Below are 72,089 nucleotides of genomic sequence, written 5' to 3' on the forward strand. Positions count from 1 at the left end.
TGCATTAATAAACAAAGTAACTATTGTCTAGTACTGAACAGATTGACTGGTGACATTTTGAAAGCAAAGGCGCAGGGAGATCAGAAGCCTGCAACACCAACACCATCACACTGAGCACGGGGCCCCCCCCTCACCCCCCAGGGCTGTGTGCTCAGTCCACTGCTGTTCACTCTGCTGACCCACGACTGTGCTGCAACACACAGTTCGAACCACATCATCAAGTTCACCGATGACACGACCATGGTGGGTCTCATCAGCAAGAATGATGAGTCAGCATACAGAGAGGAGGTGCAGCGGCTAATGGACTGGTGCAGAGCAAACAAGCTGTCTCTGAACGTGAACAAAACAAAAGAGACGGTTGTTGACTTCAGGAGGACACGGAGCAACTACTCTCTGCTGAACATCGACGACTCCTCCGTAGAGATCGTTAAGAGCACCAAATTTCTTGGTGTTTACCCGTGGAGAATCTCACCTGGTCCCTCAACACCAGCTCCATAGCCAAGAAAGCACAGCAGCGTCTCTACTTTCTGCGAAGGCTAAGAAAAGTCCATCTCCCACCCCCCATCCTCACCACATTCTACAGAGGTTGTATTGAGAGCATCCTGAGCAGCTGCATCACTGCCTGGTTTGAAAATTGCACCATCTCGGATCGCAAGACCCTGCAGCGGATAGTGAGGCCAGCTGAGATCATCATCAGGGTCTCTCTTCCCGCCATTACAGATATTTACACCACACGCTGCATCTGCAAAGCGAACAGCATTATGAAGGACCCCATGCACCCCTCATATGAACTCTTCCTCCTGCCATCTGGCAAAAGGCACCGAAGCATTCGGGCTCTCACAACCAGACTATGTAACAGTTTCTTCCTCCCAAGCCGTCAGACTCCTCAATACCCAGAGCCTGGACTGATACCCACCTACTGCCCTCTACTGTGCCTATTGTCTTGTTTATTATTTATTGTAACGCCTGCACTGTTTTGTGCACTTTATGCAGTCCTGGATAGGTCTGTAGTCTAGTGTAGTTTTTGTGCTTTTTCTTACGTAGTTCAGTGTAGTTTTTGTATTGTTTCATGTAGCACCATGGTCCTGGAAAACATTGTCTCATTTTTACTATGTTCTGTATCAGCAGCTATGGTTGAAACGACAATAAAAAGTGACTTGACTTGACTTGACTAACGTGCTCAAGGAAAAAACGGTTTCCGATCCTGACTATTCTTGTTTAATAGTGCAATCGTTGTGCATAATCATGAGAGACAGAATCAAACATGATGGGCTGAATAGCCAACTTCTATCATTCTTGCATCTGCTGGGCTCATTGTCAATTGGGCCAATGGAATCACCTGGGACCAGCTGAAAATTAACCCCGAAGGATCAGCTAGGCATAGAATCAGAAATCAGGATCTGAATCATTTTACCTCGTGGGAGCAATGCAGCACAAGACATAAAAATTATTATAATTTACAATAAAAAATATACTGCATAAAAAAGTAGTGCAAAAAGAGAGCGAGATAGTGAGGCAGTGTCCATGGGTTCATGTACCATTCAGAATTTGATGGGGGAAGGGAAGAAGCTTTTCCTAAAACAATGACTGTGTATCTTCAGGCTCCTATACCCCCACTTTGATGTAGCAATGAGAAGAGGGCACGTCCTGGGTGGTGCAGGACATGCTGTTCATGGGTTCATTGTCCATTCAGAAAACTGAAGGTGGAGGGGAAGAAGCTGTTCCTAAAATGTTCAGTGTATGTCTTCAGGCTCCTGACCATCTCCCCTCACCTCCATCCAGGGACCTGAGAAGAGGGCATGTCCTGGGTGATGGTGGTCCTTAATGATGGGTGCTGCCTTGTTGATGCACTACCTTTTTAATATAGACACTAGAATGACCTGATGGGCTAAATGGCCTTTTTTGCCTTAAATCCCTTTGTAACTATTTGGAAGAACAGGCAGGCCCTCCCCTGGACTCCTGCTTTCTTTTTCCACATTGTATTGGACAGAATATAAAACTGTATTTTGACTGCAATTGAAGTTTGAATAAGTACATGGATGAGAGGGGTATGGGGGGGGGGCTGCTATGGTCCATGTGTGGGTCAATGAGACAGACAGTTCAGCATGGACTAGCAAATCATAAACACAAGAGATTCAGCAGAGGCTGGAAATCCAGAGCATCACACATAACATGCTGGAGGAACTCAGAAGACCAGGCAGCATCTGTGGAAATTAATGAACAGTTGAGATTTCAGGCAGAGACCCTTCATCGATGCTGCCCTCTGGTGTTTGTTCCGTGATGAGGACCGAAAAGGGAAAGGAAAGACTGTGTGCAGCTCTGGTCCAGGAAGGGTATGGAGGCTTTGGAGAGGATACAGCAGAGGTTTCCTCCAAAAGGACTACAACCTTGTTGTTTGGAGGCTTGAGTGCCTCAACGATCCGGAGAATATGTTGGCTGGAGTCAGGGCTTTATGCTTTGGATCTTGGTAGGGTCACCCATGCCAAACAGGTCTAAGTGTAGAGACCAGTCTAAGAGTGGTCCAGTGGTCCCCCAGGTTCGGGAGTTCAGCTCAGGGTAAAAGAAACAGCAATGAAGAATCCTTCTACATCTGAGTGGCCAAGGACAGAGAGAGATGGAGGACCTTCATTGCTGCCCTAAATGCCAGTGGCAAGTATCTAACATAGAGCGTGGGAGCCTGGAGCAGACTGCCCGGGGTGGTTGTGGAGGCAAATACAATAGAAACATTTAACAAGGTTTTTAGATAAGACACATGACGGGCAGGGAACGTACAGACATGGTTCATGTACAGACAGAAAGGATTTAGTTTAAGCTGGCATTGTGTTCAGCGCAGACAATGTGGGTCGAAGGGATTCTTCCCATTTGTTGTTCTATCTCCTGTATTCTATGTTCTGTGTTCTTGTCTATGTTTTATATTATATGTCTATGTTGTACATCTTGTGGTCTATATTCTATGCTCTACCCTGTGTTTAAAAGAAGGCAAAGAAATATAACTTTCTCTTCTTTTGTAACATTATCAGAAGGAAGAGATTTGTTTTCAGAAAAGCCACCAGAACCACTATTTTAGGAAATTCTATTATGTCACCCCACCCTCACAGTTCCTCGCCTAATACAAACAGAACCTTTAAACATTTGCAGAAACTTCTTTGCATCCGTCAAAAAATATTTTTCAAGCAATTTCTTCTCCCTTCGAACACATTGGAAAAATGTTTTTGTAGAGCTTTAAATAACTGACTGTTGGCTTTCAAATCCACCAGGGATCACAGAGAGCCATTAGTATGGGCATGTCACACAGGGAGGCCATTCATCCTGTCAGTGCCCTACTAGCTCCATGGTGACGCAATCCAATTAGCCCCACTCCTCCACCTTCCCCCAGAGCCCCGATTTTTTTTCTTTTAAATACTAACAAAACTCCTTTTGAACCCCATTAAACTTCACTATCCCCACCAACAGTGTCCTTGAAATTACTCACTGTGGGAAAGACAATCACTCACATCCCTTTAAGTTATACTTCCTCTGTCCCAGCAGGTCCTTAGGAAACATGCGGATGCTTTGGAGAGGGTACAGAAGAGGCTCAACAAGATGGTTTGTTGGCCTTCATTACTCAAGAGATTTAAGTTCAAGAACCGAGAGATAATGTTGCAGCTCTACAAACTCTAGCTAGACCACACTTGGAGCATTGTAACGAGACAGCTATGGATAGTGGTGAACCTAAGGTCTAGAATTAACTCAGACTGAGACGCAAAATAAACAAGATGACACAAACAAAATCCAAAGGCAAAATCACAAGAAATGGAACTCTTATGATTGAGAAGTGAGTGTTCAGCATGAGGCCGATAATTACAGACTTTCCATGAAAGAATGTAGAAGACAATAATTGGCAGTCTGAGCCTTAAAGAGAGAGCAGCAGCTAACCTTACTCTGAGGAATTAGGGTGCTGAAACTTGGATGCCACTCTTTAGTTGGAATCATGAGAGCTAGTGTTCACTAACTCACTATAGGAAGGATGTGGAAACTTTAGAGGGAAGCAGGGGAGATTTACCAGGAGGCCGCCTGGATTTGAGAACATGTCTTATGAGGATAGGTTGAGCAAGCTAGGCCTTTTCTTTTTGGAGTAAAGGAGGTGACTTGATAGAGATGTACAAAATGTTAAGAGGCAAAGACTGAATGGATAGTCAGAGACATTTTTGCCGGGAAGACATGGCTAATATTTGAGGGCATACTTTTAAGGTGATTGGAAGAAAGTATAGGAGGGATGTCAAAGGGAAGTTTCTAGCATGGAGAGTGGTGTATGCATGGAACATGCTGCCAGGGTTGGTGGTAGAGGCAGATATATTAGGGGCATTTAAGGAACTCCTAGATAGCCACATGAATGATAGAAAAATGGAGGGTTAAGTGGTGGGAAGAGGTAGATTGTCATAAAGTATGATAAAAGGTTGGCACGACATTGTAAGCCAAAGGGCCTGAACTATGCTGTAATGTTTTAGGCTTTGTATTCTATGTTCTATGCGGCTTTGATTAGAGGGCGTGTGCAATAAGATCATTTGGAAGTTTGGACATCGAGGCCCAATAACTGGAGCCCTTGGAATTTGTGCGAGTCTGTGAGTGCACTGGGAAAGTTGAAGGTCCAATGTGTATGAATCTGTGAGCCTACTGGAGGCTGGAGACCAGGAGGCGGCCTGGGGTTGGAGGCGTGTGTGTGTGTGTGTGTGTGTGTGTGTGTGTGTGTGTGTAAGGGAGGAATGTGACTTCTTTTGTTGTTGCTCGTTGCATTCTGTGTTGTTCTGCTGAACAGTGTGGTCATGGTATGTTGGTGTTGGAATGTGTGGCGACACTTGTGGGCTGCCCTCAGCACATCCATAGGTTAGAAACCATAGAAATCATAGAAAAACTACAGCACAGAAACAGGCCTTTTTTTGCTCTCTGTTTCCTATACATGTCATACATCTCTCTCTTCTTCTTTATCAGAGTTTCAATATCCCTTGAGAACCAAGGTTCCTTATTCTTATTCATTTTGCCTTTAATCCTGACAGGAACATACAAACTCTGCACTCTCAAAATTTCTCCTTTGAAGGCCTCCCACTTACCAATCACATCCTTGCCAGAGAACAACTATCCCAATCCACGCTTTTTAGATCCTTTCTCATTTCTTCAAATTTGGCCTTTTTCCAGTTTAGAACCTCAACCTGAGGACCAGATCTATCTTTATCCATGATCAAGTTGAAACTAATGGTGTTATGATCACTGGAACCAAAGTGTTCCCCTGCACACACTTCCGTCACCCTTCCTAACTCTTTTCCTAATAGGAGATCTAATATTGCATCCTCTCTAGTTGGTACCTCTATATATTGATTTAGAAAACTTTCCTGAACACATTTTACAAACTCTAACTCGTCTAGACCTTTAACAGTATGGGAATCCCAATCAATATGTGGAAAATGAAAATCCCCCACTATCACAACTTTATGTTTCCTGCAATTGTCTGCTATCTCTCTGCAGATTTGCTCCTCCAATTCTCGCTGACTATTGGGTGGTCTAGAATACAACCCCACTAATATGGCCATACCTTTCCTGTTTCTCAGCTCCACCCATAAGGACTCAGTAGACAAGCCCTCTAATCTGTCCTGCCTGAGCACTGCTGTAACATTTTCCCTGACGAGCAATGCTAACCCCCCCACCTTTCATTCCTCTGTGCTGGTTGTTAATGCAAACAAAGCATTTCACTGTACGTTTCAATGTACATGTGATAAATAAATCTGAATCTAGAATCTGTTTCTTTCCCCAATCGCTGACATTCCCCTATCTCACTTCTGTTGTAGGAGTTGTGTGAAGCTACGGTTACTACAGAGAAGATTCTTGAGAAACTGAAAAGTCTGAAGGTAAATAAGTCAACTGGACCAGATGGTGTACACCCCAGAGTTCTGAAAGAGGTGGCTGAAGATATAATGGAGGCATGAGTAATGATCTTTCAAGAATCACTAGATTCTGGAATGGTTCCGGAGGGCTGGAAACTTGCAAATGTCACTCCACTCTTCAAGAAGGGAGAGAGGCAGAAGAAAGGAAATTATACACCAGTTAGTCTGACCTCAGTGGTTGGGAAGATGTTGGAGTTGATTATTAAGGGTGTGGTTTCAGGGTATTTGGAGGCACTTGCCAAAATATGCTGTAGTCAGCATGGTTTCCTTAAGGGGTAATCTTGCCTGGCAAATTAATTGCAATTCTTTGAAGAAATAACAAGCAGGATAGACAAAGGAGAATCAGTTGATGTATACTTAGATTTTCAGAAGGCCTTTGTCAAGGTGTCAGACATGAGGCTGCTTAGCAAGTTAAGAGCCCATGATATTACAGGAAAGATACTAACATGGATAAAGCAGTGGCTGATTGGTAGGAGGCAAAGAGTGGGAATAAAGGGCTGCCGGTGACTAGAATATTCTGTGCTTCTTTTTACAATATATGTCAATGATTTGGATGACTGAATTATAAGACCATAAGACAAATGAAGATGACAGATTTAGGCCTTTCTGGCTCATTGAGTCTTCTCCACCATATAGTTATGGATGATCCTTTTTTCTCCTCCTCAACCCCATTCCCTGGTCTTCTCCCCATATTCTTTGATGCCATGTCCAATCAAGAACCTATCAAGCTCTGCCTTAAATACACCAAATGACCTGGCGTCCACAGCTGCCTGTGGTAACAAATTCCACAAATTCACCACACTTTGGCTAAAGAAATTTCTCTGCATCTCTGTTTTAAATATCCTGAGGTTGTGCCCTCTTGTCCTAGACTCCCCCTCTATGGGAAACATTCTTTCCTCATCTACTCTGTCAAGCCTTTCAACATTCAAAAGGTTTCAATGAGATCCCCCTCATCCTTCTAAATTCCAGTGAGTACAGACCCAGAGCCATCAAACTTTCTTCGTATGATAACCCTTCCCTTCTCGGAATCATCCTTGTGAACCTCCTCTGAACCCTCTCCAATGCCAGCACATCTTTTCTTAGATGAGGAGCCCAAAACTGTTCACAATACTCAAGGTGAGGCCTCACCAGTGCCTTATAAAGCCTCAGTATCACATCCCTGCTCTTATATTCTAGATCTCTTGAAATAAATGCTAATATGGCATTTGCCTTCCTCACTACCGACTCAACCTGCAAGTTAACCTTTAGGGCGTTCTGCACAAGGACTCCCAAGTCATCTTGCTTCTCAGATTTTTGGATTTTCTCTCTGTTTAGAAAATAGTCCAAATATTTATTTTTACTAGCAAAGTGCAGGATCCTGCATTTTCCAAAATTGTGTTTCATTTGCCACTTTTTTGCCCATTCTCCTTGTCTGGCTAAGTCCTTCTGCAGTCTACCTGTTTCCACAACACTACCTGCCCTTCCACCAATCTTCTTATCATCTTTAAACTTGGCAACCAAGCCATCTATTCCATCATCTAAATCACTGATATACAGCACTGAAGGAAGCAGTCCCATCACTGACCCCTGCGGAACACCACTGGCAGGCAACCAGACAAGGATCCTTTTATTTCCACTTGCTGCCTCCTACTAATCAGCCAATTCTCTAACCATGTTAGTAACTTTCCTGTAATACCATGGGCTTTTAATTTGGTAAGCAGCCACATGTGTGGCACCTTGTCAAAGGCCTTCTGAAAGTCCAAATATACAACATCCACTGCATTCCATTCATCTATCCTACTTGTAATCTCCTCAAAGAATTCCAATAGGTTTGCCGGGCAAGATCTTTTGTCCTATCTTGTCCTGTTTCACCAAGTACTCCATCACCTCATCCTTAACAATTGACTCCAACATCTTCCCAACCACTGAGGTCAGACTAACTGGTCAATAATTCTTAAAGAATGGAGTGACATTTGCAATTTTCCAGTCCTCTGGCACCATGCCAGAGTCCAATGGTTTTTGAAAGATCATTACGAATGCCTCCACAATATCTAACGCTACTTTTTTCAGAACCCTAGCGTAAAGTTCATCTGGACTGGGTGAATATGTACCCTTAGGTCTTGCAGATTTTCGAGCACCTTCTCCCTTGCAATAGTAACTGCATTCGCTTCTCTTCCTTCACACAGTACAACATCTGGCACACTGCTAGTGTCTTCTACAGTGATCAAAATACATATTTTGTTCATCTGCCATCTCTTTGGCCCTTGTTATTATATCTGTGGCCTCATTTTCTAGCTGTTCTATATCCACTCTCATCTCTCTTTTAGTTTTTACATACTTGAAAAAGCTTTTACTATCCGCATTGATGTTGGTTGCTAGCTTGCTTTCATATTTCAATTTTTCCCTTCTAATGATTCTTTTAGTTGCTCGCTCTAGGTTTTTAAAAGTCCTCCAATCTTCTATCTTCCCATTAATTTTTGCTTTGTTGTATGCCCTCTTTTGTTTTTATATTAGTGTTGACTTCCCTTGTCAGCCTTGTCAGAATTGATGGCTTTGTGCCAAGTGCATATTGTTCATAGAGATCAAACCATTACACAGTGTATTGAGCTAGTATAAGGCAAACAATAGCAGAATGCAGAATAAAGTGTAACAGAGAAAGCATGATGCATATAAAGAATTAGGTGCCCTTGGCTCAGCACACAAGGGCAATTATGAAGAAAGCATAGCAGTGTGTACTTCCTTAGGAGTTTGCGAAGACATGCATGACATCTAAATCTTTGACAAACTTCTGTAGATGTGCAGTGGTGAGTACATTGAGTGACTGCACCACAGCCTGGTATGGAAACACCGATGCCTTTGAATGTAAAATTGTACAAAAGGTAGTGGATATGGCCCAGTCCATCACGGGTGAAGCCCTCCCCACCATTGAGCACATCTGTACTGAGCTTTGTTGTAGGAAAGCAGCATCTCAGGTCATGCTCTTCTCACTGCTGCCATCAGGAAGAAGGCATAGGAGCCTCAGGACCCACATCACCAGGTTCAGGAACAGTTATTATCCCTCAGCTGTCAGGTTCTGGAATCAAAGCGAATAACTTCACTCAGTTACACTCACCCCATCACTGAAGTGTTCCCACACCCTATGAACTCACTTTCAGGGCCTCTTCATTTCAGGTTCTTGAAATTTATTGGCTTATTTATTATAATTATTTATTTTTGTATTTGCATATTTTGCTGTCTTTAGTACACTGGTTGAACACCCAAGTTGATGTGGTCTTTCACTGATTTTATTAAGGTTATTATTCTATTATGTATTTATTGAATAAGCCTCCAAGAAAATGAATCTTAGGATTGTATATGGTGTCATGTATGTACTTTGATAATAAATTTTGAACTTTGAGGTGTGAGATCTTAATAAAGTAGATTGTGAGGTCAAGAGTCCATCTTATTGTACAAGATCTTCATTTAGGAGTCTGATAACAGTGGGATAAAAGCTGTCCTTGAGCCTGGTGGTACCTGCTTTCAGGCTTTCGTATCTTCTGCTCAATGGGGAGGGGGAGAAGATAGGATTCCTGGGGTGGATGGTGTCTTTGATATTGCTGGCTGCTTTACTGAGGCAGCGAGAAGTTTAGACAGAATCCATGGTTTCCACGATGAGCTGGGCTGTGTCCACAGCCTCTGGAGGAATAGGCAAGACGAATGAATGTCCAGGGTGGGCGGTGACAAGGATAGAGTGCTAAGGCTTTATAAGGCACTGCTCAGATCACATTTGGAGTATTGTTGGCAGTTTTGCAGCCCTAAGAAAGGATATGATGACATTTGAGAGGGTATGGGGGGGGGGAGTTATGAGAATGATCCTGAAAATGAAAGGGTTAATGTATGCAAAGCATTTGATGGGCCTGTACACATGGGAGATCAGAAGAATGAGGAGGGATTTCACTGAAAACTACCAAATATTGAAAGGCCTAGATAGAGTGGATGAGGATGTTTTCAATAGTGGAAGAGTCTTGGACCAGATAACACAGCCTCAGAATAGAAGGACTTCTCTTTAGAACAGAGATTAGGAGGAATTTCTTTCGGCAGAGGGCGGTGAATCTGTGGAATTCATCATCACAGGTGGCTGTGGAGGTCAAGTCATTGGGTACATTTAAATCGGGGGTTGATAAGTTCTTGATTAGTCAGGACATCAAAGGTTACAGGGTGAAGGCAGGAGAATGGGGTTGAGAAGGATAATAAATCAGCCATGATGGACTGGATGAGCAGACTCAATGGGCTGAATGGCTTAATTCTGCTGCTATATTTTATGGAGGAGGAGTGGATGGGAGGAGGAATCCTTCAGCTCACCCCCCGCCCCCATTTCTGGAGCACTAACAGAGACAAGTTCACAGAGAGAGTGAAACTCAAGCATTGAACTGTAAAATAATCCTGCAGCCAATATAGGTCAAATTCCCCTGAACTGAATTATCTTCTGAAATATTTCAACATTCCGATGACTTGGATCAAGTGATTCTTGGATGGATGAACCCTTGACAATTACACTGCATGTGAAATATGGTTAACATGAAAGCTAACTCCTCTCAACCACAGAATTAATTCAAACTGATCCTTCAAATCCCAACCGCAGTAATAACATTCGCTTAGTTTTCAAAGTTTCCACTGCTGGCAAATTTGGTCCCAGCATCTCCTTCAATGATGCCGCTGTAAAGATTCTATTGTCTTGTCTTTCTGTTATCTGATTCTTCCAATCCCACTGAGATCTCAGAGGTCCTTCATCAACAGAGGAGAGAAGCAGGCTGATTACAAAAAAGTGCAGCAGGAGACTAAGAAAGTAGATAAGATAGATTCTGAATTCCTCCAGCATTTTCTATGTGTTACTTAAGATTTTAAAATCTAAGATTGTAAAGAATATCGAAATATTCCTTATATAAGAATGTTTGTGGGTGGTGGGGTGGAGATATGCACTTAGCCAGGCCATGGGGATTTATCCACCTTAATAGGCTGTAAATATCTCCTCTGTAGTAATATGCCAGGTGGCGGGGTGGAGATACGTCTCTACCAAAGGAGATGTAAGGGACACCTTCCCTCTGCTAGTCTGCAGGTCACTTGGGCAAAGGGTCGCACCTGCATAGTCCCCACTATCTGGGTCACATGAAGCCACGGGAGCAGGTGGTGGATGGTCGTATGAGCAGCTGGTGCATTATCACAAGTCTTGGTTATGCGACCACTGACACCAGGCAGACAATCTGTAATGGCTGGGGTTACCAGTCTTGTAATGAGTGTCAAGAAGAAGGCAATGGCAAACCACTTTTGGAGAAAAATTTGCCGAGAACAATCATGGTCAGGGAAAGACCATGATTACCCACGTGATACAACACGGCACATAGTAAAAGTATCTTATTTCTACCTGATTGCTGTAAATGTTACACTTTATCCTGCTTTCTCCCTTGTTCTACTGCAATGCACTGTGTAATGATTTGATCTGTACAATCAGTATGGAAGACAGGCATCTCACTGTATCTCAGTACATGTGACCATAATACAACAATAAACTTATTTATTTAATCTCTTTCGCCACCAGCTTCCACCCTACCCCTCAAATTCACCATTTCTGACACTTCTCAATGATATCCTTTGAACCATGTTTTGGTAAATTAGTAAATAGTTTATTATTGTCTCATGTACAGAGGTTCAGTGAAAAACCTTGTTTTGCATGCCATCCATGCAGATCAGTTCATTACAATGGTGCATTGAATATAATGAGGGAAAGCTATAACAGAGGAGAGAATAAAGTTTTACAGTCATGGAAACGCTTCAATGAAAACATCAAAATCAGCATGAAGAAATTCAACATGACGTCTAAAAACTGGGAAGACTTTGCATGCAATAGATGCACGTGGAGAAAATGTGTTCAAGAGGGAGGCTACACAAGGAGAACAAACCTCCATCGTTCCACAGAGAACAAGTGGCAGATGTGAAAGGAGTGACTGAACAACCAAAAGATCCACCCACTAACCACAGCCATCACTTACTCGTGTCCACGCTGCACCAGACTACGTGGATCCCAGATTAGCCTCTACAGCCACCTGAGGACCGACCAGTAGATAACCCCTTTGCAGAACATCATAGTCTACTTGAGTGATCACATTACTATCACAGTTACAGACAATAAAGTGCAAGGTCATAATGAAGTAGACTGTGAGATCAAGAATCTATCTCATCGTCCTAGGGGACCATTCAGTGGGGTGGAAGCTGTTCTTGAGCCTGGTGGTACATGTTTCAAGCTCTTATATCTTCTACCCGAAGGGAGAAGAAAGAATGTCCAGGGTGGGTGAGGTCTTTGAATATGCGGGCAGCTTTACCAAGGTAGTGTGAAGTGTAGACAGAGTCTGTGGAGGGGAGAATGGTTTTCAAGATGTGCTGAGCTGTGTCCACAACTCTCTGCAGTTTCTTGTACTCACTGTATCAAGCTGTAATGCATCCAGGTAGGATAATGTCTATGGTGCTTTCTTGGCAGTGCCTTTTGACTTCTCCATGTGAAGTGAGCACTCTATCCACCCCACTTACTGAGTAATCCCCTACTTTTTTCTATTAGTTACCCATCTGACTTGGCCAGCCCCTAGTTTTGTGAATTGTCATCAGACTTTGGACCCTCCTCCCACCTCACTGTGAGAGGAACTTGTTTGTGACAATGTGGGGAGGGGAAAGGAGTTCAGCGACTCTTTTGCTGAATCCTCAAAGCTGGTAAGATTTGATAAAGTAAAGATTAATATCTGAGATAAATACCCACCCACCTACCTTCCTACTATCACCTTCTAGTGTGTACTCCTTCCCCTCCCTCGCCTTTTTTTGGCTTCTTCCCCCTTCCTTTCCAGTCCTGATGAAGGGCCTTGGTCTGAAATGTCAACTGTTTATTCCCCTCCATAGATGCTGCCCGACCTGCTGAGTTCCTCCAGCATTGTGTGTGTGTGTGTGTGTGTGTGTGTGTGTGTGTGTGTGTGTAACTCTGGATTTCCAGCGTCTGCAGAATCTCTAGAGTTCATATCTCAGGTTAGATTTTCTTTTCAAATCTTTTTATTATTTTTTTCCAAAATAAACATGAGTACATCGAAGTAAACAACACTTACAATGTCTCAAGGAAAAAGAACATTATATAAAGATTGAAAAAAAAATTGTGATGAAAAAAAACCCCTGCTAAGCAAGAAAAGTGGGAAAAAAGAAAAATCCCATTAGGTGTTCAACCCCAGAGCCATGCGTCATACATAAAGCTTCTAAAGATAAACATCAAACTGCCAGCAAAAAAAAAGTACCAAAACATTTACAATTAGATCGTGGAAAATCCATCAATTAACCCAAATGATAATAACAAGCAAATGAACCCCATCTTTTCTCAAAATCAAACATAGGTTCAAAGGTTCGACTTCGAATTTTCTCCAAACTAAGACATAGCATCACTTAAGAGATTCATTGTGAGAAAGTGGGAGCCGTTGTATCCTTCCACTTCAACAAAATGGCCCTCCTAGCTATCAATGTAACAAATGCAATAACATGTTGGTCAGACACGGGGATACCAGGGATATTTCGATATTAGGTTAGCTTTTATTTGTCACCCATACATTGAAACATATAGTGAATTGCGTCGTGACCAACATGGACTGAAATTTTGCTGGGGGAGCCCGCAAATGTCGCCATCTCTCTGGTGCCAACGTAGTATGCCCACAACTTACTAACCTTAACTCATACGTCTTTGGAATGTGGGAGAAGAGCAGAGCACCTGGAGAAAAATGAACACATGTACAAACTTCTTCCAGACTGTGGTGGGAATTGAACCCAGTCGTTGGTGCTGGAAACTGACGCACTAACCTCTGCACTACCATACCACCCTCAGACTAAGCACACATGGATGGTCGAGGTGATGAAGAGAGATCTCTACCACAGATACTTCTTCCATAGTTATTGCGAAAGTTGAGCCACTGTTGAGAGATTAATTAAAGGGAATGCCAGATGTTATTTCTGTCTGTTAAGCCTCATTAGAAGCAAAAGGAGAAACAAGGAACAAGGAGAGATCCAAAGATAGCATTCCCAGGGTCCGAAACTTTCCCCAGTTGTGTGATGTGGCTGTTACTGCCGAGAAAAGCCAGCCAAGCACGCACTCAGCATTATTTTTTAAAGGTTATTAAGCAATTTTAACAAAAATATTCTGCTTGGCCATTTCACCTTGCCTCCCTCACCATTTGACCCACGGCTTTTCCTGAAAAAGGAATGTGTGTCAGTGATCACCAAAGGGATTGGCAGTGCATTAACGCTGAGACTACAAGGCCTTGCTCAGGCTGCATTGTGAGCAGTTTTGGGCCCTTTATCTAGGAAGGGATGTGCTGGCTTTGGAGAGGGTCCAAAGGAGGTTCACGAGAATGACGCTGGAATGAAGGGGTTAACATATGAGGAGTGTTTGATAGTTTTGGGTCTGTACTAGCTGGAGTTTAGAAGAATGGAGGGGATGGGATCTCATTCAAACCTATTGAATATTAAAAGACCTAGATTTATTGGACGGGGGGGAAAGTTTTTTTTAGAGTAGTGGGAGAGTCTAGGACCAGAGGGCACAGCCTCAGAATAAAGGGACATTAGCTTCGAACAGAGATAATGAGGAATTTTCTTTAACCAGAGGGTGGTGAATCTGTCTCACAACATGAAAGAAGAATCTGCAGGACTTGAATACTTCCAACCAAATGGGATTAGTACAGATGGGTATCTGGTCAACACAGATACAAAAGGCTGAAGGGCCAGTTTTGTACTATTTGACAATAGACAATGGACAATAGGTGCAGTGGTAGGCCATTCGGCCCTTCGAATCAGCACTGCCATTCACTGTGATCATGGCTGATCATCCACAATCAGTACCCTGTTCCTGCCTTCTCCCCATATCCCTTGACTCTGCTATCATTAAGAGCTTTATCTAACTCTTTCTTGAAAGCATCCAGAGAATTGGCCTCCACTGCCTTCTGAGGCAGAGCATTCCACAGATCCACAACTCTCTGGGTGAAAAAGTTTTTCCTCAACTCTGTTCTAAATGGCCTACCCCTTATTCTCAAATTGTGGCCTCTGGTTCTGGACTCCCCCAACATTGGGAACATGTTTCCTGCCTCTAGCATGTCCATTCCTTTAATAATCTTATGTGTTTCAATCAGATCCCCTCTCATCCTTCTAAATTCCAGTGTGTACAAGCCCGGTCGCTCCAATCTTTCAACATATGACAGTTCCGCTGTCCCTGGAATTAACCTCATGAACCTCCGCTGCACTCCCTCAATAGCAAGATTGTCCTTCCTCAAATTTGGAGACCAAAACTGTACACAATACTCCAGGTGTGGTCTCACCAGGGCCCTGTACAGCTGCAGAAGGACCTCTTTGCTCCTATTCTCAACTCCCCTTGTTATGAAATCCAACTTGCCATTAAGTTTCTTCACTGCCTGCTGTACCTGCATACTTACTTTCAGTGACTGATGAACAAGGACACCAAGATCTCGTTGTACTTCCCCTTTTCCTAACTTGACACCATTCAAGTCGTAATCTGCCTTCCTGTTCTTGCCACCAAAGTAGATAACCTCACATTTATCCACATTAAACTGCATCTGCCATACATCTGCCAACTCACCCAACCTGTCTAAGTCATCCTGCATTATCTCAACATCCTCCACACATTTCACACTGCCACCCAGCTTTCTGTCATCTGCAAATTTGCTAATGTTACTTTTAATCCCTTCATCGAAATCATTAATGTATATTGTAAATAGCTGCAGTCCTAGCACCGAGCTTTGCGGTACCCCACTAGTCACTGCCTACCATTCTGAAAGGGACCCATTAATCCCTACTCTTTGTTTCCTGTCTGCCAACCAATTTACGATCCATATCAGTACCCTACCCCCAATACCATGTGCTCTAATTTTGTCCACTAACCTCCTATGTGGGATCTTATCAAAGGCTTTCTGAAAGTCTTTGACCTTAGGATACTTTAGCAACTGTTTGAATTTGTATAGTTTTTTTCTGATATGCTTTTACTTGCAAACAAATTCAGGTAGAAGATTAAAAGAAGATCAAAGGTTAGCTTTATTATCTTTATTTGTCACATAAATATCGAAATATCCAGTGAAATCCGTCGTTTATGTCAACTTCCAACACTGTGGATGTGCCGGGGGCAGCCCGCAAGTGCCCCTAGGCTTCCGGTACCAATACAGCATTCCCACAACTCACTAACCCTAACCAGTTTGTCTTTGGAATGTGGGAGGTAACAAGAGCACCTGGAAGAATCCCCAATGGTCACAGGAAGTACGTACAACTTCCTTACAGACAGCGGCACGAATTAAACCACGATTGGTAATTGCTGGCGCTGTAAAGAGTTACATTAGCCACTACACTAATGTGCCACATGGTATCCATGGAGACTTAACTTTGTATTCAAAACTGGCATTCCCATAGAAGACAGAAGGTAGTGGTCATTGGGACTTAATCTGGCTGGAGGTCCGTGACGAGTGGTGTTCTGCGGAGTTCTGTGCTGTGACCTCCTCTGTTTTCGATTGACCTGGATGAACTCATAAGCTTAAGGTCATAATCTCACCATCACCAACACCAGGGACCTCCACCATCCAGTCTGTGCCCTCTTCTCCCTGCTGCCATCAGGAAGAAGGTACAGGAGCCTCAGGACCCACAATACCAGGTTCAGAAACAGCTACTACCACTCAATCGTCAGGCTCTTGAACCAGAAGGGATAACTTCAGTCAACTTCACTTATCCCGTCTCTGAACTGTTCCCACAACCTATGGACTCATTTTCAAGGAGTCCATCTCATGTTCTGGATATTTATTGCTATGTATTTACTATTTTTTTTCTTTTTGTACTGTATTTGCACAGTTTGTTGTCTCTTGCACATTGATTGTTTGTCCGTGCTGTTGGGTGCGGTCTTTCACTGATTCTATTGTGTTTCTTTTAGTTACTGTGAAAGCCTGCAAGAAAATGAATCTCAGTGTTGTATGACATGTACTCACTTTGGTAATTAATTTACTTTGAACTTAGAAGTGTGAGTATTGATGTACAGAAGGATCATGAGGAACTAAGCTCCCTGAAAGTAGTTACACCAGATTGGTAGGGTGATGAAGAAATCATGTACCATGCTTAACTCTGTTAGTTGAGACAGTGTCCAAGAGCCAGGAAATTGTGTTGCCATTTTGTAAAACTGGCCAGGTTCTACCTGGAGCATTGCATTCATTTCCGTCCACCTCATTATAGGAAGGATATGGAGGCTTTAGAGAAAGTCCAGAAGAGGTTCACCATGATGCTGTCTGGATTAGAGGGTTTGACTTATAAGGAGAGGCTGGTTAAACTTAACTTGTTTACTCTGGAGCGGCAGAGACTGAGGACAAACATGATGATAGAAGTCCATTGGATTATGAGAGGGATAGGAAATCTGGCTGAGTGGTGCCTAAATAACAACTTCTCACTCAATGTCAGCAAGACCAATGAGCTGATTATTGACTTCAGGAGGAGAAAACCAGAGGTCCATGAGCCAGTACTCATCAGAGGACCAGAGCTGGAGAAGGTCAGCAAATTTAAATTCCTCGATGTTATCATTTCCCAGGACCTGCCCTGGCCCTAGTACTTAAGTATAATTACGAAGAATGCACAGAAGCGCCTCTACTTCCAGAGTAATTTGCAAAGATTCATCGTGGCATCTAAAACTTTGACAAACTTCTATAGATGTGTGGTGGAGAGTGTGCTGACTGGTTGTATCACAGCCTGGTATGGAAACACAAATGCCTTTGAATGGAACCCATGGACTCACTTTCAAGGACTCTTCATCTCACATTCTTGATATTTATTGCTTATTTATTTATCATGATTATTTCTTTATTTTTGTATTTGTACAGCTTCTTGTCTTTTGCGCACTGGTTGAATGCCCAGGTTGGCGAGGTTTTTTTATTGATTCTATTATGGTTATTATTCTATTAGGGATTTATTGAGTATGTCCGTAAGAAAATGAACCTCAGGGTTGAATATGATGATGTATATATACTTTGATAATAAAGTTACTTCGGTCTTTGAGATAGAGTAGATGGACAGTATCTTTTCTTGCACACTCTCAGCTCTCCACACAGCTGATGAATTGAAAGGAGCAGCAGCGACCAATACAGCTTGGCACCACAATGGCATCGCAGGAGTTGCCAGTCAGCATTGAACCAACGTAGGACTGCCTTAGGGACTCCAGCTCTGGATTTACCTTTGGGGTTTACTCCTGAAGCCTTCCCCATCAGAGGGTATAGCCACAAGGCAACAGAAGTTAGAGATCAGCGTTCTACCAACCACACTCTCACCAGCCTCTGAAAAGAGGTAAAGCTGGATCTGATTGTCTACCAACCATGACTAATGATCCCCATCTTCCTGAGGAGACTGGTTTTAAGGCACCAGTAACTGGCCTTTACCCCTTCTCCTGTCAGTGTAAATGGTTCTGCTGGGCTTAATAGCTAAGCAACACATGAAGGTCAGAAGCTGGACTTGGTAGTCATAGACTATTTGAGGTGCACGCCATTGAGAACTTTTAATAGATAGTGGGAGCTTGCCCCCATTACCACACCCAGCTATAACAGCCTTAATGAATCAATTGCAATTACTATTACAATTATGTGCAGAAAATGGAGAACATGGATCATGTGCAGGCAGAAAACGTTCGGTGTTACAGAGATCTGGGAATACACATAAATAATTGGAGTCACAGGTAGGGTCGTAAAAGGAGCTTTTGGTACATTGGCTTCATAAAGCAAAGTATTGAGTTCAGGAGGTGGGGTGTTATGTTGAATTATAAAAGAAGTTGGTGAGTATTGTGCTCAGTTCTGGTCGCCTACCTACAGGAAAGATATGAATAGATTTGACAGAGATATGCAAAAATATGATGGGTATAGATAGGGTAAATGCAAAAAGTCTTTTTCCAATGAGGTTGAGTGAGACTAGAATGGGGGGCCATGGGTGAAGGGTGAAAGATGAAATGTTTAAGGGGAACCTGAGGGAGAACTTTTTCATTCAGAGGGCGGTGAGAGTGTCAAATGAGCTGCCAGTGTAAGTTGTGGATGCGGGTTCGATTCTAGGAGTTAAGAGAAGTTTCAGTAAATACATGGATGGGGGGCATGGAGGGCTATGGTCTAGGTAGAATAACAGTTTGGCACAGACAAGATTGGCTAAAGGGCCTGTCTCTGTGCTTTACTGTTCCATGTTCCAAAACAACAGCAGACTTGGTAATGCTGTTCCATCACAATTCCAGTGACCCTTTCCCCAAAAAATCAATGCAAACCTTTTAAAGTGGTTTTACACACTTTGCCAAGGCAGCCATGTTGAGAGCCCAGTAAGATTTGATATATGCGGTGGATAGACATCAGCTGAAGAATTTGTTATACACCAGGCTCTGGGCACGGGATAGCTAATACTGTGATATATAGCCTCTGGATCCAACTCAGTGGATCTGTCATGTTCCTAGTTCCTCTGATGTGGACTGAAAAGGAATTGAACGATTGCACTTGGAACCAGAATCCCTCCCCTTCTCCGTACATCAAATGTGAGGAAAAAAAATCTTGGTTTGGGAATAATCTGGGATTTATCATCTTCCCATTACCTTGGGAAAATTAAAGTTGAATTAATGTGTTCATTGATGTCAACCTGAGGCCTTGACGTACGTTATTAATGTTTATAAATTGAGCGCTTTGTGCATTGGCTTCACACATTCAATTAGACGGTCTCAGTGGATTACAGGCTCCTGGCTAGACAATGCAATATGATGCTGATATATCTTCGGCATTTCCCAGAGAATTACTTCATAGAGATTTCCTCTTGATAAAAGGGCTCCGAACCAGAGTCCGAAGCATGCGCGGGAATCTCTTGAGTCATGTGATTGAGGTTTTGACAAACCAGTCTTAAAAGAAAAAACAACGCTACCTTCAGATTCAGATTCAGCTTTACCTCTTCTCAGAGGCTGGTGAGAGTGTGGAAGGAATTACCAGCACGTGGCGCATTGGAGCTCAATTTCAATGTTTAAGAGAAGTTTGGATAGGTGCAGGAATGGTCGGGGTATGGAGGGCTATGGTGCAGGTGCAGGTCGATGGGAATAAGCAGCTTAAATAGTTTGGCACAGACTAGATGGGCCAAATAACCTGATTCCGTGCTGTATTTTCCTATGACTCTATGACTCTGTGTGCATCAAATCTTACAGTGCAATGCGTCCTTTGCGTTAACAACCGAACACTATCTAAGGACGTGCTGGGGGGAGCCAACAAGTGTGGCCACACATTCTGTGGCTAACATACTTTGCCCACAATGTTCATCAGAACAACACAAGATGTCCCTATTAGGACACTACCTGGATGACAGGGCATGTGCTGTAAGGAGAATTTGGACAAACTTGGACTATTTTCTCTGGAGCAGTGGAGGCTGAGAGAAGACCTGATACAGCAGGGGTTCCTAACCTGGGGTCTCCCGACCACTCAGTTAATGGCATAAAAAAGGTTGGAACCCCCTGTGACAGAGGTTTATAAAATTATTTTAGTTCTGGTAGAGAGAATTTTCTTCCCACGTGTGTTTGTCCATCGTCAACGTCAATGAGGACTTTGACACCATTATGATAGTGTCGAGACTAGCGCGTGATTTGGATTTAAGTGAGGGAGAGTTGTACAGCGTCAGCCTCACTCTCTCTTCCCAATTCCCATCTGGATCCAGTGGCAAGACAGAGTCGAGACGGCTGGAGATGGGACTAGGCGCAATGGATGACCAGGATGTCTTCTGTCTCTTGTCCTGCTCTACACGTTCCACGACGCTTGCAGAGACCGCCTTCTTGACCGTTGGACCTTCCATTGGTCTCGTCCACTCAATCCGCCAGAGTCTGTCTTCACATGCTGGAATAGACAACTCCCTATCTCACAGAGGGTTTGAGACCCGTCGGCTACCCTCACCTGGTTTAGCCGGCTTGTCGAAGCCGTTGCCCGGGGTGTGGCCGCTGTCACATGCGAACAGCTACGGGGAGCCTCAGCTGAGAGCTGAGTGCCAGGTGGGGACCAAAGGTGGACTAACTACTTTGAAAAGAACACAACATGTTCCCCCACCAGACGTGCTACCCCTCCCTGACACCCCATACACCCCATAGTAAAAATGTCAAGCACTAGAGGACATACATTTAAGGTGAGAAGAAGAAAGTTCAAAGGAGATGTGAGGGGCAAGTTTTTTTTTCTCAGAGAGTGGTGGGTGCCTGGAGTGGGCTGCCAGGTGTAGTGGTAAAAGCAGATTGATGGAGATGTTTAAGAAGCCTTTAAAGAGAGACACAGAAATGCAAAGAATGGAGGGATATGGGTCATGTTAGTTTAATTTGGCGTTGTGTTCAGCACAGTAATTGCGGGCTGAGTGGCCTGTTCCCATTCTATTTGATGTTCTACAATCAGTGGCTACTTTATTAAATACACCTGCACACCGGCTCATTAATGCAAATATCTAATCAGCCAATCATGTGGCAGTAACTTAATGCATAAAAGCATACAGACGTGGCTAAGAGGTTCTGCTTTTGTTCAGACTAAACATCAGAATAGGGCAGAAATGTGATCTAAGTGACTGTGACTGTGGAATGATTGTTGGTGCCAGATGGGGTGGTTTGAGTATCTCAGAAACTGCTGATCCCTTGGGATTTTCTTGCACAACAGTCTCTGGAGTTTACAAAGAATGGTGCGAAACACCAAATAAAAATCATCCAGTGAGCTGCAGTGCTGTGTGTGAGAATGCCTTGTTAATGAGAGGGGTCAGGGGAGAATGGCCAGACTGGTTCAAGCTGACAGTAACTCAGATAACCACGTCTTGTAACGGTGGTGTGCAGAAGAGCATCTCTGAATGTATTCACATCAGATCTTGAAATTGGTGGACTGCAAAAGCAGAAGACCATGAACATACACTCATTCGGCAATTTTTTAAGTACGGGAGGTACCTAGTTAAGTGGTCATTAGAACCAGCATTTGAATCTGATGTTTGGTTCTGTTTTTAGTTCTAGGGAATTGTCGTTGAAAATATTAAATCTGTTTCTATCTCCACAACCCAAGGAACAAGTGAGGTACTTGAGGAGTACCAGAAATGCAAGAAAACACTCAAGAAGGAAATCAAGAGGGCTAAAAGAAAGCATGAGGCAGCTCTAGCAGACAAAGTGAAAGAGAATCTCAAGGGCTTCTACAGAAATGTTAAGAGCAAAAGGGACTATTAAGGGACAAAATTAGCCCTCTGGAAGATCAGAGTGGTAATCTATGCATTGAGCCAGATGAGATGGAGGAGAAATTATATGATTTTTTTTGCATCTGTATTTCTGTATTTACTCTGGAGATGGACACAGAATCTGTAGAAGTGAGGCAAAGCTGCAGTGAAGTCATGGACCCTGTACAGATTACAAAGGAGGAGATGTTTGCTGTTCTGAGGCAAATTAGCTGAATAAATGCCTAGGGCCTGACAAGGTGTTCCCTTGTCTAGTGCAGTAATTGCCGGGGCCCTAGCAAAGAGATTTAAATCATCCTTATGACAGGTGAGGTACTGGAAGATTGGAGGATAGCTGATGTTGTTCCACTGTTTAAGAAAGGCTCTAAAAGTAAACCAAGAAATTATGGGCTGGTGAACCTAACATCAATAGCGGGAAAGTTATTGGAAGGTATTCTAAGGGACCAGATATATGAGTATTTGGACAGATTTGGACTGATTAGGGATAGTCAGCATGGGTTTGTGTGTGGTAAAAAGTGTCTAACCAAAATTATAGAGTTTTTCAAGGAAGTTACCAAGAAAATCGATGAAGGTAAGGTAGCGGATGTTGTCTACATGAACTTAGTAAGGCATTTGACAAGGTCCTGTATGGGAAGTTGGTCAAGAAGGTTCAGTCGCTCAGCTTGTAAGAGAAACCAGGAAGTGGTAGTAGCTGGTTGCCTCTCTGAATGGAGGCCTGTGACTAATGGAGATCTGCAGGGATCGGTGCTGGGTCCGTTGTTTGTCTGAATGGGAAGGATGGGGTAGAGTTGAATTGAATTGAATTGACTTTATTACTTATATCCTTCATATACATGAGGAGTAAAAATCTTTAAGTTACGTCTCCTTCTAAATGTGCAATGTGCAATTTATAGTAATTTATAATAAATAGTATGTACAACAGGATAGTCAATATAACGTAGAAATACAATTGTGTCAGCATGAGTTAAGCAGTCTGACGGCCTGGTGGAAGAAGCTGTCCCGAAGCCTGTTGGTCCTGGCTTTTATGCTGCGGTACCGTTTTCCAGATGGTAGCAGCTGGAACAGTTTGTGGTTGGGGTGACTCGGGTCTCCAATGATCCTTTGGGCCATTTTTACACACCTGTCTTTGTAAATGTCCTGAATAGTGGGAAGTTCACATCTACAGATGTGCTGGGCTGTCTGCACCACTCTCAGCAGAGTCCTATGATTGAGGGAAGTACAGTTCCCATACCAGGCAGTGATGCAGCCAGTTAGGATGCTCTCAATTAGAAACACAGAAAACCTACAGCACAATATAGGCTCTTCGGCCCACTTACTTTAGAAATTACCTGGGGTTACCCATAGCCCTCTATTTTTCTAAGCTCCATATACGTATCCCGGAGCCTCTTAAAAGACCCTGTAGTATCTGCCTCCACCACTATTGCCGGCAGCCCATTCCACGCACTCACCACTCTCTACATAAATAACTTACCCCTGACATCTTCTCTGTACCTACTTCCAAGCACCTTAAAACTGTGCCCTCTTGTGTTAGCCATTTCAGCCCTGGGAAGAAACCTCTGACTATCCACACATGCCCCAATTGTGCCCCTGTAAGTTCATAAGATTTGACAGCCGATACCAAACTTCTTCAACTGACTGAGGTGAAAGTGGCACTGTTGTGCCTTTTTCACCACACAGCTGGTATGTACAGACCATGTGAGATCCTTGGTGATGATTATGCCAAGGAAATTAAAGCTGTTCACTCTCTCACCCCAGATCCAATGAGTCAATATGGGCTAGGCTGTCTCCATTCTTCCTGTAGTCCACAACCAGCTCCTTTTCTGGTTGGCCTAGACAGAGTAGATGTGGAAGAGATGTTTCCCATGGTGGGAGAGTCTAGGACAAGAGGGCACAGCCTCAGGATAGAGGGGCTCCCTTTCAAAACAGAGATGCAGAGATATTTCTTTAGTCAAAGGGTGGTGAATTTGTGGAATTTATTACCACTTGCAGCTCTGGAGGCCAGGTCATTGGGTGTATTTAAGGCAGAGATTGATAGGTTCTTGATTGGACATGGCATCAAAGGTTACAGGGAGAAGGCCGGGAACAGCATAATGGGCCAGATGGCCTAATTCTGCCCCTGTGTCTTATGGTGTTTATTTTTGCGATATTGAGTTTGTTTTCTTGACACCACTGTGTCAGAGTGATGACTTCTTCTTTGTAGGCTGTCTCATTATTATTTGAGATTAGCATCGTCAGCAAATTTAATTAGCGTATTAGAGCTTGGGTGACAACACAGTCATGGGTATACACAGAGTAAAGGAGAGGGCTTAGTACACTGTCTGGAGGGGCACCTGTGTTGAGGGTCAGAGGGGCAGAGGTGAGGGAGCCCACTCTTGCCACCTGCTGGCGCTTTGAAAAGAAGTCCAGGATCCAGCTACACAAGGCAGGGCGAAGGCCAAAGTCTCTGAGCTTCTTGTCGAGCCTGGAGGGAATTATGGTATTGAATACTGAACTGTAGTCCAAGAACAGCATTCTCACATAAGTATCCTTCTTCTCCAGATGTGTAAGGATGGTGTGTAGAGCTGTGGCTATTGTGTCATCTGTCAATCAGTTGTGTTGGTAGGTGAATTGTAAGGGGTCCAGTGTGGGTGGTAGCAAGCTGCAGATGTAATCCTTGACCAGCCTCTCAAAGCATTTGCTTATTATTGAGATGAGTGCGACAGAACGCCAGTTGCTCAGGCATATTACCTTGGTCTTTTTCGGAACAATGGTGGATGTTTTGAAGCAGGAGGGCACCCTACACTGGGAGAGGGAGAGATTAAAAATGTCTGTAAACACACCTGCCAGCTGTGCCACACACATCCTGTGTACCCGCCCTGGGATGCCGGCTGGTCCCATAGTCTTGCAACTATCCACTTGTTGGAAATACCTGTGTACTTTGGCCTCAGAGAATGACCAAGCTGCAGGTCGTATCATCTGTAGGTCTCCTCAGGGGCTCAGAATTGGCGACATCGAATCGAGCGTAAAAAAGATTTAGCTCGTCTGGGAGCGATGTTGGAAACTCCGCTGCATTTAGTTTTGAAGTCTGCGATGGTGTGCAGACCTTACCATAAGTTCCGTGTGTGGCTGGTGGAGAGTTGAGTCTGAATCTTGTCTCTGTATTGTGGTTTCACTGCCTTGATGGCTTTGCCCAGATCGTAGCTTCATTTCTTGAGCTCCCGCTGATTACCGGCAACGTAAGCATAGAAGGAGAGGTCATGGAGGGAGACACCAATCCCTTGGTGTCCACATTTCCGAGGATCTCACCTGGTCCCTGAACTCCTCCATCCTGATCAAAAAGGTGCAACAGCACCTTTATTTCCTGTGGAGCATGAAGAAAGCTCACCTCTGTCCCAGGATACTGACGGACTTTTACCGCTGTACCATTGAGAGCATACTCACCAACTGCATCTCAGTGTGGTATGGCAATTGTCCCATATCGGACTGCAAAGCACTCCAGCGTGTGGTGAAAACTGCCCAGCGGGTTATCAGCACCCAACTGTCCACCATTGAGAACATCTACCATAAATGCTGCCTGGGCAGGGTGAAAAGCATTATCAAGGACGCATCTTTCCCTAACCATGGACTTTTTACTCTCCTCCCATCCGGTAGGCACTACAGGAGCCTCCGCTCCCACACCAGCAGGCACAGGAAGAGCTTCTTCCCTGAGGCTGTGACCCTGCTGAACCTCACATCACAGCGCTAAGCAGTATTACACCCATATTGTACTGTCTCAGTACTTTTATATTTGTGTGCTGTAGCACTTACATTTTATTCGCAGTTATTTTGTAAATAACACTATTCTTTGCATCTCTGGTTAGATGCTAACTGCATTTCATTGGCTTTGTATCTGTACTGGGCACAATGACAATAAAGTCGAATCGAATCTAATCTAATATGAGGGAAATGGTGGGTTGGTATGAGAAGGTGTGATGTAAGAAAGTGAGAATATTGGACAGCATGATTCAATGGTACAATTTTTCCAATTGGAAATAATTGGAAACAGTTTCTTCCCCTCTGCCATCAGATTTCTGAATGGTCCATGAACACCACACTCCTTTGTTTGCTTTTATTTTTATAATTTATTAATTTTCATGTCTTTGTACTGAAGAAAGCTATACAAAAAGCACAGTGTTCATGTGCTATGTCATGATCTGTACTCTAATTCTAATATTTATGGATCTGTGAATACAGATCTATAATTCCTCAAAATTAGTGTCACAGGAAGAGAGGATTATAAAGAGAGCTTCCGGCACATTGGCTTTCACTTCAGTGCATTGAGTACAGAAGATGGGATGGTATGTTGAGGTTGTATGAAATGTTGGTGAGGTCAAATTTGGAGTATTTTGTTCAACTCTGGTCGCCTAACTGCAGGAAAGATGAAAATAGGATTGAAAGAGTGCTGAGAAAATTTACAACAATGTGACTGGAGATTGAGAACCTGAGTTACAGGAAAAAGTTGAATAGGTTCGGGCTTTATTCCACACAAAATACTGGAAGAACTCAGCAGCTCAGGCAGCATCCATGGAAACAGCTGTTGTTTCAGGCCGAGACCCTTCATCAGGACATGAAAAAAAGGGTAAGGAGTCAGAGCAAGAAGGTGGGAAGAGGCACAAGGTGGCAGATTTTCTCCTGCTTGTAGAGCTTTATTCAGGATGTCCAGGATGGATTCCTGTCACAGTATGTGGACAGGCCGACCAGGGGGAATGCCATACTAGATCTAGTACTAGGTAATGAACCGGGTCAGGTCACAGATCTCTCAGTGGGTGAGCATCTGGGGGACAGTGACCACCACTCCCTGGCCTTTATAATTATCATGGAAAAGGATAGAATCAAAGAGGACAGGAAAAGTTTTAATTGGGGAAAGGCAAATTATGAGGCTATAAGGCTAGAACTTGCGGGTGTGAATTGGGATGATGTTTTTGCAGGGAAATGTACTATGGACATGTGGTCGATGTTTAGAGATCTCTTGCAGGATGTAAGGGATAAATTTGTCCCGGTGAGGAAGATAAAGAATGGTAGGGTGAAGGAACCATGGGTGACAAGTGAGGTGGAAAATCTAGTCAGGAGGAAGAAGGCAGCATACATGAGGTTTAGGAAGCAAGGATCAGATAGGTCTATTGAGGAATATAGGGAAGCAAGAAAGGAGCTTAAGAGGGGGCTGAGAAAAGCAAGAAGGGAGCATGAGAAGGCCTTGGCGAGTAGGGTAAAGGAAAACCCCAAGGCATTCTTCAATTATGTGAAGAAAAAAAGGATGACAGGAGTGAAGGTAGGACCGATTAGAGATAAAGGTGGGAAGATGTGCCTGGAGGCTGTGGAAGTGAGCGAGGTCCTCAATGAATACTTCTCTTCGGTATTCACCAATGAGAGGGAACTTGATGATGGTGAAGACAATATGAGTGAGGTTGATGTTCTGGAGCATGCTGATATTAAGGGAGAGGAGGTGTTGGAGTTGTTAAAATACATTAGGACAGATAAGTCCCCAGGGCCTGACGGAATATTCCCCAGGCTGCTCCACGAGGCAAGAGAAGAGATTGCTGAGCCTCTGGCTAGGATCTTTATGTCCTCGTTGTCCACGGGAATGGTACCGGAAGATTGGAGGGAGGCGAATGTTGTTCCCTTGTTCAAAAAAAGGTAGTAGGGATAGTCCGGGTAATTATAGACCACTGAGCCTTATGTCTGTGGTGGGAAAGCTGTTGGAAAAGATTCTTAGAGATAGGATCTATAGGCATTTAGAGAATCATGGTCGAATCAGGGACAGTCAGCATGGCTTTGTGAAGGGCAGATCGTGTCTAACAAGCCTGATAGAGTTCTTTGAGGAGGTCACCAGGCATATCGATGAGGGTAGTGCAGTGGATGTGATCTATATGGATTTTAGTAAGGCATTTGACAAGGATCCACATGGTAGGCTTATTCAGAAAGTTAGAAGGCATGGGATCCAGGGAAGTTTGGCCAGGTGGATTCAGAATTGGCTTGCCTGCAGAAGGCAGAGGGTGGTGGTGGAGGGAGTACATTCAGATTGGAGGGTTGTGACTAGTGGTGCCCCACAAGGATCTGTTCTGGGACCTCTACTTTTCGTGATTTTTATTAACGACCTGGATGTGGGGGTAGAAGGGTGGGTTGGCAAGTTTGCAGACGACACAAAGGTTGGTTGTGTTGTAGATAGTGTAGAGGATTGTCAAAGATTGCAGAGAGACATTGATAGGATGCAGAAGTGGGCTGAGAAGTGGCAGATGGAATTCAACCCGGAGAAGTGTTAGGTGGTACACTTTGGAAGGACAAACTCCAAGGCAGAGTACAAAGTAAATGGCAGGATACTTGGTAGTGTGGAGGAGCAGAGAGATCTCGGGTTACATGTCCACAGATCCCTGAAAGTTGCCTCACAGGTGGATAGGGTAGTTAAGAAAGCTTATGGGGTGTTAGCTTTCATAAGTCGAGGGATAGAGTTTAAGAGTCGCGATGTAATGATGCAGCTCTATAAAACTCTGGTCAGACCACACTTGGAGTATTGTGTCCAGTTCTGGTCACCTCACTATAGGAAGGATGTGGAAGCATTGGAAAGGGTACAGAGGAGATTTACCAGGATGCTGCCTGGTTTAAAAAGTATGCATTATGATCAGAGATTAAGGGAGCTAGGGCTTTACTCTTTGGAGAGAAGGAGGATAAGAGGAGACATGATAGAGGTGTACAAGATAATAAGAGGAATAGATAGAGGGGATACCCAGCGCCTCTTCCCCAGGGCACCACTTCTCAATACAAGAGGACATGGCTTTAAGGTAAGGGGTGGGAAGTTCAAGGGGGATATTAGAGGAAGGTTTTTTACTCAGGGAGTTGTTGGTGCGTGGAATGCACTGCCTGAGTCAGTGGTGGAGGCAGATACACTAGTGAAGTTTAAGAGACTACTAGACAGGTATATGGAGGAATCTAAGGTGGGGGCTTATATGGGAGGCAGGGTTTGAGGGTCGGCACAACATTGTGGGCCGAAGGACCTGTACTGTGCTGTACTATTCTATGTTCTATGTTCTATGTTTATTCTCTTGATCATAGGAGAACGAAGGGAGATTTGATAGAGGTATACAAAATTATGAGGGGTATTCATTCATTCCTTATGTGCCACGTGGTATGACACAGGTGATCACAGTCTTCAGCATGATTTTTTTGGCAATATTTTCATCAGAAGTGGTTTCATTGCCTTCTTCTGGGCAGTGTCTTTACAAGATAGGAGACTCCAGCCATTATCAATACTCTTCAGAGATTGTCCACCTGGCCTCAGTGGTTGCTCATATTGGGGGGTTAAGCAGGTGCTACGCCTTGCCCAAGGGAGACCTGCAGGTTAGCGGAGGGGAGGAGCACCTTACACCTCCTTTGGTAGAGATGTAGCTCCATACTGGCTCCCGAGGGTATTGATAAGGTAAATGCAAGCAGGATTTTCCACTGAGGTTGTGTGAGACTGTCACATATCACCATGTCACCATCTACAGCCCTGAGATTCATTCTTTTACAATCACAGGAAATACAAGAAACAATAGAATCAATGAAAGACGACACCCAACAGACAACAAACAACCAATGTGCAAAAAAAAACAACGAACTGTGCAAATACAAAAAGAAAGAGAAAAAAAGGAATAATACTGATAATAAAAATAATGGGAGAGCATGACCCTCCATGGAAGACATCCCCACAATCTGAGCAGACTAGATCTCAACAAGGAAGCATCAAATGCCTGTCTTAGAGTTGGAGATCTCTTCCCAGAAATAAAAGGGTTCCTTGTGGCAATATAGGACCAGGTGGTTAACACAAAAAAAAGATCAAAAATATATGATAAAAGACCAATAAATTCAAGGCAAATTTATTCTCCTTCTCAATCCCATTCTCCTGCCTTCTCCCCATAACCTTTGATTCCCTGACTAATCAAGAACCTATCAACCTTTGCTTTAAACATACTCAATGACTTAGCCTCCACCATCACCTGTAGCAATGAATTCCACAGATTCACCACCCTCTGGCTAAAGGAACTCCTCCTCACCTGTGTTCTCGATGGACATCCTTCTATTCTAAGGTTAAGTCCTTTGGACCTAGACTCTCCCACTATAGGAAACATCCTCTCCACATCCACTCTATCTAGGCCTTTCAATAATCGGTATGTTTCAATGAAATCTCCTCTCTTTCTTCTAAACTCCAAGCAAGTAAAGGCTTGAGCCATCAAATGCTCCCTATATGTTAACCCTTTCATTCCCAGAACTATTCTCGTGAACCTCCTCTGGACCCTCTCCAATCCCAGCATATCACTTCTTAGACATGGGTCCCAAAAGTGCTCACAATACTGCAAAAATATATGTCTTCACACTGTATTACTGTTGCAAAACAACAAATTGCAGGACAGATGTCAAGTGATAGATCTGATTTTGATTTTTCAGTTGAAGATTCCTATCAGAACTACTCCCGCCAGCTTTGCATATAATTTCCTTCTGCAGGCCTGCGTCCTCTAGTCACCCACAGCTGTTGGGTACTAGGTGATGAAAAGAGGGTGCTTGTCACCTGGGAACAAGCCTTCTCCTTTAGAAGCCAGTGCAGAGCGGGCTCAGGAAGGTTTCAAGGACCCTGGAGCACCCAGGTGGAGAGACAGAGCTACGGAAGCCCTCTGGAATGGACCAGCAGCACCCTCTGGTGTTCGTGCCCAGCACTGTGGGTGACAAGTAAACTTGAGAACGAAGGGAGATTCGATAGAGGTACACACAATTATGAGCAGTATAGATAGGGTTAACACAAGCAGGCTTCTTTTCTTCGAGGTTGGGTGGGACTACAACTAGAGATCATAGGTTAAGTGTGAAAGGTAAAATGCTTAAGGGGGTGGTGAGAGTGTGGGATGAGCTGCCAGCAGAAGTGGTACATGTTGGTTCGATTTCAAGATTTAAGGGAAATTTGGATAGATACAAAGAATGGGAGGGGTATGGAGGGCTGTGGCCCAGGTGCAGGTCAATGGGACTAGGCAGATGAATAGTTCAGCATAGACTAGATGGGCTGAAGGACCAGCCCATGGTAGAATGGTGCGAGCACAACAACTTGAGTCTCACCATGGACAAGACCAAAGGGATGATTGTGGACTTTAGGAAGGTGGAAGATGACCATTCCTCACTGAACACACACAGTTCCTCTGTGGAGAGAGCTAGGAGCACCAAGTTTCTGGGAATGCACATAATGGACGATTTCACCTGGTCACTCAACATCTAAGTTGAGAAGCACATCAGCACCTCCAGTTCTTCACTTTCTGAGGAGACTGAATCGAGCAAGTCTTCCCTACACCCTCCTCCCAATTCCAACCAGTTTTACAGGAGCACCTTTGAGAGCGTGCTGACCAGCTCATCACCATCTGGTACTGGAATTGCAAGGCATCTGACTGCAAGTTCCCACAAAGAATTGTGTGAACTGCTGCGAGGATCATGGGGTGCCTCTCCCTTCGTCTAACAACCTCACTGACTTTCTACCATAAGGCAGGAGATACAGTGGCATTAGGACAAGAACTGCTAGAATGAGAATCAGCTTCTTCTCCCAGGCCGTGAGACTACTGACCTCCCTACCACCACCCAGGTCTCACCAGAGTTTGAAGTGCCAGTAGCATTATACTGTTTACCTTTTAACTTGTGTTGTAAATGCACTTTATTATTTATTAGTTTATTTGGGGTATATTACTTTGTGTGCTGTGTGTATGAGTTATATTTACTGTGTTGTGCACCTTGGTTCATAGAAACAGTCTTTCACTTTGTGGTATACATGCATATGGTTGAATGACAATAAACTTGAAGTTGAATTTCAAATGTCTCTCTGCTCTTGTGCTTGATTGCTCGATGACTCCAGAAACATTGACTGGAACTTAGAGTTACTGACCCTCTGAGGACTGGCTCTTGGTTTCCTCCTCCTGTAGCCAATAATTAGCTCCTTGGTTTTGCTGACATTGAGAGAGAGGCTGATGTAGTGACACCACGCAGCCAGATTTTCAATCTCCCTTTTTTATGTTGATTCATCACCAACAACAGTGATTCGGCCAATGTCAGTGGTGTCATTGGCATACTTAAATATGGTATTGGAGCTGTGCTGAGCCTCACAGTCATAAGTATAAAAGGAGTAGAGCAGGGGGCTAAGCACACAACCTTGTGGTGCACCTGTGCTGATGGACGTTGTGGATGGGATGTTTTCCCCAATCCAAACTCTCTGGGGTCTGCAAGTGAGGAAACTGAGGATCCAATTGCACACGGAGGTATTGAGGCCTAGGACTTGAAGCTTATTGATTAGTTTTGAGGGGATGATAGTGTTGAATGCCGAGCTGTGGATATATGCATCCTCACTGTCCAGATGTGTCAGGTTTGAGTGAAGAGCCAACGACATGGCATCTGCTGTTGCCATGTTGCTCCGGTGGGTAAACTGGAGTGAATCCAATTCGCTTTTCAGGCAGGGGTTGATGTGTTTCATCAGCAACCTCTCAAAGTACTTCATCACAATGGATGTAAGTGCTACTGGACAATAGTCATTGTGGCAGGTTACCACGTTCCTCCTGGGCACCAGTATAATTGAAGCCTGCTTGAAGCAGGTGGGTAACTCAGACTGCCCAAGCGAGAGGTTAAAGATATTGGTGAACACTCCAGTCAGTTGATCAGTTACAGGTCTTCAGTATTTGGCCAGGTGCCCCATCTGGGCTTGATGCTTTCTGTGGGTTCACCTTCCTGAAGGATGCTCTCAGAGAATGAAATCACAGGGTTGCTGGGGGCTGTGGGAGTGTGTGTGAAGTATCTCTATGTTTTGCTGGTCACAGTCCAGTGAAGTTGTTGAGTTTATCGTGTGTACTTCTGAAGTGGAGCAACAAGACACTCCTACACCCACCAGATTCAGATTCATTTATTTGTTACAAGTCCATCAAACATACAGTGAAATGTGTTCTGATGAAGGGTCTCGGCCCAAAACATTGAATGTTTATTCCTCTCCATGGGTACCACCTGACCTGCTGAGTTCCTCCAGCATTTTGTGTGTGTTATTTCCAGCATCTGCAGAATCTCTCGTGTTTGTAAAATGTGTCGTTTATGTTAACCAACATAACCGACGGCTGTGCTGAGGGCAGCCTGCAAGTGTCCTCACATATTCATTCCCAGATGAGAGGGGTTTTGAAGGATATGGTCCAGCTGCAGGTAGATGGAAAACAGGCTGGCATGGGCTAGATAGGCCAAAGGGCCTGTTTCTGTGCAGTACTGTCCTATGACTCTATGACATCACTGTTACAGGGAGAACGTGCAAACTCCACACCAACAGTGCTGGAGTTTGAGAATGAACACAGATCTCTGGAGACGAGACGCATCGACTCCAATCTATACCTTTCTGTGTCAACCTGGTAGTGAACTACAATCAGTTGAACCTGAATAATGGCTCAGAATTAATTGTTTTTTTTATGTTCGGAGAGATGGTTCTGAGGACAGAGACGGGAGTTAAGGATCAGTTTAGAGTCCAGGGTTGGGATATAAGGTGTTAGGGATCAGGTTAGGGTTTAGGCACAGGGATGTGGAGGAGTTAGAAGTCAGGCCATAGTCTAGGCCTCCAGTCAGTGCTCTGTGCTTGCTGTGGGACAAAAGTCCACAGAGTCTCGGCCTCTGCTCCGTGCTCGAAGGCCAGTGACATGAACATGTGACAAAGGATATCAGTCATTATGCCTGGGGCCCTGAGGACAGGTGGAAGAGGAGGTGTAAGGGCAGGTGTAGCAGTTTGGCCACTAAGTGCCAAGTGGGACATTAGTGGGGAGGGATGAATGGACAAGGGAATTTCAGAGGGGGCAGTCACTGTGGAGAACAGAAGACGTGAGTTAAAGTTATGTTTAGTGGTAGGATCCCTTTGGAGGTGACAGAACTTGCAGAGGATAAGGTGGTGGATGTGGAGAGAATGGGGTGGTAGGTAAGGACAAAAGGAACTTATCACTATTAACATGGCAGGAAGATGGGGTGAGTGGAGATGTACAGGAAATGGAGGAGGTGCGGGTGAGGGCAGCATCAATAGTTGAGGGGGGGAAACACCATCCTTTAAAGAAGGAGGACATCTTTGATCTCCTGAAATGGAAAGCCACATCCTGGGAACAGATGCAGTGGAGGCCAAGAAACTGAGAAAAAGGGAATCGCATTTTACAAGAGATAGGGTGAGGAGAGGGATAGTTGAGATAATCCTGGGAATCAGTTGATTTGTAAAAGATGTTGGTTGACAGTTTATCTCCAAAGATGGAGACAGAGAAATTGAGAAAGGGGATGGATGTCTCAGAGATGAAAAAAGTGAATTGAAAGGCAAGATGGAAGTTAGAAGCAAAGTTGATAAACTTGATGAAGTCAGCATACATATTCTGTCTAGGTAGCCTCCAACCTGATAACACAAACATCGATTTCTCCTTCCAATAATTGTTCCCCTCCCTCTTCCCCCTTCTTCTATTTCTCACTCCATACTCTTACCTCTTCTCCTCTCCTGCCTATCACCTGCCCCTGGTGCCCATCCTCCTTCTCTTTCTCCCATGGTCCACCCTCCTCCCCTATCAGATTCCTTCTTCTCCGGCCCTTTCCCTTTCCCACCCACCTGGCTTCACCAATCACCTTCTAGTTTGTTCAAGACAAGTTGCTTTTTATTGTCATTTCGACCGTAACTGCTGGTACAGTATACGGTAAAAACGAGATGACGTTTTTCAGGATTATGGTGCTACATGAAACGATACAAAAACTACACTGAACAACATAAAACAACACAAAAGCTACACTAGACTACAGACCTACCCAGGACTGCATAAAGTACACAGAACAGTGCAGGCATTACAATAAATGATAAACAAGAAAATAGGCACAGGGGAGGGCAGTAGGTTGGTAGTCCGACGGCTTGAGGGAAAAACTGTTACATAAATAAACAGCTGTACTCCTGCCGAGTATTTCATTGGAGTCAGATGTAGTTCAATTTAATGTCCATTGGAGAGCAGAATGGACAGGAGAGCTGGCTGGCTAGGGCTTACTTTTTTCCTGGCACGGACTCCTGTCCACTCGCCTCGTTTCCTCTTCCTCGCACACTGCTTACGACCTCCCCACCTCCGGCCACCGGCATCAGGCGACTCTGAGGACTGCGGGCCTGATTCTCTCAGCAAGCCGAGGTCACGCAATTTAACCATCAGATCTTCATGAACATTTGTTTTTGGGCGATCTCTGTACTGCAGCAGTATCTGGTGATGGTAGATAGTCGCTCTGTTATCCATTGCCCTAAACCCTAATTGTGCCTTAAAATTAAATTAAAAAACTAAATTAAAGTAGCACCAGATCTGAAAGGCCGCTGCTGCCGTACCGCGCTGCCTACTGGATCCTTCCCCTCCCCCCATTTTTATTCTGGGGTCCTCCCTCTTCCTTTCCAGTCCTGATAAAGGATCTCGGCCTGAAATTTCAACTGGTTCTTCATTTCTGAAGATGCTGCCTGACCTGCTGAGTTCCTCCAGCATTTTGTGTGTGTTTCCTAAGGAGGCTGTGAGTCTGGAGGAGGTTACATGCAGAGCAACAACTGGGTATTGTAGTAACCCAGGGTTGGTCACTGGGAGCCAGTGTAGGCCACGTCACAGTGGAATTAATCACAGGGGAAGGGTCACCGGTGATGGATTTCATGGTCACAAGGTCACAGGGGATGGGTCGAAGGGCCCTGGGTCATGGGGCCAAAAGTCACAATGCTTGGAGTTATCCCACCACAACAATGGTGTCACTGCCAGCTGGGACAGATGCTGAGGAAATAAAACTTCTCTCAGAGACTTCCAGCACTCAAACCCGCAACCATGTGTACTGTTCCACTAGCCGTCAAGGCAACAGTTGTTTCGTAAAACCCAAACCTTCCTCACTCTTCGAACTCACCCCATCTCTGTGAACCTTCTGAGGGTCTGGTCCATACACAGGGTCCTTTCTACCTCTGCTGGGAACAGCTCAGACATGGTTCTCCAGTCCACTTGTGTTCTGCCCCTGCTCTCTTCTTGCCTCCAAGCCCAATGCCCCAGTCCCTGCCCAGAACCTGGTGATAATTGGACTGACCTGGCCTTTCGATGAACTCTGTCCGGGTAACCTTTCCGAAAGTCAGCACTGGCTGCGGGCAGATATTTCTATCATAATGAGTGGGATTAGCCAGGTTTAAGGGTTTATTTCGTTAAGAACACAATGTTTTGCAAACGTCTTTCATTCAGAATATTCAAAGAAAACAAAAGACGGAGATTTTTTTAAGCAGGGAAGAAAGAATGTGAGAGAGAGGAAATATTCTGTGGAACTGGGCCAAGGCAGGGAGCGAGGAGCTACTGAGAGGACAGCATCGGCCTCTCCAGCTCAAGGGGATCCATTCCATCCAACTCGGCTGGAGGGGGGCTGGCTTAGATCAAGGGTTGAAATCTGGGCCAGTGGCAGAGAGAGAGAGAGAGAGAGAGAGAGAGAGAGAGAGAGAGAGAGAGAGAGAGAGAGAGAGGGAGAGAGAGAGAGGGAGGGAGAAAGGGAGAAAAGGTGGGGGGAAGGAGAGTGAGAAAGAAGGGGAGAGAGAGAGGGAGACAAAAAGAGAGAGAGAGTGAGGAAAGAAGGGAGAGTGAGAAAGAGGGAGAGAGAGGGAGAAAGGGAGAGAGAAGGGGAAGAAGGGAGAGTGAGAAAGGGGGGAGAGAGACAGAAAGAGAGAGAGAGGGAGAGAGAGAAAGTAAGAGAGAAAGAAGGAGAGAGACAGGGAGATGGAGGCTGAATGAGAGAGAGAGAGGGAGAGAGAGGGTGGAGAGAGAGAGAGAAAAAGAGAACGAGGGGGAAAGAGAGAGCGAGCCAGAGAGAAAAGGGTAGTGGGGGGAAAGAGGGTGGGGGAAGAGAGAGAGAGAGAGAGGGAGAGGGAGAGCAAGACAGAGTGAATGAAAAATAGGGAGAGAGAGGGGGAGAGTGGGAAAGGGAGAGGAGAGAGAAAAAGAGAGAAGGAGAGGTATATAGTACAAGAATGTGAGAGGGACACACAGACAGAAAGAGACTATAGGATAGACTGAGTGTGACAGAGAGAGACTGAGATGGTGATCTAGATGATAATGTAGTAAATTGGATCAGCAAGTTTGCTGATGACACTAAGATTGGAGGCGTTGTGGATGGTGAGGAAGGCTTTCAAAGCTTGCAGAGGGATCTGGACCAACTGGAAAAATGGGCCAAAAAATGGCAGATGGAATTTAATGCAGACAAGTGTGTGGTGTTGCATTTTGGAAGGACAAATCAAAGTAGGACATACACAGTACATGGTAGGTTACTGAGGAGTGCAGAGGAACAAAGGGATCTGGGAGTCAAGATACATAATTCCCCGAAAGTGACGTCACAGGTAGACAGGGTTGTAAAGAAGGCTTTTGGCATCCTGATATTCATAAATCAAAGTATTGAGTATAGGAGTTGGGATGTTATGGAGAGGTTACATTGGTGAGGCCAAATTTGGAGTATTGTGTACAGTTCTGGTCACCTAATTATAGGAAGGATATCAGTAAGATTGAAAGAGTGCAGAGAAGATTTGCTAGGATGTTGCCGGGTCTTCAGGAGTGGAGTTACAGGGAAAGGTTGAACAGGTTTGGACTTTATTCCTTGGAGCGTAGAAGAATGAGAGGAGATTTGATAGAGGTTTACAAAATTATGAGGGGTATAGACAGAGTAAATGTGAATAGGCTCTTTCCACTTAGATTAGGAGAGATAAATATGAGAGGACATGGCTTTAGGGTGAAAGGGGAAAGGTTTAGGGGGAACTTCTTCACTCAGAGAGTGGTGGGATTGTGGAACGGGCTGCCATCTGACGTGGTAAATGTAGGCTTACACTTAAGTTTTAAGGGATGCATGTCCACAGATCCCTGAAAGTTGCCTCACAGGTAGATAGGGCAGTTAAGAAAGGTTGTGGGGTGTTAGCTTTCATAAGTCGAGGGATAGAGTACAAGAGTCGCGATGTAATGATGCAGCTCTATAAAACTCTGGTTAGGCCACACTTGGAGTACTGTGTCCAGTTCTGGTTGCCTCACCTTGGATGTGGATGTGGAAGCATTGGAAAGGGTACAGAGGAGATTTAAAAAGATGCTGCCTGGTTTAGAGAGTATGCATTATGATCAGAGATTAAGGGAGCTAAGGCTTTACTCTTTAGAGAGAAGGAGAATGAGAGGAGACATGATAGAGGTATACAAGATATTAAGAGAAATAGATAGAGTGGACAGCCAGCGTGTCTTCCCCAGGGCACCACTGCTCAATACAAGAGGACATGGCTTTAAGGTAAGGGGTGAGAAGTTCAAGGGGGATATTAGAGGAAGGTTTTTTACTCAGAGAGTGGTTGGTGCGTGGAATGCACTGCCTGAGTCAGCGGTGGAGGCAGATACACTAGAGAAGTTTAAGAGACTACTAGACAGGTATATGGAGGAATTTAAGGTGGGGGGTTATATGGGAGGCAGGGTTTGAGGGTTGGCACAACATTGTGGGCTGAAGGGCCTGTACTGTGCTGTACTATTCTATGTTCTATGTTCTATGTTAATAAATTGGATAGATACATGGATGGGAGAGGTCTGGAGGGTTATGGACTGGGTGCAGGTCAATGGGACTAGCGGAATAAAGTTTCGGCACAGACTAGAAGGGCTGAATGGTCTGTTTTCTATGATGTAGTGTTCTATAGTTCTATGATGGAGAGAGGAAGGCTTAATACAGAGAGAGGAGATAAAGGAGTGTGCGAGGGTAGAGAGAGTGAAAGCGAGGGTGGGGTAGAGAGAGTGCGAGAGAGAAAGATAAAAAAGGAGTCAAAGGGGGAATGAAATAGAAATGTGAGAGAGAGTGTTATAGATCGATTGAGATAGACAGAAATAGGGAAAGAGAGTGAGATAGTTGGAGAGAAAAGGGAGAGTGGGGAAGGGGGAGAAAGAGAGAGAGACAGTGTCATAGAGCTAGAGGGAGAACTAGAGAAAACAACAGCACCAGTGAAGAGAGCGTGCAGTACAAGGTTGGGATACAGAAGAGATAGAGAGAGTGAGACAGAGAGAGAAGATGTAGAGGGCTGGATAATCAGTGCAGGAAAGTGTGAAAGGGTGAAAAATAATCACCTTTGAGACTCAGATAGAGACTGTGAGACAGAGAGAAGGAGGTAGAGAGACAGAGAGTGAGGGCAAGGACTCAGATTGCTTGGGGGGAGAGAGAGTGAGAGAGAGGGAGAGAAAGGGAGAGTTTGTGTGAGAGAGAGACAGAGAGAGTGTGTAAGAGAGAGACAGATAGACAGAGAATCTGAGAGAGTATGAGAGAGAGAGAGAACAAGAGGATGAGAAAGAGAGAAACAGAGAAAGGAAAAAGAGGGTCAGAGGGATAAAGAGAGCAAGAGAAAGGCAGAAAGTTTCTGAAGATCATTATAGGAGTGGAGGAGAGGAACGGGAGACAAGACCACGCGAGATATAGTCTTTTATAAATGACTTGGATGAGGAAGTGGAAGGGTGGTTTACTAACTGAGCAGATTACACAAAGGTAGTTATGATGAAAACACACCAGCTACATTAGGAGTTTGGTGAGATTTGGTACATCACCAAAGTCTGGCAAATTTCTGTGGATATGCAGTATAGAGCATTCTGACTGGTTGCACCACAGTCTGGTGTGGAGGCTTGGATGCAGAGAATCAAAGGAGGCTGCAGAGGACTGTAATCTCAGCCGGCTCCATCATAGGCACAAGCCTCCCTCATCAAGGACACCTTCAAAGGGTAATGCCTCAAGAAGGCAACATCCATCACAAACGACCCTCATCACATCTTTATCACTACCATCAGAGAGGAGGTACAGGAGCCTGAGGACCCACACTCAATATTTCAGGAACAGCTCTTTCCAATCCACCAGCAGATTTCTGAATAGCCACTGAACCCATGAACACTATTCATCTTTTCTACTATTTAGTTTTTCATTGTAATTTATCGTACATTTTTATGTATTGCACTGAAATGTTGCCAAAAAACAACAAATTTCACAACATATGTCAGTGATAATAAACCTGATTCTGACTGGTGTGTTGTGGATATTGTAGACAGTCATTGTACGCTGGTTCCTTAAGATTGCTGTAGCCAGGGGTGGTGATGGGGTCAAGCTCCCACTACCCATTAAATGCTCCCAATGGCATGCACTTCAGATAACCTCTGACAACAAGTCCAGCTCCTGGCCTTCACACATGGCTTAGCTACTAAGCACAATGGAATCGATTTTACTGACAGAAGGGACAAAGGTAGGTTACTGGTGCCTTAAAACCAGTCACTTTGTGCAGATGGGGCTTGTCAGCTGTGGTTGACAGCTCAGCTAGGAGAAGGAAAACTCTGATCTCAAGTCTCCACTACCTTGCAGCTGTACCCACTCATGGGGAAGACTTTGGGAGTAAACCCCATGGGTAAACTCTGGAGCTGGAGTCCCTAAAGCAGTTCTACATTGAGTTCAATGTTGACTGGCAACTCTTGCGATGCTGCTGGTACCAAACTGTGTCGGTCTATGATGTTCCTATAGGTTCATCAGATGCGTGGAGAGGGGGTGCTTGCTGCATGGGCAACATATCATACTGCCCAGGCTTGTGTATCTAGATAGCTAGGACACAATATCCATGGTGAAGTGATTCGCTTTGGAAGGTCAACTTTGAAGATGGAGCACAGGGTTAACGACAGGATTCTTTGCAGTGTGAAGAAACAGAGGGAACTTAGGATCCATGTCGATAGATTCCTCAAAGTTGCCATGCAAGTTGATAGGGTGGTTAAAAAGGCATATGGTGTGTTGGCTTTCATTGGTCAGGGGATTGAGTTCTATAAAATTGTGGTTAGATCTCATTTGGAATATTGTGTTCAGTTCTGGTTGCCCGATTATACGAAGGATGTGGAAGCTTTAGAAAGAGTGCAGAGGAGATTTATCAGGATGCTGTCTGGTTTGGAGAGCATATCTTCTGAGAAAAGAGAGAAAGAGAGAGAGAGGGGGAGAGGGAAAAGAAAGAAAGAGAGAAGGGGCAGAGGGAGAGGGAGAAGAGAGAGTAGAGAGAGAAAGACAGAAAGAGAGAGAGTGGGGAAACAGAGGGGCACAGAGAGAGAGTGAGAGTGGGAGAGAGAGAGAGAGGAGAGAGAGAGAGGGAGAGTGAGGGTTGGGGTGGGAACTATAGAGATGAGCTGACATTAGAGCATGGGTTTTTGGGTTTTTACTGGAGCAAGTTATTTGAAAACATTTAAGAGAAGCTTAATTTGCTGTTTTAGGATCTGTGAATAGCCAGCCAAAAAGACACACAGGCAGCACACAGCACTTTGGTTTGCTTAGGAATTACGAGAGCCGATCTCACAGGTCACCAAGAGCCGTTTTGTATTACTTGAGAAAACAAGCCGATTGTGGTGGGGAAAGGTTATTTTTACATTATGACTCTTTATGTAGTTTAAACTCTGACAATCTGAAGCTCAGGGAGAAGGTTTATTTTCAGAAGTTTCTGACACACGTAGTAGTTTTCTTTCCAGAATAGCTCAATATAAACAGCTTTCTGTGAAGACTAGACTTGCTGCCTGCCACAGTATATACATTCTGTGTGTATGATTCTTTGCCCTGTATATATAGAGGCAACTCACTGAACCATCCCGCGCTACTGCGTACTCATAAACTTAAGGTCACCAACATCAAGGACCCCCACCACCCAGTCAGTGCTCTCTTCTCACTGCTGCCATCTGGAAGTAGATATAGGAGCCTCATGACCCACACCACAATCTTCAGGAACAGTTACTACCCCTCAACCATCAGGCTCTTGAACCAGAGGGGATAAATTCACTCAGCTTCACTTGCCCCATCACTGAACTGTTCCCACAACCTATGGACTCAGTTTCAAGGACTCTTCATCTCATGTTCTCAATATTTATTGCTTATTTATTTATTATTATCCTTTCTTTATTTCCTTTGTACTTACACAGTTTGTTGGTTTCTTTTTGCACATTGGCCGCTGGATGCGGTCTTTCATTCACATTGAATTTCTTGTATTTACTGTGAATGCCCACAAGAAAATTAATCTCAGGGTCGTATAAGGTGACAACATTGATTTCTCACTCATCCCTACTTGTCCTTGAGAGTGGTGGGGATGTGCTTCAAACACCACTGCAGTCTTTAGAAAATAAACATGCAAAAGTACAGCACCGTACAGACCCTTCAGCCCAGGATGTTGTCACCAATTTTTAACCTACTCCCTCCCCTCCCACATACCCCTCCATTTTTATATCTTCCATGTGCCTGTCTAAGAGACTCTTAAATTCCGTGGTGTATCTGCCTCTACCACCACCCCTGGCAATATGTTCCACACAGCCACCACTCTCTGTGTAAAAAATCTACCTCTGACATCCCCCCCATACTTTCCTCCAATCACCTTAAAGTTATGCCCCATTATATTAGCCATTTCCGCCCTAGGAAAAAGGTCTCCGGCTGACCATTCTATCTATGACTTTTATCATCTTTTACACCTCTATTAAGTCACCACTCATCCTCCTCTGCTCCAATGAGAAAAGTCCTAGCTTGCTCAATCTAACTTCATATGAAATTCTCACTAGTCCTGGTAGCATTCTGGCAATTCCCATCTGCACCCTCTTTAAAGCTTCCACATACTTCCTATAATGAAGGTTCTCTCCTGATGGGATTGAGGAGGGTCTTCCAGGAATTAGACCTAGTCATGATGAAGGACTGGTGATGGGAGGCAGACGTACAGCTGGTGGCACGCCAGCTACCCTGACCCATCTTGGTGACAGAGGTGGCATGTTTGCAAGATACTGGGCTGGTAAATACAGTGTGTGTTGTGGATAGTGCATATTGCAACTTCACCTGCGGTGAAGGGAGTGAACTTTTTTCATTGTGGATGGAAATTGGTAATTGGTCTATTATACTGGACTGCAAAGATTTAGTTTCCTGAATACTCTTGGGTCTATCTTATGAATTTTGGGCTGCTGATCATGAAAATCATCATGAAATTTCCCTATCATGCAACATTTTTTGAAATAGTCTGTATAGAAACATAGAAACATAGAAAATAGGTGCAGGAGTAGGCCATTTGGCCCTTCGAGCCTGCACCGCCATTTATTATGATCATGGCTGATCATCCAACTCAGAACCCCACCCCAGCCTTCCCTCCATACCCCCTGACCCCCATAGCCACAAGGGCCATATCTAACTCCCTCTTAAATATAGCCAATGAACTGGCCTCAACTGTTTCCTGTGGCAGAGAATTCCACAGATTCACCACTCTCTGTGTGAAGAAGTTTTTCCTAATTTCGGTCCTAAAAGGCTTCCCCTTTATCCTCAAACTGTGACCCCTTGTTCTGGACTTCCCCAACATCGGAAACAATCTTCCTGCATCTAGCCTGTCCAATCCCTTTAGGATTTTATACGTTTCAATCAGATACCCCCTCAATCTTCTAAATTCCAACAGGTACAAGCCCAGTTCATCCAGTCTTTCTTCATATGAAAGTCCTGCCATCCCAGGAATCAATCTGGTGAACCTTCTTTGTACTCCCTCTATGGCAAGGATGTCTTTCCTCAGATTAGGGGACCAAAACTGCACACAATACTCCAGGTGTGGTCTCACCAAGGCCTTGTACAACTGCAGTAGTACCTCCCTGCTCCTGTACTCGAATCCTCTCGCTATAAATGCCAGCATACCATTCGCCTTTTTCACCGCCTACTGTACCTGCATGCCCACTTTCAATGACTGGTGTATAATGACACCCAGGTCTCGTTGCACCTCCCCTTTTCCTAATTGGCCACCATTCAGATAATAATCTGTTTTCCTATTTTTGCCACCAAAGTGGAAACTTCACATTTATCCACATTAAATTGCATCTGTCATGAATTTGCCCACTCACCCAACCTATCCAAGTCACTCTGCATCCTCTTAGCATCCTCCTCACAGCTAACACTGCCACCCAGCTTGGTGTCATCCGCAAACTTGGAGATGCTGCATTTAATTCCCTCATCCAAGTCATTAATATATATTGTAAACAACTGGGGTCCCAGCACTGAGCCTTGCGGTACCCCACTAGTCACCGCCTGCCATTCTGAAAAGGTCCCGTTTATTCCCAATCTTTGCTTCCTGTCTGCTAACCAATTCTCCATCCACATCAATACCTTACCCCCAATACCGTGTGCTTTAAGTTTGCACACTAATCTCCTGTGTGGGACCTTGTCAAAAGCCTTTTGAAAATCCAAATATACAACATCCACTGGTTCTCCCCTATCCACTCTACTAGTTACATCCTCAAAAAATTCTATGAGATTCATCAGACACGATTTTCCTTTCACAAATCCATGCTGACTTTGTCCGATGATTTCACCGCTTTCCAAATGTGCTGTTATCACATCTTTGATATCTGACTCCAGCAGTTTCCCCACCACCGATGTTAGGCTAACCGGTCTATAATTCCCCGGTTTCTCTCTCCCTCCTTTTTTAAAAAGTGGGGTTACATTAGCCACCCTCCAATCCTCAGGAACTAGTCCAGAATCTAACGAGTTTTGAAAAATTATCACTAATGCATCCACTATTTCTTGGGCTACTTCCTTAAGCACTCTAGGATGCAGACCATCTGGCCCTGGGGATTTATCTGCCTTCAATCCCTTCAATTTACCTAACACCACTTCCCTGCTAACATGTATTTCACTCAGTTCCTCCATCTCACTGGACCCTCTGTCCCCTACTATTTCTGGAAGATTATTTATGTCCTCCTTAGTGAAGACAGAACCAAAGTAATTATTCAATTGGTCTGCCATGTCCTTGCTCCCCATAATCAATTCACCTGTTTCTGTCTGTAGGGGACCTACATTTGTCTTTACCAGTCTTTTCCTTTTTACATATCTATAAAAGCTTTTACAGTCAGTTTTTATGTTCCCTGCCAGTTTTCTCTCATAATCTTTTTTCCCCTTCCTAATTAAGCCCTTTGTCCTCCTCTGCTGAACTCTGAATTTCTCCCAGTCCTCAGGTGAGCCACTTTCTCTGGCTAATTTGTATGCTTCTTCTTTGGAATTGATACTATCCCTAATTTCCCTTGTCAGCCACGGCTGCACTACCTTCCTTGATTTATTCTTTTGCCAAACTGGGATGAACAATTGTTGTAGTTCATCCATGCAACCTTTAAATGCTTGCCATTGCATATCCACCGTCAATCCTTTAAGTGTCATTTGCCAGTCTATCTTAGCTAATTCACGTCTCATACCTTCAAAGTTACCCCTCTTTAAGTTCAGAACCTTTGTTTCTGAATTAACTATATCACTCTCCATCTTAATGAAGAATTCCACCATATTATGGTCACTCTTACCCAAGGGGCCTCTCACGACAAGATTGCTAATTAACCCTTCCTCATTGCTCAAAACCCAGTCCAGAATAGCCTGCTCTCTAGTTGGTTCCTCGACATGTTGGTTCAAAAAACCATCCCTCATACATTCCAAGAAATCCTCTTCCTCAGCACCTTTACCAATTTGGTTCACCCAATCTACATGTAGATTGAAGACACCTATTACAACTGCTGTTCCTTTATTGCACACATTTCTAATTTCCTATTTAATACCATCTCCGACCTCACTACTACAGTTAGGTGGCCTGTACACAACTCCCACCAGCATCTTCTGCCCCTTAGTGTTACGCAGCTCTACCCATATCGATTCCACATCTTCCCAGCTTATGTCCTTCCTTTCTATTGCGTTAATCTCTTCTTTAACCAGCAACGCCACCCCACCTCCTTTTCTTTCATGTCTATCCCTCCTGATCAATTTATATTTGTTATTTCAATTTATATTTCAAGTCAGAATAACTGATGCCAAAATTAAGTAAGGCATTTGTTGGTCCACAAACCAAACAAGTCATCAATGATAGGCAATTCAAAGAACTTCAAGTGGGACTAGAGAAAATCACATGGAAGTCAGTCAAAGATATTGTTGAAAATGGTGGGGGAGTCTAGGACAAAAGGGCACTGCCTCAAGATATCGGGATGTCCATTTAAAACAGAGATTGGAGGCAACATCGGTTGCACGACAACTCTGGCAGGGCTTGCAAGATATTAGCAACAAAGAAACATAGAAAACCTACAGCACAATACAGGCCCTTCGGCCCACAAAGTTGTGCTGAATATGTCCCTACCTTAAAAATTACTATGCTTATCTATAGCCCTCTATTTTTCTAAGCTCCATGTACCTATCCAGAAGTTCCTTAAAAGACCCTATCATATCCGCCTCCACCACTGTTGCTGGCAGCCCATTCCACGCATTCACCAATCTCTAAGTAAAAAACTTACCCCTGACATCTCCTCTGTACCTGCTCCCCAGCACCTTAAACCTGTGTCCTCTTGTGGCAACCATTTCAGCTCTGGGAAAAAGCCTCTGACTCTCCACATGATCAATGCCTCTCATCATCTTATACATCTCTATCAGGTCACCTCTCATCCTTTGTCTCTCCAAGGAGAAAAGGCTGAGTTCACTCAACCTATTCTCATAAGGCATGCTCCCCAATCCAGGCAACATCCTTGTAAATCTCCTCTGTACCCTTTCTATGGCTTCCACATCCTTCCTGTAGTGAGGCGACCAGAACTGAGCACAGTACTCCAAGTGGGGTCTGACCAGGGTCCTATATAGCTGCATTAATTCCTACAAAACAAAACCCAATAGCATGAATGGCAGTGATGCTTCACTACTAGATGAACTCAATGCCTTCTATGCCCGCTTTGAAAGGGAGAACACAACTACAGCTGTGAAGATCCCTGCTGCACCTGATAACCCTGTGATCTCTGTCTCAGAGGCTGACGTTAGGCTGTCTTTAAAGAGAGTGAACCCTCGCAAGGCAGAAGATCCAGATGGCGTACCTGGTAAGGCTCTGAAAACTTGTGCCAACCAACTAGCAGGGTATTCAAGGACATTTTCAACCTCTCACTGCTGGGGGTGTAAGTTCCCACTTGCTTCAAAACGGCAACAATTATACCAGTGCCCAAGAAGAATAATGTGAGCTGCCTTAATGTCTATCGCCCGGTAGCACTCACATCTACAGTGAAGAAATGCTTTGAGAGGTTGGTCATGACTAGACTGAACTCCTGCCTCAGCAAGGACCTGGACCCATTGCAATTTGCCTATCGCCACAATAGGTCAACGGTAGATTCAATCTCAATGGCTCTCCACATGGCTTTAGACCACCTGGACTACACAGACACCTACGTCAGGATGTTGTTCATCGACTATAGCTCAGCATTTAATACCATCATTCCCACAATCCTGATTGAGAAGTTACAGAACCTGGGCCTCTGTATCTCCCTCTGCAATTGGATTCTCAACTTCCTAACCAGACAACCAAAATCTGTGTGGATTGGTGATAATATCTCCCTCTCGCTGACGATTAACTCTGGTGCACCTCAGGGGTGTGTGCTTAGCCCACTGCTCTACTCTCTATATACCCATGACTGTGTGCTAGGCATAGCTCAAATATCATCTGTATATTTGCTGACGATACAACCATTGTTGGTAGAATCTCAGGTGGTGATGAGAGAGCACACAGAGTGCCAACTGGTGGAGTGGTACCACAGCAACAACCTGGCTCTCAACGTCAGTAAGACAAAAGAGCTGATTGTGGACTTCCGGAAGGGTAAGATGAAGGAGCACATACCAATCCTCATAGAGGGATTAGAAGTGGAGAGAGTGAGCAGTTTCAAGTTCCTGAGTGTCAGGATATCTGAGGATCTAACTGGTCCCAACATTTCGATGCAGTTATAAAGGAGGCAAGACAGCGGCTATACTTTATTAGGAGTCTGAAGAGATCTGGTATGTCAACAAATACACTCAAAAACTTCTATAGATGTACCATGGAGAGCATTCTGACAGGCTGCATCACTGTCTGGTATGGTGGAAGTGGCGGGGGGTGGGGGGGGCGGTTTCTACTGCACAGGACCGAAAGAAGCTGCAGAGGGTTGTAAATTTAGCCGGTTCTATCTATCTTGGGTACTAGCCTACAAAGTACCCAGGACATCTTCAGGGAGCAGTGTCTCAGAAAGGCAGCATCCATTATTAAAGACCTCCAGCACCCAGGGCATGCCCTTTTCTCACTGTTACCATCAGGTAGGAGGTACAGAAGCCTGAAGGCACTCACTCAGCGATTCAGGAACAGCTTCTTCCCCTCTGCCATCCAATTCTTAAATGGACATTGAACCCCCGGACAGCACCTCACTTTTAAAAATGTATAGTATTTATGTTTCTTGCACAATTTTTAATCTATTCAATATATGTATACTGTATAAAGTATACTGATTAAGATTTACTTATTTATTATTATTATTATTTTCTTTTATACTATGTATTGCATTGAACTGCTGTTGCTAAGTTAACAAATTTCACGTTATATGCCGGTGATAATAAACCTGATTCTGATTCTGAGATGTGGATAAATTTCTTTAGCCAGAGGGTGGTGAATTTGTGGAATTTGTTACCACAGGTAGCTGTGGAGACCTGGTCGTTGGGTGTATTTAAGGCAGTGCTGATCGATTCTTGATTGGACCCAACATCAAAGGTTACAGAGAGAAGGCCGGGGAGTGGGGCTGAGGAGGGAATAAAGGAATCATCTATGATTGAATGGTAGTTTAGTCTCAATGGGCCAAATGGCCTAATTCTGCTCCCAATGCTTATGGTCTTAAACAAAAAAATCCATAAAGTTCAACATATCTCTAAAGATTCATCTTCTGCTTTCCCATTTAAACTTCCTCCCTGCAAATTTTGGCGATGTCAGTGATGAGCATGGTGAAAGGTTTCACCAGGACATTGCACTCACGGAGAAACAGGGCAACTGGAATCCATCATTGCTGGCTGATTATTGTTGGACACTTAAACGAGAAGCCTCAGACACTGAGTACAAATGAAAATAATCAACAAAACATTTTTAGCTTAGTTGAACTATTGCAAAGCATCAAACATATTATATTCAATAAAACAAACATATTATATTCAATAAAAGTTAATTTCCTGTTTCTTAGAATTCCTACCTGATACAAATACTCTGAAATTATATTAGTGTTCAGCTTCAAGTGGTCTATCATTAACAAAAAAAAAAATTCTGAAGAATCAACACATTGGAAAAAATTTGTTGTCGTGTTATTGTCACATGTAGCAAGATACAGTGAAACTTGCTGCACACCAACCTTATAAATCAGTTCACATGGATTCATAGAATCTTAGAACACGACAGCACAGAATCTGGCCCTTCAGTCATTCTGGTCCATGCCAAACTATTAATCTGCCTAGTCCACATGTTTCCAAACTGGTGTCCATGGATTCCTTGCTTAATGATATTGGTCCATGGCATAAAAAGAGATTGGGAACTCCTGGCCCAGCCCCATTGACCTACACCTGGACCACAGCCCTCCAAACACGTCCCATCCATGTACCTATCCAAACTCCTCTTAAACGTTGAAATCGACCCCGTATCCACTACCTGTGCTGGCAGCTCGTTCTGCACACTCATCACCCTCTGAGTGAAGGAGTTTCCCCTCAAGTTCCCCTTAAATGTTTCACCTTTCACCTTTAACCCATGACCTTTAGTTCTAGCTCACTCAACCTGAGTGGAAAAAACTTGTTTGCATTTATCCCATCAATACCCCTCTTAATTTTGTAAACCTCCTTGTAAGTTTTGTAAATTTTCTCTACACTCTTTCAATCTTATTGACATCTTTCTTGTATAACATCAGAACAGCATGTTTTGCTGCTATAGGACGATTGAATCTAATACAATAAAATGGTCACTTGATCTCTACCTTGTTATGGCTTTGCACCTTAACGTCTGACTTGTCTGCACTTTCTCTGTAACTGTAACAGTTTAATCAACATTCTGTTATTGTGTTCCCTTGCACTACCTTGATGCACCGTTGCAATGAAATGATCTGTATGAAGACAAATTTTTCACTGTACCTTGCTATATGTGATAATAATGAACCGATTTACCAATTGAATTAGTTTTTTAAACAGATCAGGTTTGTCGATACTACTTTTTCTAAGACTGTGAGAATTTTTGCCCTTACTCGTTGCTCTGAGATAGTCCATTATGACCACAGCTCTCCCCACCATTGACAAAATCTACAGGGAGCCCTGCCCCAAGCAGGTGGCATGTACTTTCAAGGATCGCCCCACCGAGGTCATGTCCTCTTTTTGTAGCTACTGTCGCAATAGGTACAGATACCTGAGGTCCCACACCACCGGTTCAGGAACAGCTATTTTCAGCTTACCATTAGTTCAAAAGTTCAAAGTTCAGAGTTCAAAGTAAATTTATAATCAAAGTACATATATATCACCATACACAACCCTGAGATTCGTTTTCTTGCAGGCATTCATGATAAGTACAAAGAAACGCCATAGAATCAATGAAAAACTGCACACAAGACGGACAAACAACAGTGTGCGAATGACAACAAACTGTACAAAGGACAAAAATGAAAATAATAATAAATAATCTATAAATATCAACAACATGAGATGAAGAGTCATTGAAAGTGGGTCTATAGTTTGTGGGAACGGTTCAGTGACGGAGCTTCAGTAAAGTTATTCCCTTCTATTCCAAGAGCCTGATGATTGAGGTGTAGTAACTGTTCCTGAACCTGGTGGTGTGAGTCATGGGGCTCCTGTACCTTCTTCCTGATGATTGAGGAGTGGTAACTGTTCCTGAACCTGGTGGTGTGAGTCATGGGGCTCCTGTACCTTCTTCCTGATGATTGAGGAGTAGTAACTGTTCCTGAACCTGGTGGTGTGAGTCATGGGGCTCCTGTACCTTCTTCCTGATGGTTGAGGAGTGGTAACTGTTCCTGAACCTGGTGGTGTGAGTCATGGGGCTCCTGTACCTTCTTCCTGATGGCAGCAGTGAGAAGAGAGCATGTCCTTGATGACAGATACTGCTTTCCTGCAACACCCCCTAGGTTCTTGAACCAACTTGCCCAACTCTAATCACCTCCTCAGCAAAGGAACTCAACAGACCGTCTTTGACATGACCATATTTATTTAGCGATACAGTGCAGAACAGGCCCTTCTGGCCTAACAAGTTCTGCTGCCCAGCAACCCATCAATCTAGCCTAATCACAGGACAATTGACAGTGACCAATTTACCTGCCAACCGATACATCTTTAGACTGTGGGAGGAAACCGGAGTACCCGGAGGAAACACACTCACTCACAGGGAGAATGTAGAAACTCTTTAGAGACGGCATTGGAATTGAAGTTCGATCTCCGAAATCTGTAATAGTGTCACACTACTGTAGCGGTCTGGAGTTCCCATTGTGTCCTGATGGCAGTGGCGAGGAGAGAGCATGGCCTGGACGCTGCTTTCCTGCGATAGCGTTCAGGCTCTTAAACCAACATGCAAAACCTTAGTCAGTGCCTGAGCAACAGACCACCTCCATAGTCTACGATTGTGCTTTTCTGCATTAATATCTTTCTATTTCTTCACTTGTATATTTATTTATCATTCATGTTCGTTTTGTGGTTTGTACTTACGTGTGTGTGTGATGCTGTTGCATGCTTCTCATCGCTCCAGTCCCTCACAATAAACTCAGCTCAACTGACTTGATACGTCACTCTGGGCATGGCCATTGTCAGTTCTTCATTACCCAGTGAGATGTCCCAGCAAATCATAAATACAAGAGACTCAGCAGATGAACTTCAGTAAGGCCGTTGACAAGGTTCCACACAGAAGGTTAGTTAGGAAGGTTCAATCATTAGGTATTAATATTGAAGTAGTAAAATGGATTCAGCAGTGGCTGGAGGGGAGACGCCAGAGAGTGGTGGTGGATAACTGTTCATCAGATTGGAGGTCGGTGACTAGTGGCGTGCCTCAGGGATCTGTACTGGGTCCAATGTTATTTGTCATATACATTAATGATCTGGATGATGGGGTGGTAAATTGGATTAGTAAGTGTGCAGATGATACTAAGATAGGTAGTGTTGTGGATAATGAAGTAGGTTTTCAAAGCTTGCAGAGAGATTTAGGCCAGTTAGAAGAGTGGGCTGAAAGATGGCAGATGGAGTTTAATGCTGATAAATGTGAGGTGCTACATTTTGGTAGGACTAATCAAAATAGGACATACATGGTAAATGGTAGGGCACTGAAGAATGCAGTAGAACAGAGGGATCTAGGAATAATGGTACATAGTTCCCTGAAGGTGGAATCTCATGTGGATAGGGTGGTGAAGAAAGCTTTTGGTATGCTGGCCTTTATAAATCAGAGCATTGAGTATAGGAGTTGGGATGTCATGTTAAAATTGTACAAGGAATCTGTAAGGCTAAAATTGGAGTATTGTGTACAGTTCTGGTCACCAAATTATAGGAAAGATGTCAACAAAATAGAGAAAGTACAGAGAAGATTTACAAGAATGTTACCTGGGCTTCAGCACCTAAGTTACAGAGAAAGGTTGAACATGTTGGGTCTTTATTCTTTGGAGCGTAGAAGGTTGAGGGGGGACTTGATAGAGGTATTTAAAATTATGAAGGGGATAGATAGAGTTGACGTGGATAGGCTTTTTCCATTGAGAGTAGGGGAGATTCAAACAAGAGGACATGAGTTGAGCGTTAGGGAGCAAAAGTTTAGGGGTAACATGAGGGGGAACTTCTTTACTCAGAGAGTGGTAGCTGTGTGGAACGAGCTTCCAGCAGAAGTGGTAGAGGCAGGTTCAATATTGTCATTTAAAGTTAAATTGGATAGCTATATGGACCGGAAAGCAATGGACAGTTATGGGCTGAGTGCAGGTCGGTGGGACTAGGTGAGAATAAGCGTTCATCACGGACTAGAAGGGCCGAGATGGCCTTTTTCCGTGCTGTAGTTGTTATATGGTTATATATGGTTATATGGTTAGATGCTGGAAATCCAGGGCAGCACACACAAAATGCTGGAAGAACTCAGTAGGCCAGTCAGCATCCGTGGAAATGAATAAACAGTCAATGTTACGGGCCAATAACCTTCATCAGGTCTGGAAAGGAAGGGGGAAAGATGCCAGAATAAGGAGGCGGGGTGGAGGGGAACTCCACTAGATGATGATAGGTGAAGGCAGGTGGGTGGGGGAGGGGGGATGGAGTGAGAAGCTGGGAGGTGATAGGTGGAAGAGATCAAGAGATGGAGAGGAAGGAATCTGACAGGAGAGGATGAGGACCATGGGAAAAAGGCGAGTAGGAAGGGCACCAGGGGAGATGATAGGCAGGTGAGGAGAAGAGGTAAGAGGTCAGAGTGGGGAACTAAAGAAGAGGGAAAAGGGGAGGGGAAAACAATCACCAGAATTTGAAGAAATCGATGTTTGTATCATTAGGTTGGAGGCTACCCGGACAGGGTACGAGGTGTTGCTGACGGTGACATCTTTGTGGCAGAAGGGGAGGCCATGAATCAACATGTAATGGGAATGGGGATAGGAATTAAAAATTGTGAAATTTTGCTTTTTGTGGACGGAACAGAGGTGCTGATTCATTCAGTACAGGGGTCAATAAGGTCAGATAAGGTGCCATCCTGTGACTGGAGTTACAGTGGGAAACTAAACTGGCATTTGAATAGTATCCAAGAATTCCTCACAGTCAATAAAATGCGCTTAGAAAAATAAATGTAGGTAACGTTGCCTCACAGATCCAGTGGCCCGTGTTTGATCCTGACCTCAGGCACTGTTTCGGTGGAGTTTGCAGGTTCTCGCTGTGAATGTTTCCCCTGGGTGCTCCCACATCCCAAAGGCATGAGGATCGGTAATGGTAGATTGGGTGAGGGGGTTGAACCTATGGAGCATTGAAGGGAATAGGGTCATAAAGTTATACAGCACGGAAACAGGCTATTCAGCCCACTTTGTCTGTACTAACCAAATTGCCTAACTGAACCTGTCCCATTTGCCTGCCTTTGGCCCAGTATAGCAGCCAACATAATCAGATACCCCTCCCACCCTGAACAATCTCTCTTCTCCCTCTCTTACTGGGCAGAAGATACAAGGGCCTGAAAGCACGCACCATCAATCTCAAGGACAGGTTATATCTGGTGATCATACAGGAGTGTATAAAATCCTGAGGGGCATAGAAAAGGTGAATACATACAGTGTTTTCCCAGGGTTGGGGAACATAAAACTAGCTTGCATCGGTTTAGGTGAGAGAGGGAAGATCTGATAGGAACTCGATGGGCATCTTTAATGCACATAGGTGGTATAAACTTCTATAGATGTGTAGTGGAGACGGTATTGACTAGCTGCATCACGGCCTGGTATGGGACCACCAATGCCTTTGAATGGAAATTCCTACAAATGGTAGCTGATTCAACCCAGTACATCGTGAGTAAAACCCTTCCAACCGTAGCGCACACTTGCATGAAACATTGACGCAGGAAAGCAGCATCCATTATCAGAGATCCTCACCACCCAGGCCATGACTCTTTTCTCACTGCTGCCATCAGGTAGAAAGTACAAGTACCCAGGGCTCACACCACCAGATTTAGGAACAGTTAATACCCCTCAATCATCAGGCTCTTGAACAAAAGGGGATAACTACACTTATTCGCCATCCATTGAGAAGTTCCCACAACCAGAGGTCTCACTTTAAGGACTCTTTATCTTATTATCTCATGCTCTCATTATTTCTATCTGCAGTTGCACAGTTGGTTGTCTTCTGCACTCTGGTTGATCTTTCATTCATCCTGTTATGGTCACTATTGTATAGATTTGCTGAGTATATCCACAGGAAAATGAATCTTAGGATAAAAAGTGGTGAATATATGTATTTAGATAATAAAATTTACATTGAACTTTGACTTTGATCTTCATAAATATGTGAAACAAACTGCCAGAGGAAATGATTGAGGCAGGTCCAACACAAAGTTTAAATGACAGCTGGGCAGATACATGGATCAAAAAGAATTAGAGAATAATGGACCACTCACCTTTGCACTGAACTGGATTCCACAGCTCATGTTCTGTGTAATATTTGTGTACTTTTTTTATTGTTTACACAATTTGTTCTGTTTTTACACATTGGATGTTTGAGTCTTTTTTTTCATAAATTCTATTGTGTTTCTTGTTTTGTGGTTGTCTGCAAGAAGATGAATCTCAAGGTTGTATAGGGTATACTTACTTGGATAATGAATGTACTTTGTACTTTGAACTTTGAAACCCTAGCTCAGATGGATCACGTTGGCTGGCATGGACCAGTTGAGCTGAAGGGCGTCTTGCTGTGCTCTCTGACTCCGTGACACTGCTGCTCACATCTCACTCTTCTCACCAGCTCTTACCTCCATCAATTTGAGCTCAAAGAGTAATGTGATACTGTGGGCAATGTTTGCTGGCTTCCCACTGACTGCTGAATGGATCTCTTAATCGTCGTTAATCATGTTCAGAATCAGAATCCAGCGTAATATCACCAGCGTATGTCATGAAATTTGCTGTGATAACAATATATTGCAATGATAACAATAACTGGAAATCACAGTAAAAAGTATTTAAAAAGTTAAATTCAAAAAGAGAGAGAAATAAAAGTCGTAAGGTAGCATTCATGGGTTCAATGTTCATTCAGAAATTGGATGGCAGAGGGGAAGAAGTGAACAGCTTCATTTCATTTGTTGAGTGTGTGCCTTAAGGCTCCTGTAGCTCCTCCCTGGTGGTAGCAATGAGACGTGGGCATGTCCTGGATGATGTGAGTCCTTAATGATGGATGCTGCCTTTTTGAGGCATCGCTCCTTGAGGATGTCCTGGAACTGACAGAGTTTACAACTTTCTGCAGCTTATTTCGATCCTCTGCAGTTCTCTGCGCCCCCCCCATTCCAGAGTTATTGGATTTATTAGGTATGCCCGCAAGAAAATGAATCTCTGGTAACATATATGGATTTTGATAATAAATTTACTTTGAACTTTGATCTTTGAGACTGCTTACTCAGCATGAACAAGAGCCAGATAAAGCAGGGTATTAAAACAATCCCGGTCTAACTTTCCTGTGTTTAGAGCAGACTTTAATAGCTGTGTTCGTCAAGCATTTATTTTACTCCGTAAAATAAAAGATCTCTGAAGATTAATAAGAGATATCTGAAGATCTGAAGATCTCAGTAACGTAATGGTAAGAACAGCAGACACACTCTAAATGTAGTGAATGTTTTTTATAATCCCAGTGCATGCTGAATTGTGGGATATGCGTTCTATTCTGTAAAGAACAAACTCTGGGTTGGTTGCTTTGTAAGTCACCCAAAGTTCCACTTCATTATAATATTAAGTTCCAATAATTCCAATAAACAAACAGCGCAGTAGTGAAGTGGTTAATACTATTGTTTTACAGCGCCAGTGATCCGGGTTCAATTCCCGACACTGCCTGAAAGGGGTTCGTACATTCTTCTCGTGACCGCGTGGGTTTTGTCTGGGTGCTCTGGTTTCCTCCCACAGTCTAAAGCCCTATGTTAGGGTTAGTGAGGAGTGGCAATGCTACGTTGGCAACACTACGTTGGCAACACCTGCAGGCTGCCACCAGCAAGGTCCTCACTGAGGAACATGTGACAAATAAATCTCATCTTTAAATCTCTGTATTTCCTAACGTACGTACAACAGGTAACCTGAGGAGATGAGATTTCAGAATCTCTAAAAGATTTGTCAGGCACACACAAAGCCATTCTAACTCTGTCTATCCAAATGCTGGTGGTTTCTGCCCCTGAGAATTTCCTCCACCAATTTCCCCACTACTGATGTCAGGCTGACCAGCCTAAGTTCCCTAGCTTGTCATTGCCATCCTTTCTACACAACAGAACGACATTAGCCACCTTCAACAGTGGCTAAGCCAATATCTCAGCAAGGGCCTTCTCATTTTCCTCTCTAGGTTCCCATAGACTTCAAGATGCACTCAGTCTTAACGTGTGGTAAATACCTCCTGCATAGCAATATGACAGGTGGCAGAGAGGAGATACATCTCTACCAAAGAAGGTGTAGGGTGCTCCTTCCCTCTGCTAACCTGAAGGACGTTCTTGGGCAAGGTGTAGCACCTGCTTAGCTCCCTGATCAGGGTCATGTGAAGCCATGGGAGCAGGTGGTGGATGGTCGTTTGAGCAGCTGGTGTAGATCATAAGTCCTGGTTATGTGACCGCTGACGCCAGGCAGACAAATTCTGAAGAGTATTGATAATGGCTGAGGTCTCCTGTCTTTTAAAGACACTTCCCAGAAGGCAATGGAAAACCACTTCTGTAGAAAAATTTGCCAAGAACAATCATGATCCTGGAAAGACCATGATCACTCACGTCACACAACACGGCACATAACAAACAAACAAACAAACTAGTAATATGGTTGTCTAGCAAAACACTTCCAGTTGTTTCCCATCTCTTGAGCAACCATGATTTTACCCTCAGCAGACACCGAGGAGAAATCTTTATTAAATATTGTTTGGGCATGATGGTAGTATAGCAGTTAGCACAATACTATTATGGCTGGGGACCTTCTGGAGTTTGGAGTTCAATTCCAGCACTGCCTGTAAGGAGCTTGTACGTTCCCCCCAGTGTGAGCGCTTGCCTTTCCTCCAGGTGCTCTGATCTCCTCCCACAGTCCAGAGATGTTGGTAGGTTAATTGGTGTTTGTAAATTGTCCTGTGATTAGGCTAGGGTTAAATTGGTGGGTTACTGGGCAGTGTGGCTTGGTGGGCCAGCAGGGCCTGTTCCACACTGTATCTCTAAATAAACATCCCAGACATCTCCTGTGGCTCACAATATAGGAGGCCCTGGTGATCTCTCGGGGCACCTCTTTTCCTAGTGACCCTTCTACTCTTTATATAGCTGTAGAACCTTGAATCCTAATCTAGCTATCATCTACCATCATTATAAATCTAGCAGAATTTAGCCTGTGAGCTTGGGGGCCACAATGCATGTATAATCCCTCTTGCGTTTCTGAAAAACATTCTTCGGAAACATAGAAACTGGGAAATCAGGAGGCGTACACCACAAAAAGCTGTAAGAAATTGTAGACAGTTGTGGACACAGCTCAGTACATCACGGAAAACAGACTGCTCTCCATGGACACTTCTCACTGCTTCGGTAAAGCAGCCAACATAATCAAAAATCACATCCATCCCAGACGTTCTCCCCTCTCCCCTGGAGCAGAAGATGCAAAATCCTGAAAGCATGTTCAACCAGGGTCAAGGACAGATTCTATCCGTTAGATTGATCTCCATAGTTCCCTCTTTGTACTACCCTGATGCACAGATGGAAATGTCTGTCTAGGTGGCGCGTAAGCAAAAAGCTTTTCGCTCTATCTTGCAAATGTACTGATAATAAATCAATTACCAATAATTTGGGTGGCAGGGTGGAGATACGTCTCTACCAATGGAGGTGTAAGGCTCTCCTTCCCTCCACTAGCCTGCAGGTCACCCTTGGGCAAGGTGTCGCACCTGCTTAGACCCCCGGTCAGGGTCACGTGAAGCCATGGGAGCAGGTGGTGGATGGGCGGATGAGCAGCTGGTACACATCACAAGTCCTGGTTATGTGACCACAGACAATCTCTGAAGAATATCGATAATAGCTCGGGTCCTATCCAGAAGGGCGACTAAGGCAAACCACTTCTGTGGAAAAATTTGCCAAGAAAAATCATGGCCGTGAAAAGACTACGATCACCCATGTCAAATGACATGGTGCATAAAGAATGAACAAATTATGTAAATTTCAAGATTCAAAGTTCATAGTAAATTTATTATCAAAATACATGTATGTCATCATTAGATTCATTTTCTTGTGGGAATACTCAATAATTCCATCATAGAATAATAACCATAAAAAACCACACCAACTTGGCTGTTGAGCCTGTGTGCAAAAGACAGCAAACTGTGCAAATACAAAAAGAAAGGAATAATAATAAGTTAACAAATAAGCTATAAATATCAAGAGCATGATTACTATTTTCAATCCCTCCAAAATTACATGAATGCATGCCACCAGAAGTTTTTGCGGACTTGACGGACTTTTTCGAGTTCATCCACTAAACAGTTTTAAACTTGAGTTCTCATGTCTGTTTTTTCCCTTTTCATGGTGACTGGGTTCCCGTCAGAGTCCATTATCTGCAGCTTGCGCTCAAACTGTGCTCTTCACAGATGGTGGGTTCTCGCTGTTTGGAACTCGCTGAGCGGCACGCTCTTCGGTATCTGCGGGAGTGGTTAGGAAGATGTGTGCCTTTGGGTTGTGGCCCTGAGGACAACCCGATTCCTCACCGAGGTCACCGACTGAAGCGTCGTGGGAGTTTGAAACATCCATACAATGGGTGTGGCTCTCCCTTGTTACTGAGAGAGAGACTGTTGAGATGTTGAGGTGTTGGAATGAACAGTAGTTTTTGATGGACTCTAGACGTGGGAGAGTTGGAGGTCAGGCTGGGCTCTAGGCCTCTGCTCCATGTTTGAAGTCCAGCAATGTGCACGTGGGCTAAACGTTTTCAGATATCAGATAGAAGATCAGTGAGGAGAAGAGCTGGTGGCCTTCCCCAGATCAGCCAGTCATCGGCTTGTTCTGAGATTAGAGTTCCATATGGGCAGGAAGAATGAGTGACAGTGACTCCTTAAGTATGCAAATTGGTGAGACCGGAGTTTGAGGTCTAGTGTTTGGAGCCCTGACATCGACGAGGCTGGAGTTTGAGGTCTAGTGTTCAGGGTCCCAACATTAGCAACACTGGATTTTGAGGCCGGGTGTTTGGGGTTTGGATACCAGCGAGACTGAAGTTCAAGGCCTTATGTTTAGGATCCCAACATCTCCAAGGTTGGAGTTCAAGGCCTGGAGTTTGGGTTCTCATCCAGGGTCCTCGTTCATCATCATCGGCAAGTCCTGGGGTCACTATCAATCAACGCCAAAAGGTCAATTGGATACCCGATAACCGGAACCTGGGTCTGTGAGACCTCTGGGGAAGTCAAAGCCAAGTGTCTGTAAATTCACAACTCTGATGGAGGCTGAAGGCTGGAGATGGCCTGTACTGGGATAGGAGACTTGTGAATATGTGCTTTGGAGGAATGGGCTTGTTTTGCTGTTGCTGTTCTGTTTTGTTGTGTTCTGTGTTGCTCTGCTGAGATTGTGAGCCTACTATGTCAGCCCAGAATGTGCGGCAACACTTGTGGTCTGTCCCAAGAATATAAGACCATAAGACCCTAAGACCCTAAGACACAGGAGCAGATTTGGGCCATTCAGCCCATCAAGTCTGCTCCGTCATTTCATCATAGCTGACCCCAGATCTCACTCAACCCCATACATCTGCCTTTTCACCATATCCTCTGATGCCATGACTGATCAGGAAATGATCAACTTCTGCCTTAAATATACTTGGCCTCCACTACAGTCTGTGGGACAGCATTCCACAGATTCACTACTCTCTGGCTAAAAAAATTCTGCCTTGCCTCTGTTCTAAAAGGTCGCTCCTCAGTTTTGAGGTTGTGCCCTCTAGTTTTGGACACCGCCACCACAGGAAACAACCTCTCCACATCCGCCCTATCTAGTACTTTCAATATTTGGTAGGTTTCAATGAGATCGCCATGCATTCTTCTAAATTTCGGTTAGTACAGGCCCATATCGCTAAGTTGTGCTGGTTGTTAATGCAAAATACAACTTTAACTGTATGTTTTGATGTACATGTGACAAATATATGAATTTAAATCTGAATCTGAATCTGTATGTGTTGTGTCTCTGCAGAATTACATATCAATTAAGTAAAAGCACAGAGGTGGGAGATGGCTTTAATTGGTGTATTCACATGGCAACGAGAGAGAGAGAGAGAACAATGCGCATGTGCAGACAACAGATCAATATGTAGTGCTAAGGGGGGAGTCGTTGGACTAAAAGAAATAGATCCATACATTGCACTTTCTCCCCCTTTAGATTACTGCAACATACTGTATATGTACAAAACATTTAATTTACCTTTCATAGACCCACATTCCAAATAAACATACTTTCACAATAACAGTCCATAACTAACTTCACAGTTCTAAAAGTTCAGTCTTTTGGGGGACGTTCTGTTTCTTTCAGGATAGCGCCTCTGGACCTGTGGAGTGGCAGCAGGTTTGGCTGGTGTCTTGGTCTAAGACAACGTTCTCAGTTGCCGATGTCATGTTGCTGTCAGTGACACGATCATCACTGAGAGGTAAGTCCGCTGACTGTAATGTGTTTGTCTTGTTGGAGGCAATCGACTTAGGTGCGTTCTTCAGTTGAGCATCCAGTATCTGCTCCACATGATGTCTTCATGTCTGACCTCCGACATCAGTGATTCAGTTCTTGTAGCTATCCTATCGGGTGTCCTCTTGTCTTCTCAGTAATCAGGCACTCGGACTTCCTGTCCAATCTCACAGGTCCTTGCGGATTCACTTGGCAACTTGCTGAACTGTTTATTCTGCACTGGTTTCAGGAGGTCTCAGATTCCTGTTCATGAACAGCATTGCAAGTATTTGATTTGTCGTTGCATGAACAGAGTTCCAGTACAAAAAAAGGAAGTTGTCCACTTTGTGCTGTAAAGAAATGCCCTCATAGTCCACAGCTTTAATGGACTTCTTGAAGGTTTGGATAAACCTTTTAGCTAACTCATTTGTTGCTGGGCGGTGAGGAGCTGACTTGAAATGTCTGATGCCATTTTTCTTCATGAACAGTTGGAATTGTTCTGACATGTATTGTGGTCTGTTCTCACTCACAATTTGTTCTGGTAAGCTGTTTCTGGTGAAGGTAGTCCTCAGGGCAGAGACAGTCTTTGCTGAGATGGTTGACTTCATTGGTATAATTTCTGGCCACTTCAGATGAGCTTCTACAGCAATCAGAAACATGGAGTCCATGAATGGCCCAGCAAGGTCAATATGTACTCTTTGCCACGGTGATGACGGCCACTCCCATGGGTGTAACGGTGCCTGCGGGAGGGTGCATTTTGAACATTTTGGCACCCCAAACAGCTTTTGGCCAAGTTTTCAAATTGTTCCCAGCCACCACACATAGCTCTGGGCGAGACTCTTCATCTTGACTGTAACCAGGTGTCTTTCATGCAGATTTTCTAACACTCTGGTATGCAGTTTAGAGGGAACAACATGAGACCCACACTTCAGCGTTCTTTGACATACCAAAAATTGGTCTTGTCTCGCTGTGGACTCTGGAAACAGGTTTACCATGAGCTGGCCATCCTTGCATGGAGATTTCATGGACTTTTGACAATGTCGGTTCTTTCCTTGTTTCTCTTTGCATTTTGGAATTTGTTACCGGCAACTGGTCCACCAATATGGTGCGGAACACTTCTGCTGGTCACAGTATGAAGACTTTTCTTCTTCAGTTGCCAATAGTGGAAGATATGACAAGTCGTCAGCATTGCTGTGTTGTTTGGTACCCCTGAATTCCATGTCAGAAGAGTGGGCTCCTAGGAATAGACCCAACTGAATTCCCTTCCTGGGATTGAAAATGAACACAAGCGGCTGGTGATCTGTCACCAGCATATACTTTTGTCTATAGAGGTAGTGGTGGAACTTCCTTATTCCCCATTCTAGACTAAGGGGCTCTCAGCTGATCGGTTCATAGTTGCCTTCTGTGCTTGTCAGTGATCTTGAAGCAAACGCAGTCGAGTTTTCAGATCCATCTTCCATAGTGTGACAAAATGGCTCCAATGCCACGGAGACACATCACATGCCAGTCTGATGGGCAGGGCTGGGTCATAATGGGTGAGCAGTTCATCTGATGTAATTAGTCTCTTTGTTTCCTTGAACGATTTTTCACATCTTTCCGACCATTCCCACTTTACTCCTGTCTGTAACAGTACGTTCAATGGATGCAGCACTGTAGCAATATTTGGGAGAAACCGGTGGTAGTAGTTTAGAAGGCCCAAGTATGATCTGAGTTGTGACACATTTTCCGGTTTAGGTGCCTGTAGTACTGCTTCAGTCTTCTCCTGTGATTTATGTAAGCCCTGCTTGTCAATGACATGTCTGCAGTATGAGATTCCATTCTTGAAAAAATTACATTTCTCTCTCTTTGCATGCAGACCATACTCACTCTGCCTTGGAAGCACTTTACCAAGGTCCTAGAGGTGCTCCTTATCATTTTTGCCAGTCACGATGATGTCATCAAGGTAACGTTGTGCTCCTGGGATATCTTGGAACACGTGGTCCTTTGCTCTTTGCTAAATTGTTGGCACTGATGTGATGCCAAAGATGAGATGATTATACTGGAACAGTACTTTATGAGTTTTGATTGTGAGGAACTTCCCGCTTGACTCCTCAATCTCCATTTGTAGATAGGGTTGTGTCAAGTCAATCTTTGAAAACCTCTCTCTACCTGTCAAAGATGCAAAAATGTCCTCTATCCATGGCAGGGGATGCTACACAGTACGCAGAACAGGGTTGATGCTCACTTTGAAATCCCCACATATGCGGGCAGCTCTGGCCTTCCCTTTCTTGATCACTGGGCAATGTTCATGGTCCAATTGCTCCACTTAACCATGGAGAGAATTCCAGATGTCTCCAAGCTCTGCAGTTCAGCATCCACTTTAGGACGTAGTGTGTGAGGTGCTTTATGGAATCTTGGTGTTGCTGTTTCATCCAGTTCAATTCTGGTCTTCATGCCTTTGAGTTTGCCAATTTCTTTCTCAAACACCTTCTCATTAGCATTAAGCAGCTGTGACAGTCTTTGGTTAGCGCTATAATTTGGGCTACCGTTGCCTGTTAATGTCACACTGAAAGCTTTGATTGAGCGCCAGTCTAGTTGGAATTTCCCCAACCATTCACATCTGAAAAGTGCTGGCCCTCCACTTTTCAATATGTAAAGCTGGTGAGTTTGGCCTCCATATGTCACATTTACTTTCGGTTTGCCTTTGGGAGACACTTTTTCTCCTGTGTAATTCTTTAGCATCACTGAGATCTTCTCTAATGGTATCTTAGAAAACAGTCTGTTGTAGTCAGCCTCCGGAATTATGGAGAAAGCTGACACTGTATCCAGCTCCATTTTCAGTTTTACCCCGGACACATCTATTGTGATCCAGATGATTTTTGAATCTTCTTCAGTTATACTATGCAGTTCTAGGCATGACAGTTCACTTTTATCAGACTCTATGTTGTCTGATTCTGTTTTACATTCGATAACTTTATGCATTTGCTTAGTATTGCATTTGAGAGTTTTCACACAGTTGTGCTTTTTGTCTGCCTTGCACACTCTCTCTATGTGACCTTGTCTGTGACACCTTGTGCAGAATTTTTCTTTGAACCAACAGTTATTTGCATCATGGGAAGATTTGCCATATCGATAACATTTTTGGTTTTTTGCACCATTCACGGACATTTTGTGCATTTCACATTCTAACCTTTTCTGTAGTTCAGCTGCATCCTTTGCTGCAGTCTCTAACGATATTCCCATGGTCAATGCCCGTTCTAAGGTTAGGTTTCTTTTTGCCAGTAGCCTCTTTTGAGTGCTTTGGCTATGCATGCCACATACAAACCTGTTCCTTAATGCATCAGAAAGCCCCTCTCTAAAGTCACAGTACTTGAAAAGTGTGTACAGTTCTGCAATGTATTCAGAAAGGTTTTCATCTTTTGACTAGTTTCTTTTGTAAAATCTAAACTTTTCAGCTATTACCAGTGGTTTAGGGCTCAAGTGATCTTGTAAAATTGTAACAATTTCATCAAACTTGCCTTGCAAGAAGCCTTGCAGAGAGTGGTTAGGGGAGCAGAGAAGGTTATTGGGGTCTCCTTACCTTCTGTCCAAGACCCTTCAGAGTCGATGCCTCCAGAAGACAAGGTACATCATTAAAGACCCCTCACACCCTCTCCATGAACTGTTTGTTCTTCTGCCATCAGGCAAACGTTACAGGAGCATCAAAACTAAAATCATAAGGCAACTAAACGGCTTCTTCCCACAGGCAGTCAGACTTCTAAATAGCTGCTCCACCTGACTCTGCTCTCGACACTTTTAACTTGCACTGGACACTTATAACTGATTTAACTGATGTGGCTGTTGTGTTTTACTATTTATTGTTATATTTATTATTTAGTGTTGCGTTTGCTATGTTATGATTGCACTGCTCCTGAGAAACACTGTCTCATTTTGCCCTGCAGAGCTGATGCACGGTTAGAATGACAATGAAGTTTTTTGAATCTTGAATCTTGAATCTTGAAACTTCTTGCTTGCTGGCTTTTCAGCGGTTAGTAAGTTGTGTAAGAGTCTGCATGTTTTTGGGCCCATTAAGAAGTGTAGGGGTTTTATTTTGCTCCTCCATTTTGTTCGCATTAAATAAAAGCATGCTCGCAGGAGATGACTAACTGGTGTATTTACATTGCAACAAGAGATAGAGAACAATGCACATACATAAACAATAGATCAATACATAGTGCTGGGGGGCATTGCTCTAAAAGAAATAGATCTATACATTGCAGTATGGATGGTGTTTTTCCAGTATCTCAATTTTTGGGACAATAATGAACCAATTTGCCAATTAAGGACCTAGCAATCCTCAATGTCCTTCATTCTTGCAGCCTGCTTTAAAATTCGACAGTACAGCTGATGACAAAATAACAGACTAGATGGGCGAAAGGGCCAGATACTGTAGTGCTTGGTGATTCTATGGCTCTATGACACTTCCTCACTCACCCCTCCTGGCCCCACAGTCAGTTCGGCCCATCTCCCCTGCGGGGGTATAGACTGCTGACAGCAGCTCTCTGGAGTCACAGAGTCATAGTCGTAGGGAAGAACAGCACATCTATTCTGAGCCAGTCTTTCAAATTGTCCCTAGGTGTAGTTCATTGAAGATCCTTCCTTTTCCAGGAATAAGGCCTTTGGACTTTCTGCTGGTGTTTCTGTACTCTGCATTTTTATGGGAAGGGTTGCTAGCTCCATGTCCAATCCTCCTTCCTTCACAGCTGGGCTAGGGACCGTCCATGGTGGAGTTTCTGGCCTCACACTCCTTTGCTGATTCCTTGGATACTATTTCTTCCAATGTTCTTGTGGTTCAAAGCATTTTATGTTGAATGAGTCTTTCAGGCTTAGGGGAATTAACTGCTGGTGTATTAAACAGAGCAGCGGTGAAGACTCAGTCAGCATATGTTCGTAAGAAAACACCTTTATTACTTCCTCAATGAACTTTGGGTGACTCACAAATCCTCACCAGTTGTTTTAGGAATCAGCCCAGTGAGCGGTCTGCCCAACTGGATTCACTCTGTTTTCCTTAGTAGGAGGCAAACTCCGTCCACAACCTATTTTAGACCGCTTGCTGTATCCTAGCCAGTCTTTTGCACTGATCTGTCCAAAAATTTGGTGTCTATAATTATAAACTAAACGGAGAAGGGCAAAAACATTTTTAAACAGGGATACAAAATGCTGGAGAAACTCAGCATGTCAGGAAGTAACTATAGAGGGGAATGAACGGTCAACATTTCAGGCCAAGACTCTTCATTAGGTGTTCAGTAGAGTAGGGTTAGCACAACACTATTACATCTCGGAGCATCAGAGTTCAGAGTTCAACTCCAGCGTCCTCTGTAAGAAAGTTTATATGCTCTTCCAGTGTCCACAAAGGTTTCCTCCATTTGCTCTGGTTCCTTCCCACAGTCCAAAGATGTTACTGTTAGCAGGTTTCAAAGTTTCAAAGTACATTTATTATCAAAGTATGTATGCAGTACACAACCCTGAGATTCATCTTCACACGGACAGCCACAAAACAAAGAAACACCACGGAACCCGTTCAACAGTAGCAGAACCACATTTAAATGAAATGTAACAGAAGTTATTTTGTGAACGGCCTGGAGGACATTGCCCTTTGTCACTAGTGCTATCTTAAACATAGAACATAGAATAATACAGAACAGTACAGGCCCCTCGGCCCACAATGTTGTGCCGACCCTCAAACCCTGCCTCCCATATAATCCCCCGTCTTCTTCTGGATAGTTAATTGGTGATTGTAAATTTTCCCGTGATTAGGCTCGGGTCCAGTTGGTGGGTTGCTGGGTAGGGCCAGGTGGGCTGAGCTATACTGTTCTGTGCTATCTCTAAAATAAAAGATAATAAAATTTAAGAATCAAGACTGGAAAAGAAGGGGGGAGATGCCAGAATAAGAAGTGGTGGGGGGGTGGAGGAGTACAAGCTCAAAGGTAATAAATGAAGCTAGGTGGGTGGGGGAGGGGGGTGAAGTGAGAAGCTGGGAGGTGATAGGTGGAAAAGGTAAAAAAGGTGAAGAAGAAGGAATGAAGAGGTGAGAAAAGCTCCCAGAAAGGAGACAAGACTGTGGTAATGAGTCTGTGTGAACACATGGTCAGCGAGTTGGAGAGCAGCAGAGATCACAGAGAGGGAGCAGTGAGAGAGGGTCTCGCTGATCTCCTGTCAAAGAGAAAATTTAAATTTCTTCAGTGTATAGGCATACCCATAAATTGGCCACTGAGTTATACATAGTGCATGTGGAATAGTGAGATAGTGTGTATAAGAACATAAGAAATAGGAGCAGGAGTAGGCCATCCTGCCCATCGAGCCTGCCCAGCTATTCAATAAGATCATGGCTGATCTGCCCGCAAACTCAGCTCCATCTACCTGCCTTTTCCCCATAACCCTTAATTCCCTTTCTATATAAAAAACTATCTAACTGTTTCTTAAATATATTTAGTGAGGAAGACTCAACTGCTTCCCTGGGCAGAGAATTCCACAGATTCATCACTCTGGGAAAAACATCTCCATCCTAAATCTTCTCCCCTGAATCTTGAGGCAATGTCCCCTAGTTCTAGTCTCACCTACCAATGGAAACAACTTTCCTACTTCTATCTTATCTATCCCTTTCAAAATTGTGTATGTTTTTATAAGATCCCCTCTTATTATATAGTCCCAGGCAACTCAATCTCTCCTCATAGGTTAACCCCTTCATCCCTGGAATCAACCTCTGCACTGCCTCCAAAGGCAATATATCATTCCTCAAGTATGGAGACCAGAACCGCACACAGTACTCCAGGTGCGGCCTCACCAGTACCCTGTATAGTTTCAGCATGACCATTTAGAAATCAGATGGCTGAGGAGGAGACAGTATTACTGAATCACTGAGTGTGGGTCTTCAGGCTTCTGTACCTCCTCTCTGATTGCTGAAATTATCAGAGGGTATGTCATAGATGATCATGTATACATGCAAAACCAAGGTATCGTTGTACATGTGGCAACAATTTATCATCAACCAATTACTCACTTTACAGCTTCTCTCTCTACCCCCTCCCCAATTCCTCCCTCTCTCTTTCTTATACTTTCTCTCTAATTACACTCAGTGGCCACTTTATTAGGTATATGTGTAGACCTGTTCGTTAATGCAAATATATAATCAGCCAATCATTTGGCAGCAACTCAATACATAAAAGCATGCAGACATGGTCAAGAGGTTCAGTTGTTGGTCAAACCAAACATCAGAATAGGGAAGAAATATGATCTAAGTGACTTTGACTGTGGAACAATTATTGGTGCCAGACAGGGTGATTTGAGTATCTCTGAAACTGCTGATTTCCTAGTGTTTTCACACACAACAGTCTCTAGAGTTTACAGAGAATGGTGTGTGAAAAAAAAGTCCAGTCAGTGGCAGTTCTGTGGGTGAAAACACCTTGTTAATGACAGAGGTCAGAGGAGAATGGCTAGACAGGTTCAAACTGACAAGAAGACAACAGTAACTCAAATAACCACACACTACAACGATGGTGTGTAGAAAAGAGTCAGCACAACATGTCAAACCTTGAAGTGGTTGGGCTTCAGCAGCAGAAGACTAAACTGGATTTCACTCCTGTACCTAATAAAATGGCCACTGAGCGTATATCTCATTATCTCTATCTTTCTTTACATCTCTCTCTATCTCTCTCACACACACACATATACACATATACACTCTCTTTCTCCATTACTGGATATTGGAGATTGTTGACAAGACCAGTATTTATTACCCATCCATAACTGCTCCTGGAGAAGTTCAAAATTCAAAGTAATTTCATTATCAAAGTACATCTGTGTCACCATATACAATCCTGAGATTCATTTTACTGTAACTACAAAGAAACACAATATAATCAATGAACAACTCCACAAGCTGATTAGACAAACAACCAATGTGCATTATTAAGGACCTCCAGCACCCAGGGCATGCCCTTTTCTCACTGTCACCATCAGGTAGGAGATACAGAAGCCTGAAGGTACACACTCAGTGATTCAGGAACAGCTTCTTCCCCTCTGCCATCTGATTCCTAAATGGACATTGAATCTTTGGACACGACCAACAGTGTTTCTGTTTTTGCACGTTTTTTAAATCTATTCAATATACATAATTGATTTACTTGTTTATTATTATTTTTTTTTTTAATTTTATGTATTTTTTTCTCTGCTAGATTATGTATTGCATTGAACTGTTGTTGTTAAGTTAACAAATTTCACGTCACATGCCGGTGATAATAAACCTGATTCCGATTCTGAAAAAATAATAGTAAATGAGCAATAAATATTGAGATCATAAGATGAAGAATCCTTGAAAGTGAGTTCAGAGGTTGTGGGAACAGTTCAGTGATGGGGTGAGGGCTCTTCTAGAACTGCTGCAGTCCTTCTGATGAAGACCACCCCCCGCCACCTCCAGTGGTGCTGGGGAGGAAGTTCCGGGATTCAGACCCGGTGACTGTGAAAGAGGAAAGGGGTAAAGATTAGCTCTGTATGTCAGATGTACATGAAAACAGTGAAAAGCGCCATTTGCGTCAATGACCAACACGGTCCCAAGATGCGCTGGGGGCAGTCCGCAAGTGCTGCCGTGCTTCCGATGCCAACTCACTAAACCGAACCCATACATCTTTGGAATGTGGGAGGAAAATGGAGCTCCTGGAGGAAACCCATGCGGTCATGGGGTGAATGTGTAAATCCTTGCAGACAGTGGTGGAACTGAACCCCGATCTTACAACTATGCTAACTGCTCTGCTGCTGTGCTGGTTCACAAAAATGGGAACAGTCCCTTTGGCCCAAACTGTCCATGCTGAGCAAGTTGTCCACCTGAGCAAGTCCCATTTGTCCATAGTTTATCAAAGTAGGTACGTATATGTCACTGCATACTAAAAGAGACAAAATATGCAACATAGCATGCCCGGGACTTACTAACCCTAACCCACATGTCACTAGACTGTGGGGGGAAACCAGATCACCCAGAGGACCTCCATGTGATCGCAGGGGTTGTACAGACAGCGATGGGAATTCAACCCTGATCAACACAACAAAATGCTGGAGGAACTCAGCAGGTCAGGCGGCATCTATGGAAATGAACAGGCAGCTGACATTTCAGGCCGAGACCCTTCTTCAGGATTGAGAAGGAAAGAGGAAGATGCCAGAATAAAAAGGTGGGGAAGGGGAAAGAGGCTAGCTGGAAGGAGATAGGTGAAGCCAGGTGGGTGGGAAAGGTAAAGGGCTGGAGAAGAAGGAATCTGATAGGAGAGGAGAGTGGACCATGGGAGAAAGGGAAGGAGCAGGGCACCCGGGGGAAGTGATAGGAAATAAAATGTACAGTGGAAATAGAGGAAAAGGGGGGGGGGGATTTTTTTACTGGAAGGAGAAATTGATGCTCATGTCATCAGTTTGGAGGCTACCCAGATGAAATATAAGGTGTTGTCCTCAGCCCTGAGGCTGGCCTCATCTCGACACATGTCAGAATGGGAATGAGAATCGGACTGAAAATGTTGGTCAGGAGGTAGTTCCGCTTTTGGTGGATGGCACAGAGATGCTCGATTGAATCCTGATCACTGGAACTGTGAATCATTGCGCTAACCCTATGCTACCATGCTGTCCATGAACGATCAGAAAGAATGATGATATGGGTAGATAAGAAAGTGGTTTAGGGTCACTCCAGCAACACTCACTGATGAGTGTCTGATCCTCAACAATAGGCCATCAATATGAAAGATCAAGCCTGCTTTTCTCTCTTTCTCTCTGTAAACGCTGCCTGGCCTGCTGAGTATTCCCTGTTGCCATTAGGTCTCATCACAGCGGGATTATTTGATTTCAGCCCCACCGTGGAGAGCTGCTCTTTCTGCAGGATTCCCGCTCCGTTTCTCTACACAAGAGATTCTGCAGATGCTGGAAGCCCAGAGTAATACATACACACATTAATTTTAGATTTAGCGATGCAGTACAGTAACAGGCCCTTCTGACCCAATGAGCCCGCACTGCCCAATAACACCCAGGCGACCAATTAACCCACCAACCGACACGTCTTTGGAATGTGGGAGGAAACTGGAGCACCCGGAGGAATTGCATGCGGTCACAGGGAGAACATAGAAGGTCCTTACAGACAGCGGTGGGAATTAAACCCAAGTTGCTAGTACTGTAGAGTATTACACTATCGTGCCATCTCAGCACATGGTCTCGTCTACTGACACAATGAGGCCAAACTCAGGTTGGAGGAGCAACATCTCATATTCCATTTGTGTAACCCCCAACCTTATAGCTTCAACAGTGATTCCTCTAACTTCCAGTCATTTCTCCCCACCCTTCCTCTTTCTCTCTTTTTCCATTCCCACTCTTTTCCTTCTCCTCACCTGTTCATTGTCTCCCCTTCCCTCCCTTTCTCCCTGTCCTCTCCTATCAGATTCCTTCTTCTTCAGCCCTTCACTTTTTTCACCTATCACCTCCCTGCTTCTTATTTCATCCCCACTCCCCCACCATCCACCTTCCCTCTCACCTGGTCTCACCCATCACCTTCCAGCTTGTACTCCTTGCCCTCCCCCCACCTTCCTATTCTGGCTTCTTCCCTCTTCCTTTCCAGCTCTGATGAAGTGACTCAGCCCAGAATATTGACTATTTATTCCTGTCCATTGATGCTTTTTTTAACTGAATAAACTTTATTCATCGTAAAAATATTTGCAAGAAAAATCCATTCAGTGTCTTTTCATTTTTTACATTCACAGTCAGTTTTCCATACAGTTCTACTGCATACCCATCAATAGCACTACTGCTATTCATGGTGTTCT

This window comes from Mobula hypostoma, chromosome 4 (genome assembly GCF_963921235.1).
Source record: "Mobula hypostoma chromosome 4, sMobHyp1.1, whole genome shotgun sequence".
In the NCBI taxonomy this organism is placed as follows: domain Eukaryota; kingdom Metazoa; phylum Chordata; class Chondrichthyes; order Myliobatiformes; family Myliobatidae; genus Mobula; species Mobula hypostoma.